General features: G+C 46.7%; 10 protein-coding genes and 8 non-coding genes across 18 annotated transcripts in view; 5 read left to right on the top strand and 13 right to left on the bottom strand.

Moving 5' to 3' along the window:
• LOC127303070 (uncharacterized protein At2g27730, mitochondrial) overlaps window positions 1–3950 on the bottom strand; it is a 4317-nt gene extending 367 nt beyond the window's left edge. Inside the window, exons 1-3 of the mRNA XM_051333847.2 lie at window positions 3810–3950; window positions 1309–1347; window positions 1–116 (exon numbers count right to left, since the gene is read on the bottom strand). The exon at window positions 1–116 is cut by the window's left edge and continues 367 nt beyond it. Coding sequence (XP_051189807.1) covers window positions 1–116; window positions 1309–1347; window positions 3810–3950 — 296 coding nt within the window. The remainder of the gene's footprint in view (window positions 117–1308; window positions 1348–3809) is intronic.
• LOC127303071 (uncharacterized protein At2g27730, mitochondrial) overlaps window positions 1–3988 on the bottom strand; it is a 9512-nt gene extending 5524 nt beyond the window's left edge. The window contains exon 1 of the mRNA XM_051333849.2: window positions 3931–3988. Within this exon, the coding sequence (XP_051189809.1) occupies window positions 3931–3950 (20 nt within the window). The 5' untranslated portion in view covers window positions 3951–3988. The remainder of the gene's footprint in view (window positions 1–3930) is intronic.
• Window positions 3989–11721: 7733 nt separating this feature from the next.
• LOC127303068 (small ribosomal subunit protein eS25y) lies at window positions 11722–13272 on the top strand. Its single transcript, XM_051333846.1, has 4 exons — window positions 11722–11876; window positions 11967–12041; window positions 12119–12253; window positions 12951–13272. The coding sequence occupies exons 1-4, from the start codon at window positions 11874–11876 to the stop codon at window positions 13062–13064; spliced, it is 327 nt and encodes a 108-aa protein (XP_051189806.1). The 5' UTR covers window positions 11722–11873; the 3' UTR covers window positions 13065–13272.
• Window positions 13273–13860: 588 nt separating this feature from the next.
• On the top strand, window positions 13861–14682 carry LOC127298439 (putative germin-like protein 9-2). Its single transcript, XM_051328285.2, has one exon. It carries the CDS (start codon window positions 13885–13887, stop codon window positions 14515–14517), a length of 633 nt encoding a protein of 210 aa, XP_051184245.1. The 5' UTR covers window positions 13861–13884; the 3' UTR covers window positions 14518–14682.
• A 2084-nt stretch (window positions 14683–16766) lies between these two features.
• On the bottom strand, window positions 16767–17657 carry LOC127298438 (germin-like protein 9-3). The gene has a single exon (XM_051328284.2). It carries the CDS (start codon window positions 17593–17595, stop codon window positions 16963–16965), a length of 633 nt encoding a protein of 210 aa, XP_051184244.1. The 5' UTR covers window positions 17596–17657; the 3' UTR covers window positions 16767–16962.
• An 8936-nt stretch (window positions 17658–26593) lies between these two features.
• LOC127298437 (putative germin-like protein 9-2) lies at window positions 26594–27488 on the bottom strand. The gene has a single exon (XM_051328283.2). It carries the CDS (start codon window positions 27407–27409, stop codon window positions 26765–26767), a length of 645 nt encoding a protein of 214 aa, XP_051184243.1. The 5' UTR covers window positions 27410–27488; the 3' UTR covers window positions 26594–26764.
• Window positions 27489–27901: 413 nt separating this feature from the next.
• LOC127298436 (germin-like protein 9-1) lies at window positions 27902–28747 on the top strand. Its single transcript, XM_051328282.1, has one exon. It carries the CDS (start codon window positions 27957–27959, stop codon window positions 28674–28676), a length of 720 nt encoding a protein of 239 aa, XP_051184242.1. The 5' UTR covers window positions 27902–27956; the 3' UTR covers window positions 28677–28747.
• Window positions 28748–36500: 7753 nt separating this feature from the next.
• LOC127303067 (ubiquitin-ribosomal protein eL40z fusion protein) lies at window positions 36501–39343 on the bottom strand. Its single transcript, XM_051333845.2, has 4 exons — window positions 39187–39343; window positions 38889–39078; window positions 36885–36951; window positions 36501–36683 (listed from the first exon to the last, which is right to left on the bottom strand). The coding sequence occupies exons 1-4, from the start codon at window positions 39287–39289 to the stop codon at window positions 36654–36656; spliced, it is 390 nt and encodes a 129-aa protein (XP_051189805.1). The 5' UTR covers window positions 39290–39343; the 3' UTR covers window positions 36501–36653.
• On the bottom strand, window positions 37107–37198 carry LOC127304937 (small nucleolar RNA Z266). Its single transcript, XR_007853599.1, has one exon. It is a non-coding gene; the product is annotated as a small nucleolar RNA Z266 (small nucleolar RNA).
• Window positions 37378–37497, bottom strand: LOC127304995 (small nucleolar RNA snoR86). Its single transcript, XR_007853659.1, has one exon. It is a non-coding gene; the product is annotated as a small nucleolar RNA snoR86 (small nucleolar RNA).
• LOC127304938 (small nucleolar RNA Z266) lies at window positions 37598–37685 on the bottom strand. The gene has a single exon (XR_007853600.1). It is a non-coding gene; the product is annotated as a small nucleolar RNA Z266 (small nucleolar RNA).
• On the bottom strand, window positions 37756–37875 carry LOC127304994 (small nucleolar RNA snoR86). Its single transcript, XR_007853658.1, has one exon. It is a non-coding gene; the product is annotated as a small nucleolar RNA snoR86 (small nucleolar RNA).
• On the bottom strand, window positions 37985–38072 carry LOC127304939 (small nucleolar RNA Z266). The gene has a single exon (XR_007853601.1). It is a non-coding gene; the product is annotated as a small nucleolar RNA Z266 (small nucleolar RNA).
• Window positions 38143–38262, bottom strand: LOC127304996 (small nucleolar RNA snoR86). The gene has a single exon (XR_007853660.1). It is a non-coding gene; the product is annotated as a small nucleolar RNA snoR86 (small nucleolar RNA).
• Window positions 38382–38472, bottom strand: LOC127304935 (small nucleolar RNA Z266). Its single transcript, XR_007853598.1, has one exon. It is a non-coding gene; the product is annotated as a small nucleolar RNA Z266 (small nucleolar RNA).
• A 2446-nt stretch (window positions 39344–41789) lies between the features above and the next one.
• On the top strand, window positions 41790–41861 carry TRNAP-CGG (transfer RNA proline (anticodon CGG)). The gene has a single exon. It is a non-coding gene; the product is annotated as a tRNA-Pro (tRNA).
• Window positions 41862–41985: 124 nt separating this feature from the next.
• Window positions 41986–43675, top strand: LOC127303066 (DNA polymerase II subunit B4). Its single transcript, XM_051333844.2, has 3 exons — window positions 41986–42355; window positions 42738–42856; window positions 43322–43675. Exons 1-3 carry the CDS (start codon window positions 42069–42071, stop codon window positions 43465–43467), a joined length of 552 nt encoding a protein of 183 aa, XP_051189804.1. The 5' UTR covers window positions 41986–42068; the 3' UTR covers window positions 43468–43675.
• A 1820-nt stretch (window positions 43676–45495) lies between these two features.
• LOC127303065 (uncharacterized) lies at window positions 45496–46929 on the bottom strand. Its single transcript, XM_051333843.2, has 3 exons — window positions 46711–46929; window positions 46126–46356; window positions 45496–46037 (listed from the first exon to the last, which is right to left on the bottom strand). The coding sequence occupies exons 1-3, from the start codon at window positions 46873–46875 to the stop codon at window positions 45792–45794; spliced, it is 642 nt and encodes a 213-aa protein (XP_051189803.1). The 5' UTR covers window positions 46876–46929; the 3' UTR covers window positions 45496–45791.
• Between the last annotated feature and the right edge of the window lie 21238 nt (window positions 46930–68167).

Raw genomic sequence — 68167 nt, 5'->3', positions numbered from 1 at the left:
TTGTTGGTTGACACGCCAGCGGATGTGGATGCCGTCGGGCCAGTGCCGCCTCCAGCCTTCACGTCGCTCGCTGTGGAGCTTGGGGTAGCCGGAGCTTGCTCTCCTGTGCTGGGGCCCTGGAAGAATTTACAGATCTAGTGAGTTTCCCACACACAGAACATATAGAGGGTTTCAACCTAGGAAGCTAAATATACAAATCTATTGGACAGAATGTAATTTTTTGCAAGAAGCGTGATAATTTGCTGTACAGACATAATGCGTACATATTGTGTATTTTCAACTAGGAAGTTCAATTTGAAATCTACACGTACTCATGAATTTACTGCGCAGGGACCATACAAGAATTTACAGCTCCTATAAGTATTCGTGACACGCAACACAGCATATACACTGTATTTCAACTTAGAAGTTAAAACATGCGTATCCATTGAACAGATATAACTTTGTGCAGAACCATGTTAATTTGCTGGACACGACATGTTGACAAGAGAACAGTTATGGAAGTAAAACACCAGCAACCACCGTCCAGTTCAGTGGTTCCAGAAACAGTATGTTTGCATACGTAGTTAGCTTGAACTTAGTAAGCTAAAACAGACCATATCCATTGGACGAAATGTAATTTTGTGCAAGGATCATACTAATTTGCTGTACAGGCACATAACATATAGTGTAGTTTCAACTTAGGAAGTTAAAGCATAAATATCTACTGCGTTGGGACCCCACAAGAATTTATAGCTCTTATAATCATTCATGACACACATAACACATACTCCCTCCATACCGGTTTACAGGGCAATTATGCATTTCGAGAAAGAAATTTGACTACAATTTTGATCAATAAAAATTAAAATATATGCCACAAAAATTATACCATTGATTCATATTCAAAAGAAGTTTCCAATGCTATAATTTTTATGGCATGTATCTTACTTTTTGTTCACCAAATTTGTAGTCAAACTTTTTTCTCGAAATACGTAATTGCCCTGCAAACCGGTATGGAGGGAGTACTACATATTTGCCCATGTCCGGAATCAACTGACTCATATTTGTGCAGATCCGCATGTATCTACACAGTAAAACGCGTCTATATACATGCAAATCTAGACAACTGTGAGTCTCAATCCAGACGGAGGGAGTACATTGTATTTCCACTTATGAAGTTAAAACATGATCCATTAGACAGATATAACTTTGCAGAAGCATGGTTATTTGCTGGACACGACATCATGACAAGAGAGGACTTATGGAAATAAAACATCAACAGACACTGCCCAGTTCAGTGGTTCACGAAACTGTATATTGGCATACCTTACGTGCGAGCTTCTGCAGCTTCTCTTGTTCCATTTTCTGCAGAAAAAGTTCATGACGCATGTTAGTAAGTTGTATTAACAGAGCTTCAACAATAACAGAGACCACATATGTCGATAGTATGGCTTATATCAGAGTCAGAAACAGGGGAAAAAAATGGTGCCTCTGGAACGATTTATAAAGCCAATATGGTGCAATTTTACATCTATTTATGCAGCTGTTATCACTGGATGTCCTGACGAATTTCAAGTTCTTATAGTTGAATCTCTACTTTGGATGAGCCTAGTGTTTCATTCGTTAACTGTCCAATCATGATTCTGATGAGTATAACATGTTATGGTCCAAGACTTCTAAGTAAAAGTTGCTAACAACATGGTTGCTGCTTAGTATAACATGCTATGGTCCAAAACTTCGAAGTAAAAAACTGCTAGCAAGGTAACGGAACCGATTCGATGATCCATATGTTAAGACATGCTTATGTGAAGCAATGGAGTGTTGCATCTAAGAACATGTTTCATACGAATATTTGCAGAAAGATACTTTTGGGGGGGATTTAAGGAGACTAGATAGAAAAATACAAAAACAAAAAACAAGAACTTGCATATTAGAGGTCGTTTGGTATCCATCATTTGACCCTGGAATCCTGGAATTCATTTTGAAATTCCATAGGTGGGCTGTTTGGTTGCCACAGAATTAGGCCATCATTTCATTTAGGAAATCCAGCAAAATGATGCCATGTGTAATCACAATTCCGAACTGAAACCTGTCATTCACGTTTCTTCATGGAAGCCATTACAAATTCAATATTGAATTCTACTGTCATTTACAATTCCTGTGGCAACCAAACAAGTGTCCATTTCTGGAATTACAATGTAAATGAAATGAATACATGTATTCATTTCAAAATGCTACAAATGAAATGAAAGCCTGGCTTCCAAACGACTTCTTAGTGGAATTTGGCTACCCAACAAAAACATAGCCACATAGCTACCATTCAGTCATTTAATTACACATTCTCATCATGAATATTCCCATCCGTTCGGAACTAACTGACTCACATTTGCCTAGGTTCACATGTATCTACACACTAAAACGCGTCTAGATACATGCGAACCTATGCAAATGTGGGTCAGTTAATTCTGGATGGAAGGGGTAATATAAATGGCAAAAATAACCGATGCATTCACAAGAGCCATAGCAAAAATTACCCGACTGGACCAAAAAATGAAGACAAAAAGGTTCAGGGAACAGGTCACATCATGGCAAACAAATCCAACACTCAAGATACATTAATAAAAGGGTCACATCATGAAAAAGAACAAACGCTTGCACCTGTATAACAGAAAAACAGTCCCGGGTTCAAAATCAACTAAAATGTTAGATCACATCGATAAAGTAGTGCATCTAGGCAGGTTTTCTACTCATCTTTTGCAGAAAGTAAGATATATCACTTCGGGAGACTAAAGAAAAATGCATAAAATCAACTTGAATAGCAGTAGAATTTTTCTACCCACCAAAAACATAGCTGCCATTTAGTCACCTAATTACCAGATTCACTTAATGAGCAACAGAAATGAACGGGGTAACTGATGAGTTCACAAGGGCCATAGCAAAATATTATACTCCGACTGGACCACAAAACAAAAGAATAAAGGATCAGGGAGGTCACATAGTGGCAAAATCCAATACCTGACACACTAATACAAGGTTCATATAATCAGAAACACCAAACACCAGCATACAGTTGCAAGTTCCTAATAGTATCATTTGCATTTCCATCTGTATAACCAAAAAATCAATCCCCGATTCCAGAACATCTAAAATCTCACATCACGGCAACCATCACAAACTAAAGCTCCATTCGTAAAACAAATATGGGGAACAAATTAACTTAGTTCAGTGGCAAGTTGAGGAAGATCACCAATTCCCCCCACAACACCACCAGAACAGCAATGAGCACAATGTAAGAGCAACCAACTATACATCAGAGACAGGCTGCAAAGAGCTGGTACAACCTGTCGTCTTCCTGTAACTACGTGGCAGCAGTTGAATCAATAAAAAATTCCTAGCATCTAGGTAGCATGAGCACGCAGCTCATATGGGCAGATTTGCCTCCGTATATATCGAAAACAAAAGCTCGTATGGGCAGATTTGCCTCCGTTTCGAGAACGAAAGCTTATAGAGGCGGAAAACATAAAACAGCATATTCACCTGGGAAGAAGGTCACCACATATCCTTCCTGGAACTGAGCTACAACAATACAACCGAGAAAATATGTCCAGCATCTGGGAAGAAGACCACGACGAGGAAGCCGATCCTACAGGCAGACCGCACCAAAAACCCTAGAGTTTTTGGGAGAATCGCGGGACCAACTAAACGAACCGGGAGACCTACACGACGGATTCACGACTCTCGCAGGAATCGCCATCTCGAAACCATATGCCATACCAGAAGGCAGGGGAGTAAGGCGGAGGCGCGGTAGCGGGAGCGGTGGTGTATACCTTGATGTAGACGTTCTCGGCGGCCTTCTCCTCCTCGCCCAGCACCTTGCCGCCGGACCGGAACCTGCTCTGCACGAACCTCGCCGCCGCCGACCTCGCCGGGGTCCTCGACACCGCAGACCTCGCCGCCACCATCGCCATCGCCGCCGGAAACCCTAGGAGACGGTGGCTCTCTCGCTCGCTTCGATCCCCTTCCAGACTCTTCCCCACTCTCTCTCTCTAGAAATGTGAAGCAAGCTGGAGCCTTGGGGGCGCGGAAAGGAATATTAGTAGACTGGGTCTGTACTGTTTACATTTACGCCCCTCGCTATTGTTAACTTTTTCTTTTTCTTTTTTTTCGAAACGGGTTATCTTTTTCTTTTTCGCTGGCATTTCGCTCCAAGAAAGAATCTTCTACAGAGGTCGGTAGGTCCCACCGCTCGCCTTGTGGCCCCCATAGAAATTCAAATTCGAAATTCAAAGGACCTTCTACAATTCAAGAGTAGACTACCAAGTCCAACGCGCCGTCTACGATAAGATGAAAAAGCGTAAATCAATCGAGTGTCATTTGCGGTGTTGCCTTGCTGGCTTGGTACCAATACGAGAGAGGAGATCAAGAATATATTGTCGTTGAGAAAGAAATAGACAGGAAGAATCACGAAGAACCGCAATGCCCAAAAAAAGATGAAGAAGACCAAGATCAGTCATAGAAAACTAAAATCGGAGAAGAGTGATAATGTGATCTAAGAAAGTTCGAGAAGAGAACACTATCATCGACATAAAGAAGCAAGTAGGAGATCGGAAATACAAAACTGATCCCGATCTCATCTACTCCTCCAGAATGCGCCAATCAAATCCCTACACATGCACTGGATCATATGTTACTTGTGCATTTGGGCATTCTAGACGAGATTGATTCAACCAATAGGTTTACCCATAGTTCATGTACATATACATATTCAAAACGGGGGAGACCTACGAGAACTTTTATAGTTTAGTGAATCTCAAAGGGGCTAGCGCGTTCGATTCACGCTCTTCGTGAAGGGACCGGCACGGGGTTGTCGGCGCTTATATTTGGCTCGAAACCACGCCGACGCTTTTTGGGGTACGCCGGTGTGAGTCCAAAAACCACGCCGACCCTCAAATAGCTAGCGGGGCAACCGATGGAGATGCTCTACGAACTTTTAGGGAAGCAATTGTAAACAACCGTGACACATCTTAAGGAATGAATGAATGGTCTTCTTTGATGGCAACCAACATATCCATGGGATACAACGTGTTATATGGCAACATGTTTTCATATTGCTGCAAATGAAGAATGTTTGTATAACTTATAGATGGACGAAGCTCTTGCAGCAAAGATCCTCCCTCTTTAGCACTCGCCGGATCACCCGCAGATCGACATCGTGGATCATGATTTGAAGCAGAGCATGATGCCACCTCCGGGGGTCGTGGTAAGGTGGTGGGGAAATACCTACCGGCGTCGACTGCTGCAACATCGGTCGGCGACTGCTCGGGGCGTGCCATCCCATCGCCTGCACTCCATCTGTTGTGATCCCTTCTCGATTGCTTTTGGGTATTACTTTTTTTGCTTTGCTGCGAGGAACAACTAGCTTGTTTTAATGGAGCAAACAAGGGAGAGAAGGAGAGGGAACTCCCTAACAATGATCCAACACCTGGGAAACCGGAGGCTGGGTGGATTGTAGCCTTTGGAGGATCCTCATCACAGTCCTTGTCTATATATGCACTTGGGCATGTACAATTGTAGAGAAGGCATGCCTTCTCTTACCCCCGCCACATCAGCTACTTCAAAAAAAATATTAATAATTAAATTTTGGTAGAAAATTTGTTGCTAAGGAAAAATATATGTGATACAATGGAGAAAATAGTCTTCCCTTATGTTGTAAGAGATGATCCCTTAGCAAAGAGAAGACAATCTTCTCTCTCTTCATTCTCTCTACCCATAACAGCTCCTTTTACATGCGCATCCTAATACACACAATAATATTTGTATAACTAAAAAAGCAATCATTAAAATACAGATCAAATATAATCACTTGTTACGTTCAGCAACGCCTTCCTACGAAGTACATCTCTTAACCGAAACTAGTCTATATTTCAGATTGGTCGTACAAATATCTCACGGGAAGGGACTAGTCCGCCTGTTGCCGGTCGCTTGTCTCGTCGACATGATCGCACCCACCATTGCATATTTTCAGGGGAGCCGGCGCCATCATCTGGGCGATGAGGGAACACACCCAGCGGCCTTCATAGGTGTAGAAGACGAAGCCGTGGTTGCTATCGTCAAAGGCGGGTCGTGACTTGTCGGAGAAGTTCGGTGTCACGGCGCCGTGATCGGTCTCGCCGCTAGATATTGGCAGTGGAGAATTGGCTGTCGCCGGGACGATGAAGGAAGACACCCAGCGACCATCGCGGTTGGTGAAGAAGAAGCCGCTGTCGGCCGGCTCCATGTGTGATTCGATTGGGACGCGGCGGCGGCGGCGGCTGGCTGACTGGCTTTGATCGATCTGGTGGCAATATATATATGTAGCAATCGAGATTGAGTCCCTAATCGAGTCCCAGTAGTACCATACCAAACCAAGCGTGCGTTCCAATGGGCCGGCCCTCGATTATGTTTGTATGCTGGTCGTTTTAACATAGCATCGACTAGTAGGCATTTAGATTTATTTCTCTTCCATTTTCTGAATCTGTGAACCATGGTGAACCATTTTTTGAATTTGAACTATTTATTTTTTGGAACAATTTACCTGGCGAATCATTTTTTGAATTTGAACTAGTTTATATTTTTAGAACAATTTTACCGGTTGAACCATTTTTGAATTTGTACCATCTTTTTACTTTGGAACCATTTTACCCGTTGAACCATATTTAAAATCTAAAACTTTATTTATTTGTGAACCATTTTAAAATATAAATGCCTTTTGAATTAACGAATATTTTTTTAAAACTGAATATTTTTTGATCATGTGTGTGCATTTGGACGATGGGAACTGCATTGTAATGTCGTAATGGTCGATATTTTGACACTTTTTTGCATGGCTAAGGTTTCTTCAAGCGAGCAGGAGTAGCCCTACGCAGGGGCGAATTTACCTTGTAGGCATCGATAGGCTCAAGCACACCCTCCAATTTGAGCATAAGTTCGGCAAATAAACGTGCCGATGCCATATATGATGTTGAGAGCTTCAAATTTTGGTAGCGAGATAGACAAATAGCTAAATGTTTTGTGTGTGTGTGTGGGGGGGGGGGGGGTGGGGGGGTCGTCAAAGTAGCATGGGCGGTAATGGAATGTGTGGTCGACGTCCAAGTATATTGCATTCTAGAGGTGGAAAGATGGTATGCATGCCACAGACATAGCTTCAGATTATCAGATATAGGAGGAGCACATCCTTGTGTGGATGCAATCGTACGATCATGCAAGCTACATACTTGACCTTTCAAGTCAATCAAAAATTGGTAAGTCTGTGTATTTAGATCTCGGAAACGAAACTCCATGTATTTACTACCGCTTGGAATCGGCCCAAGGAAATTTGTGTACACTAGGACTATATAATATCTGACTAGGGTGGATATTAGGGAAACAGCTGTCATATTTGGCAAAGGTTATGAGTTACCCCACAAATAATACGGGGAAGAGTAAATAGTATTTATCCTTACTGAACTCTAAAATATTTTTTTAAATGTCTTTCAATAGGTTACGATCATAAGGATTACATCGTCTTAAATAATATAGTAGAAAAATTCGAAAACAACAAATAATATAGTAGACTGCTACCACTATGATGTTCCCGACCTACTCCTCGCCTCCACGCTCGTCTTGCCGTCGTGAATGCGCCCATTGTCACATCTTCTCAGGGTAGAAGATGTGGTCGGGGCAATGAAGCATTACTCCCAGCTGGTCCAGCGGCCACCCTAGTTGCTGAAGGCGAAGAAGTCACGCATCCGAGAACGGTTAGTTATTCTGGGCCAAGACGTTGCTGCCGTGGCGACGGAGTTATACACCCAATGGCCTCCATCGACGTTGCTGAAGCCAGTGGGGAAGAGGTTGGTGTTGTTGTTGTTGTTGTCATCGTTAGCTGGGGCGCCATGATCGCGCCTTTCGTTAGGCGTTGCCGTCGGGGCGATGGAGCAAGACTTCCAGCGGGCACGGTAGTTGCTGTCGCTAATGCCACAGTAGGTGACAGACAACCTATTGCAGTCGGCCGGGAGGAGGTTGTTGTCGTCGACGGTGGCGCGCCACTTGCGGGAGACGACCCGGCAGACAGCGAGCGCCCTCGGCGGGAGGCGGCGTATGATGTCGAAGAACAGTTTGTGGGGCACGCAAGTGCCAACCATGTCGGCGTCGTAGATCGCGTCCATCGATCGGCGGTGACGAGATTCAGGCGCGCGTACGTTCGTGGTGGCGCGCGGCTGGATTAGATTCAGGGCAACAAAGAGGCAACGGCCGATGCGTATTTGTACTAGTGATCCAATCAATCAGTAGCCGAGTCCAAGTTGAATTCGAGACCTGTACGTACGTGCTTTGCGCAATTCAATTCGAGACAGAATTGGCAAGGATTGTGGGATTCCCCAGCTCGCAGCGGTAGCTATGCATCGCCGCATCGGGTTTGTCTACCAATCATATGTGAAAAGATCAAGGTTGCCCAAGTCTTCATTGATCCAAAGATTGATCCAAAGAAAGAAGCTGAGACGAGAGAAATAAAAAAAAACTCATTGTGGAGGCGAAGATCTGCTTAGGGCATGTACAATAATAGGGAAAACATGTCTTGTTTTATGAGTCCATATCATCTAGAGAGGATGATAAATATAATCGGTACAATGCATTAACGTTTATTGTCCGGTCCATCGCCATCAGCTGAAGCCATCGCAGCCACTTCGAGCCAGCTCCCCGCCACTATGGTTGAGCGTACGCGAGGAAAAGGGAAAGGAGAGATGATTATGTCTATAGGTTCCCGTCCCTAGTATTTCCTCTTGGTTTGATTATCGGTCATTGACCCAATTGATTTAGGGGTATTTTCATCTCCAGAGACAAATGACTAAAGGAAAATGTAATGCAATGGACGACAATGTGAGCGGAGGGAAGAAATGAAGTTTAGATATCAAATTGGGAAGTTCTTTTTTCCCTAGAGCCAAATAGGGAAGCTGATTTTAAGGGGGTGTCAATATGTTTTTTTCTCTTTTTTTCTAAAGGGCCGTAGAATTCCTAGTCGCAATCAATGGCGGAAGAGGGGGGACTAGCAGGGGCCATGCCCCCTAACATTCACAATTTTTTCTCAGACCCTGGATTAGTGATGCACATATCCATGTGTTCCTCTTCTACATTCAAATCTCAAACACCGAAATGTATGGACTACGCTCACATAAGATCCCATTGAGAAGCCTTTTGACTTTTCCTCTCAATCCTTCAGCCATTCACAAGCCTGCATGCATGTTCTTCAATGCTTAGAAGCATCCAAGCAACCAAGCCCATAATGGAATATATGTATTTTAGATAAGAAAGAGAAAATTAGCCAATTGATTGCCTAATCAACCAAATTAAGTAGGGCACTCTAATCTTTTCGTTCTTTGTAATCTGAAAACTTTCTCCTAATGAATGAACATAGCAACGATCCACCTATTATTCAAACAAGAAAAAGCCCCCAAATCCATGAACCATTGATTTCTACGCACGCTTCTATTCTTGTAGACAGTGTTGGGCCTCCAAGTGCAGAGGTTTGTAGAACAGCCACAAGTTTCCCTTAAGTGGATCACCCAAGGTTTATCGAACTCAGGGAGGTAGAGATCAAAGATATCCCTCTCAAGCAACCCTGCAATTACGATACAAGAAGTCTCTTGTGTCCCCAACACACCTAATACACTTATGAGGTGTATATGTGCACTAGTTCGGTGAAGAGATAGTAAAATACAAGTGTTATGGATGAATATGAGTGGTAATAACAATCAGAAATAAATATGACATCAAGTAAACGTGTAGTAAAATAATAAATAAACGGTGATTTGATGTTTGGAAACAAGGCCTAGGGATCATACTTTCACTAGTGGTCACTCTCAACAATGATATTATAAAGGAATATAAATATAATGAACACTAATTCATTGCGTAGGGTTGCACTTCACTATGCTACTCGGAACTACTCTCTAGTTGGATAATGAACACTAATTCATTGCGTAGGGTTGCAAAAGCAAACCTTAAAGATGTATTTCCAAGTACTAATGAACACCCCACGCTGTCACTTTGAGCATTCATATGAGGTACTAACACACCACAATTTCATAGAGACATCTAACTCAAATCATAATTCAGTGAACAAGTATTCTGTGAAATATAGCCTAGCTAAGAGACCCACACGGTGCACACACTGTCACCTTTCCACACGTGAGACAAGGAGTCTCCGGAGATCACATAAGTAAAATCCACTTGAATAGCATAACGATATCTAGATTACAAAACGCATGATCACATAAAGATCACACCATGAGAGAGAGATAAACCACATAGCTACCGGTAGACCCTCAGCCTCGGGGAGAACTACTCACTCCTCATCATGGGAGTCATCAACGATGACGGAGATGGCGGTGGAGTCGATGGCGATGGCTCTGGGGACAATTCCCCGTTTTGGCAGGGTGCCGGAACAGAGACTTATGTCCCCCGGATCTTGTCTTCGGCGGCGGTGAACCTACGGAACTTTTCTGGAACAGAGGCTGATTGATTTAGGGTTTTTGCGTCGGGAGCTTTATATAGGCGGAAGGGCGAGGTCGGTGGAGGCCTGGTGGCCCCAGACCTACCCTAGGCCTGGTGGATCTGCTCTCCGCCGCGGCTCCCGCGCTTCCTGTTGCTCCCGGCCATAGCCAACCTCCTCCCGTGGCGGCAGGAGCAGAAGGAGATACAGAGGGCGGGGATGATCGGACGGCCGTGGTGGCCTTCCCCTTCAGCTCCCACGTCCCCACCCACTAAGAATGCCAACGGTGAAGCTCGGCCTGCCTCTCGTTCCTCATCTCCTCTAAACATCTCCTCTGAACGTTCTCCGAACAGCTCCGGCAATGGCTGCGGCACATGGACACGGTAGTGACAATGCGCGCCCGATGAAGGAGAGCATGCCACCAAGACAGTGACCCAGCCGAGTTGCGCGACGCTCCAAGAGAGCGCCAGCACGCCGACCCCATCGTCATCCAGCTCCGGCGCGACCGCAAGGTCAAGGGCCACGCACGCGCTGGTTGTAGTAGATCCGAACGCTGGTGGCATGGGCAGCGTGTAGTTCAACGCTCCCCCAGCCTGTAGTTCTCAGTCGCTACGGCAATGGGCCGAGGACCAGATTTGCTAAATCCCCGCGTCGCGATTCTCTCGCTTAGGGATGCAAGCTTCACCAGCACTTGGCCAGCTTTCGTGGGAGCGGGGAGCCTTTTGCAAACATTGATCTTCAGGTGCCTTTCTGTAAAAACTACAACTCCCGAGCACAGCGCTTCCACTGCCAGACAGGTCCCACAGTGCCGCATCAACCAATCCGTACAAGGACCGTCTACGGTGATCGTAGAGTGACACACATGCACGCCTTCAAGGACCGCAATTTCCACTTTCATAAGTACAAAGATGAATGTGAATTATACGGACAAGTTTCGCCACGTCTCATATATTTTACTCCATTTTTTTAGGTTGAAAAGATGCCCTACATTATGTTTTGAGAGAAAGAAGATGCCCTACATATGTTTTTTTTAGAGAACATGAGAAGCTTTATTGAATCAAAGTGACAGGGATACAAAGGTTCAGATTGTCTGAATGTGATTAAGGATATTCATGTTTCATTGGGAGATGCCCTACACTACATATGTTTTTTTTTTTTGAGGGAAACCCTACACTACATATGTAGACAGAAGACATCCATCGTCAGAACGGAGGGACTCGGTGGATAAATTCCCACAGGCCCAGGCCCATGCCCAGGAGCCCACAGGAAAACCCTAGCCCCCAACACATATACGTGCTCCCTCCTCAGCGCAACCCATCCTCTCCCGTCGTCTCCACTTCGCCGCCGCCGCCGCCGCCTCCTCCTCGTCGCGTCGCCCGCCTCAGCCATGGTACGCCCGCCTCAATCCACCCGCAGCAGCTGCAGCTGCAGCCCGGATGCATACTGAGACCTGACCTCGCTCGCTCGCTTGTCCTCGCAGGCCCCGAAGAAGGAGAAGGCCCCGCCGCCGTCCTCCAAGCCCGCCAAGTCCGGGGGCGGCAAGCAGAAGAAGAAGGTCGAATCGCACACCTATCCCTCTCCTTGTTTGTTGCTTGATGATTCTCTCTCACGGAGTTTGTCGTGTGGTTGCAGAAGTGGAGCAAGGGTAAGCAAAAAGAGAAGGTGAACAACGCGGTGCTCTTCGACCAGGCCACCTACGACAAGCTCATCACCGAGGCGCCCAAGTACAAGCAGATCACGCCATCAGTCCTCTCCGAGCGACTCAGGGTAACGTCCATGATCCGCATCTTGTTATTACTTGTTACTCGACCCACTTAGCATTGAGATTGGTCTCGAATGGTTGATTATGTCTGTGGCTTGTAATCTAATAATAATTGCTGTTTTAGTGGCACCAAGAGCAGCAACCTGTAGAAGAAGAAACAAATGTTCTCTTGCATAGAACGTCGTATAAGCTTGTATTGGTGCTATTTTTTTTTTGTTCGGCGTGGTGTGTAAGGCTTGCATTCTCAAATGTTGCTCCAAGTTAGAGATTAGGATGCAATCGATTTGATGTGCCCATTTGCCCACCTTTTATGACAGTTTGCATAATGGGTTTTGGACATGTGCAGTCAGTAGTGTTTTGTGTCGGTTACTTGCTTGGCCTCACAATTGGTATGAAATTAATGTTCAAATGAACACGTCATGAATTTCTTGCTGCATCTTGACATCCAAAGTTTGTGTCTCAAATAAATGCATTATTGCTAGTTGGAACCACAGTTCCATGTGGGAGAAAACTGATTGTTTTAAGTACAGCATGTCTAGGTATCAAATTTACTTAGTGCTGGCATGTTCTGGATGTTAATAATTACAACTCACTTCCTGGATGCTTAAGCACACTCTATATTAGTGTGTCATCAGTGTTATTTCGTTGATATTTATTCCATATCCTCAACATCTCACTCATTCTCTATTTATGTACCTGCAGATCAATGGCTCTCTGGCTCGCAGGGCTATCAAGGATCTGGTCGAGAGGGGGCTCGTCAGGGTGGTGTCAATTCACTCCAGCCAGCAGATCTTCACCAGGGCGACTAACACTTGATCACATATGTATCCAGTGGATGTTCTAGTCCAGTAGACTTAAGATGTTATTACATTCAGGCTGTTTTCCTTGTGTGATGCACTTTGTGGCCAGTGATTGGGAATGTTATGAGATTTTTGTTATAACTCTAAAATGTTGTCAGCACAGTAATCCCCTAGTTGTGAGTGCAACATTGTTTGAGATCATGGTGCATATAATCTTTTTGTCATGCGATGCTGGAAAACATGATTATATGATGATATTTTTCCTGCGTTGGAGAGTTTGCATTAAGTCTGTGCCTGAATCCTGAATCAACAGAAGCAAATTGGATTTCATTTCGATTCTGCAATTTCAGTAAATTAAGATATATTTGGCACATTTCGTTATGACGCTACCTGCATTTTTGCGTCTACACTGCAGTTGTTTCGGAAATTGAAACACCTAATTTTGTACTCTCAGCTCGATAGACTGAACTGCAGCAGGATGAAGGTATTTGTCCAGAAATAACATACTGAATCATGACGTATTCTCTGAGCTCAGACAATAACCGCTCTTGTTGCCAACTTCACCAAAGGAACCAAGTTTTGATGCATCCGATGTCTAGCAAAACTGTGCTGTCGTGTGCTAGTCATCTTTGCCAGCAAATTGTTAATCTCTATGCATCACCTTGTGCCGCCTCCCAGAAGTGACATAATCAGAAGAAACATTATTCCCTCCTTGTTTCCTCCATTTCTTAGCTCAGGAAAAAGGATATCTTGCTAGCTGCTTATATATTGCACTGCATCCTCACTCACCATCTCCACAAGCAGAAGCACCAGCAGCAACATAAGCTTCAGAAGCCATGGCGTCCATGAACTTGTACTCTTTGGTGCTGCTGGTGGTTGCCCTGGTGTCAACGCCACTGGCTGTCGTGGCCGGCGACCCGGACATTCTTACAGACTTCGTCATGCCGATGATGTGGGGCATGCCGATGAACATCACTGGCGACTACTTCACCTACACCGGCTTCGGTGGCTGGGAGTTGCCAGTGACGAGCTTCACGGTGCAGAAGGCCTCCATGGTCGAGTTCCCTGCGCTCAACGGGCAGAGCGTGTCGTATGCCAAGCTCAGGTTTCCGCCGGGCACCGTGAACCCGACGCACACCCACCCGCGCGCCTCTGAGCTGCTACTCGTCATTGAGGGTACGCTCTCTGTCGGCTTTGTCGACACCGCCGGCAAGCTCTACACCAAGGACCTGGTTGCCGGAGACATGTTCGTCTTCCCCAAGGGGTTGGTGCACTACCAGTCTAACCATGGGTCCAACCTTGCGATCGCGCTGTCAGCATTCGGGAGTGCCAACGCGGGCACCGTGTCCGTTCCTGTCACGGTGTTCGGCACCGGCATTGATGATGCCGTGCTCGCCAAGTCCTTCAAGACTGACCTGCCCACAGTGCTGAAGCTGAAGGCGGCGCTCACTCCGCCACCTAAGCATTAAGTCCGTCGTGTCTCGCCGTTCTGTTGTGCTTTTGAAATTTCCTCTTGTTGAATAACGTATACCTGCCTCACAATGCAGGCAACAACTGCTTAATGGTGGTAGAAATTCGGTGGTGAAATGAACTTCAATGTATGTTTGCAATGTGCTCTTGATTTGAATTGGATCTTGTCGGTTCGCAAAAAAAAAAAAAGAATTGGATCTTGTCTATGTGTGGTAATCTTTGAAGAATGGTGTACCATTTCAAAGGCTCCGAGAATATAAACAGTTTCATTTGGTCACATGACACGTAGGTTTATCAGTTGAGACATGTGCGTGGAAGTTCTTGCCCAATACCTACGCGCATGAATGTTTTCATATTTTCTCCTCAAAACATAGAACTGTGAGTTTCACAAGCCATAAAAAAAGGGGTTCCAGTGTATCTAGATAAAAAAATCCCATTTCGCAAAGAGAATTTGGTGCTGAAATAATTTTGAATGCATGTTTGCATTGTCGGCTTGATTTGAGTTGAACTTTATTAGTAGCAAAAGTCATTCACTAACGGAAGACAAAAAGTATCTAGATGGTTATTAGATTAGCTTGCCACACTTTCCGAGGCATTAGCTGTGATATGTTAGACTATATATGTGTATATTAGGATAGAGATAGACTAGGATTTGGTACCATCTTGTACTCCAAGTCTACCTCCCCTTTGTACCTCTATATATACCTCCAAAGGGCCATGGAATACAACACACAAGAATTAGGGTTCTATATTTTCCACATGGTATCAGAGCGGTTAGCCTCACGGCGCCGATCCTAGGTCCTCCCACCACTTCCGCATCGCACCGCCCCCGGGGAGATCTCTCCTCGGGGGCGCGGCACCCGATCAAAATCTAAGATTAGATCGGTTTTTAGTTTAGATCCTAGATCAAATTCGAGTTCATAGATTAGATCCAATTTTCGAAAATTTCCAATTCCTACTTTTCTCTAGATCCAATTCGTTTCGTAGATCAAATTAGACACCAAATAAATCCATAGATCCCAATTCTCATCCGGTGGAGAAGGAGGGCGGTGTGCTTGTGTGCTTGGACGAGAAGTGCATCGGCCGGCCGATCGAGCCGGCAAGCAGTCGCACGCGCCCTACATGCAGCTCGGGCACAACTTCACCAACGCCATGCAATCCTACGCAGGCGCAGCCGCGCAGCTACATCGCCAGCAGGCCGCGCCGATCTACAGCACCAACACGCCATCTTCATCGAGCACGAGCACGATTTCACCAACGCCGACGATCTACACTGCAACAAGCTGGACTACATCGACCCGAACAACTACGTCAAGCTGTACGACTACACCAAGATCTACGTCGAGTTCTACATCGCTAACTACATCGCCAAGGTCTACATCAACATGGTCTTCATCGACATCTTCGTCAACACTGCCGTCGCCTACAACCAAAACACTACAACCTGCCGCCGCCGCTTTTAGCCGCCGCCGCACAAAAACCCGCCGCCGCCGCAGACCCGCTGCCGCCGCCGCGCTACGACAAAAACCCGCCGCTGCCGCAGACCCGCTGCCGCCGCCGCGCTACGACAAAACCCGCCGCCGCCGCAGAACCGCTGCCGCCGCCGCGCTACAACAAAACCCGCCGCCGCCGCAGAACCGCTGCCGCCGCCGCGCTACAACAAAACCCGCCGCCGCCGCAGAACCGCTGCCGCTGCCGAGCAAAACCTAAAACCCTACGACCAAAAACGCGCAATTTTTTGCGCCTTCGGCGAATACGGCTACACCACATACGACGACTACGACATCGACCACATCTCGACCACGGCTACATCATGACCGGCTACCTCGACATCGACATCAAGAAAACGTCTACAGCAACTCAAGAACTCCAGTCAACAGCGTCCGCGTCGTCACTTGCGTCCTCGACACTCCCGCTGTGACTGCGGGAGGGAAGAGAAGGAACCAGAAGGGGACACCGATGATGACAAGGAGGAGAAGAGGATGGAAGCGCAAGACTTCAAATCCAGTCGCAAGCGTCCGCTTCACTCCCGCTACGACTGAAGGGGGATGTTAGACTATATGTGTGTATATTAGGATAGAGATAGACTAGGATTTGGTACCATCTTGTACTCCAAGTCTACCTCCCCTTTGTACCTCTATATATACCTCCAAAGGGCCATGGAATACAACATACAAGAATTAGGGTTCTATATTTTCCACATGATAAACCGAAACTGACAAAATTCTCATAGCCTTTAAAATGGTACACAATTTTTCAAAGCATAACACACATACTACTCCGTAGTGAAGAGGATTAGGCATTGATAATATAATTCAAAAAGTTTGGCCTCCATCCTTTAGACAGGTAGGCAGGTTATTTCAACAAGAAAAAAAGCATCGAAATGGCAAAGCGCCAACGTACATGGCAGCATCACGGATCATAGGATACGAGACAATGAACTATCAATTCTTCTTCGGTGGTGTGAGGGCTGCCTTGAGCTTCTGCGCGGTGGCCACGTCGGTCTTGAACGACTTGGCAAGCACGACGTCGTCGATTCCGGTGCCAAACACGGTGAGCGGCACAGACACGGTGCCGGCGGAGGCGCTCCCAAACCCTGACAGCGCGACGGCGAGGTTGGCCCCCTGGTTGGACTGGTAGTGTACGAGGCCCTCGGGGAAGACGAACATGTCGCCGGCAACTAGGTCCTTGGTGTAGAGCTTGCCAGCGGTGTCGATGAAGCCGACGGAGAGCGCACCCTCAATGACAAGAAGCAGCTCGGAGGCACGAGGGTGGGTGTGCGTTGGGTTCACAGTGCCTGCAGGGAACGTGAGCCTGGCATAGGACACGCTCTGTCCGTTGAGCGCGGGGAACTCCGCCAGGGAGGCCTTCTCCACCGCGAAGGTGGCTGTTGGGATCAGCTTGGGACGGAAGCCGGTGAAGGTAAAATAGTCACCGGTGATGTTGGCTGGCCCGCCGATTGTGGTTGGTGGGACGAAATCGGTGAGGATGTCCGGGTCGCCGGCCACCGCGGCCAGTGGCCCCATGACTAGTGCGACCAACACTAACACCAACGAATGGATTTTCATGGACGCCATTGAACTGAGTCTATCTACCAGCTAGCTGACTAAGCTGATTGAGAATTTGAGATAGATGATGGGGGCTGCGACCTGCGAGTGTTATGGTTTGATGAGGTGATGCAAAATTCCTTGTGATATTTATAGAGAAGAGAACGAGTGATGAACTGGTCAAAACTTTTGAGAAATCGAGGCCGATGGTTTAGACATTGTAGAAATGTTGGCCTTGCTAACAGCAGGCTGCAGCATACACGCATCCAGGGAAGTGTTATCTGGGCAGCTACTCTTGTTGCGGCACACAAATATACCGTTTTATGGCTACTTCAGCACATAGGTTGTATCATAATTTTGGAATTTTCCTTTAATTTGTTTTGGATTTTTAACAATCTATATCCATCAAGCATTCAAGTATCACAAGAGAAAACTTTCGAAAAAAGACTAAAAGGGTGGGAAAAAACCTACACATGCTCCACTTGCTATCACAAATGGTAAACTAGAAGGTAAAAATTGGAGTCCACTCTTAGTATACTGAGAGCATGTCTAACAGGCCCCGTATAACCCGCCCACCCCGTAAAATTCCGGCGACATACGGGGCAGGCGCGGTTTGGGCCGTCTAGCAGGCCCCGTATTCGGGCCGCCCCGTTTCGGCGGAATACGGGGCCCAGGAAATCGGGCCCTTCGCCCCGTACATATAGTGGGCGCAGGTGCGAGTGAGGGGTTAACCCCTCACTCGCAACCCTAGCTCCGCCGCGCGCCGCCGCCTCCTCCTCCTGCTCCGGTGAGCAATTAGCCGCTCCCCCGCGCCGCATTCCACCCCCCAAGCTAGGATGGACTCCCGCCGCCGCAGTAGGGCCTCGCCGGCGAGCGGATCGAAGCGATCCCGCTCGCCGGACACCGTCGAGGAAGCGTGGCGGCGGCAATGCAAGAGATCCGCCGCCGGCAGCCGTCGCGCGGCCTGCAAGTACAACGGCGCCGCGTCCGTCCCGGAAAAGCTAATCGACTTCGCGCGGGGCGGGTGCTGGTTCATCGAGGATCCGCCGATGAAGCCGATGAGCGGGCTCAAGTTCGACGAGTGGCGCGCCGACTGGGACCGCCGCCGCTGGGCGAAGGAGGCTTGGAGCAGCGGGAGCACCAGCGCTAGAAGAGCTCCGCTCGCCGGCGATGACGAGGAGGCCCCCGACTTGTTGAAGGAGCTACGGCAGTTCCTGAAGGACGACGCCAAGAGGAAGAGGGCGGTCGAGGAAGAGGTGGCGGCGGCCATCGCCGCCGCGAAGGAGGCGGAGTTGCGGGAGGCGGAGGCGGAGGCGGACTCGTACCTAGTCGACCTCCCCGAGTAGGATCGCGCATTCTGGATGTAGAATCAATGAAATCCGTAGTATGATCAATGAAATCCGTAGTATGATCATTGAAATCGAACTTCCCGGGGTTTTTATTTTTGAAAATACGGGGCGAAATACGGGTTCTGCTAGACGGAATGGCTCTTTCGTTGCCAACTTTTCGATACGGGGCGAAAAAGCAGCCAGATACGGGGCAGAAATATAAGGGGCCTGCTAGACATGCTCTGAGTACAGGATACAATGAATTGGAACATGTGTCCGGTTAGCAATTCTATTGACATCCAACCGTGTATTATTCGACTGTCCTCCAATAACAGTTCCTCAACTGCCCGTGCACATACGTCCAAACAGGGTGCAACGAATTTCCTATATATCACTGTTGTCGACGACGCTATGGCTTAGCATCTAATAGCATCTTTAGTCGCGTGCCCTAAAGATTTTTGGGTCGCGTCGTACATTTTTTCGTTCCCAGGCACGCGCTCTAAAGGCTCCTTCCATCCGGCGCGGTTCAATATGGTGTCCGGCGCCCCGAGCCCATCCCGATCCACAGGGGACGCTCCGAGCGCGCCGGACACAGCGAGAAGCAAGGCGGAGAGTGGCAGGCTCGACGCGTTAGTGACACACGAACGACTCAACCGTCGCCTACCTATCGACGGTGCAGTTACCGGGAAGGCGAACCGTCGCAATGCCAACCGCGTCAATCGATGCGCGAACCGCCAGAATGGAGAGCGAACTCCGCGGAAGAGCAACCGCAACCCTCTTCGATATCTGCGCCGCCATTCATCCCCGCTCAATAAGACCCGTGCGTATGCGCATTCCAAACTACAACCTGCCAGCGCCATTCATCTTTCCTCTCTTCTCTGACCATGAGCAACATTTCTTTTCCATCAGACCGATAGCGAGGGGAAGCCGCCAGGATGGCACCATTGGTGGGAAAGAGTTGCAACGCCTAGCAGCTCTGGTTCCCCGCCGACGGACGGCCAAGAGGAGGATTGGGAGGCCGACGATGGCCATGAGAAGGAGGGGAAGGCCATCGCTGATGAGCGATGGCCATGAGAGGAGGGGAAGGCCATCACCGATGATGGCCATGAGAAGGAGGAGGAGGAGGAAGAGGCCGAGGAGGCGGCGGCAAAGAAGGAGGCAAGGGCCCGTGCCAAGGCGAAGGCGCAGCCGGCGAGCTCACGACGGCGAATACAACAAGAACTACCCGTCGGAGGGGGACACAAGATCCTCCGACGCGTCGAACGCCACGACCTCTTCGGAAGAGGTGACGAGCAGGAAGCGCCTCCGTGAGGACGACGAGGCGGGACCATCAAAGTAAAAGTAGTTTTTATATGTAATTTGTTACAATATGTTGCACTACTTTGAAAATCTTGACTGTACCTACAAATTTCTTCTCTCTATTAAAATAAAATGCAAAAAAACAAATAATAAGTTATTTTAATATTTGGGGGGCGTGTTTGGGGGACGCGGCTGGGGAGCGACATACCCCAAACGCGGCACAAAGAAAAAGCCTCCTCTAAACGTTTGATCCGGCATCGTTTGTGGAACTATTTGAGTGACGCGGCTGGAGATGCTCTTATACTAAACGGCGGAAAGCCAGGAACACCGAGCACACATTTGATCTCATGGAAACACTAGTAACTTAAGCTATAGTACCATCCATTCCTTTAAAAAGCTCGCCGTAAACAATTTTTGCATACTAGAACTTCCTATTTGCTCATATCTAATCATACATTAAATATCTCAATCGAGATATTTGTTTTTTTTACAAATACAGTGGGGAAGATCCCCACTGTGTCATTTTCATATATAGTGCCCAAAACATGGCATGGTTATGTACAAATGGAGGGCAAGAGGTAAAGAAAGAGAAAGACAAAAACAAAAAACAAAAAATAAAACTAGTCTATTCACAAAGTATCTATCCAGTCTTGCATACCCTCCTTCAATCCAGGTTTAGTTCCATGTCTTATCTCTTGAATAGATGAAATAAAGAGTTTGTAGCAGATATCCAAGCTCCTTTGATGCTTGTAAAAAATAATGTTATTTATGTGATTCCATAAGCTCCAACAGCCTGCAATCATAGCAATTTTGAAGAAAGGGTTGAAAGACCTCTTTTCTGCATCCAAGATCATATCCATTAGCAGCAAGTCTATGTTCCATTCTTCTCCAATCTTCCACCAAAGATTCTGACTGAAGTCACATGTGAAGAATAAATATAGCATGGTTTCATTAGTGATTTCATCACATAATACACAGTTTGTTGATTCAATGTGAAAATTCTCCCTGGTGAGAAGTTCTCTAGTATTTAGCCTGTCCTGCAGTAATAGCCAGAAGAAAAATTTGTGTTTTGGCAGGCATGGGGACTTCCAGATCCATATGAAAGGTTTGGGTGCAGGTGGTGCTGTGGTGATCGCCTCATAAACCTTTTTTGTCGAGTAACTATTACCTCCCCAACTGAAACTCCATATATCATGTTCTGTACTATGAGGTATATTGCTGATAAGATTGTGGAGATTATTGAGTTGGTCCACTGCAGTCAGAGAGAGGGGTAAGTGGAAGTGATCATATAGATCTTCTAGACTCTGGTCTTTTAGTTGCTGCAGAGTTATCTGCGTATTTTTTGCAAAGGAGTGTAGCTCTGGGAACCGATCATGAATATTTGCTCCAGCCCACTTATCCTCCCATACAAGAATAGAGTTTCCTTTATTTGTTGTGCATGTGGTGAGATCTTTAAATTCCTTTAGGTAAAGAAGACAACTTTTCCACCAGAAAGACCCTTTATTTCTTGCAGAGATATTTGCTAAACCATTATTATAGTAAGCTCTCCATAGAAGGTTCACCCATGGTATATCATGGCAGTTGTAGAATTTGAAAGTATTCTTCATGAGTAGTGCCTTATTATGTTCTCTCAGATTTAGTACCCCCAAACCTCCAGCTTTTTTGGATAAACATACCCCATTTTACCAAACATTTTCCACTATTCTTCCCCTGAATATCTTTTCCATGCCATAGAAATGTCCTGGTTGATTTTTCAATATGATCCAAATGTGTGTAATGTACTTTCAGAGCACACATAATGAAGTTTGGCATGGCAGAAATAATAGATTTGATTACCACCAGTCTTGAACAGTGAGAGAGAAGATTTGATAATCCAACCAGTCTCTTATCCACTTTGGTTACCATTGAAGATCCTCAATAGAAGGTTTAGTAGTTCCCATGGGTAATCCAAGGTAGGTGAAAGGCATACTTTGTTTTTTGCACCCAAAGAGCACAGTGAGTTCCGTGCATTTTTCATCAGAGATATTAATAGGTACCATAGATGATTTATGGTAGTTGATTTTGAGTCCAGTGGCCTTTGTAAAATTATCAAGTAATAATTTGAGCCTTATAATCTGTATTGGATCAGCTGGCATGATAAGTAAAGTGTCATCTGCATACTGCAATATGGGATATTTCTGTCCAAAAGATTCATTAATTGGCAAGGATATGAGATTTTTTTCCCAAGTATGATTGATAATAATTTGTAATAGTTCTGCTGCGGTGACAAATAGGAGGGGTGATAGAGGATCACCTTGCCTCACTCCTCTCTTGCATTTGATGCATTTACCAGGCACCCCATTGAGGATGATAGAAGTAGTAGCTATATTAAGGATATTATATACCCAAGATATAAATTTGTCACCAAATACCATATGCTTTAGCATGGTAATAATAGCCTTGTGCTCCACTAGGTCAAAAGCTTTTTCAAAATCTATTTTGATGATAATGATCTCCTTTTTTGACTTATGACAGATATTTAATTATTCAAAAGCCCATGCTATACAATCTTGTATAGTTCTTGATTTGATAAATCCATATTGATTGCTATGTATCAGTGGAATGATGATATCTTGGACCCTGTTGGCAATTAACTTGGTAAGAATTTTCAGAGCCATACTAACCAGAGAAATTGGTCTGAAGTCTGATGGATAAATAGGGCAACTTATTTTTGGGATAAGTGTAATATAGGTTGTGTTAATGCTGCTAATGTCCAGATTTCCCTCATAAAATTTACTGCATACATCATAGAACTGATATTTCAGAATATGCCAATATTTTTTCATGAATAAGCCATTAAACCCATCTGGCCAGGTGATTTATCTAGTGGCATATGTTTGATCACCAAGTTAATTTCCTCAAGTGTAAAGGGCAGTTCAACTGAGCTCAGATCTTGTGGTGTAATCATAGCATTTAGATCAAAATTTATTTCTGTATTCACAGATTGCCCAAGTCTCTTCTTGAAAGATTCCCATAATAAAGCAGCCTTGTTTTCATGGTCAGTGAATTCAATATTCTTTTCATTCTTTATCATAGCTATTAGATTATGCATGTAGTTCCTGGTAGCCACTGCATGGAATTTTTTTGTATTTTAATTTCCAAGTTTTGCCCATCTTATGTTAGCTCTTTTTCTCCAATATATCCTTTTTGCTTCTAGGAATTTAGATAGATGCTTCTTCACCACTTTTCTGAAATTCTTTTCAATCACAGAGAGATTTCTTTGCTCCTCAAGTCCATCCAATAATGTTAGTACATAATTGCAGTTGCTAATAATAACTGATAATTGGGATAGGTTTTTACTCCATTTTTTAGAGCATTTCTGAGATTTTTAAATCTAGCAGTGATGTCTCGTGAGGCATTGTGGTAGGCGCCATTGTTGTGCCAAGCTCTTTCCACTTGTTCTGAGAAACCATAAAACTCTATCCAATACTCCTCAAATATGAATATCTGTGCTCTAGGAATTTCAGTGCCAACTTGTACGAGAATGGGGACATGATCAGATCCAAGCCTTGCCATAGGTGAAGCTATAGTATTTGGGAATGTAGTAGTCCAATTGTGGGAGGTAAAAATCCAGTCAAGCTTTTCTAGTAATGGAGTGTCTTGCATGTTGGACCAAGTGTAGTTTCTCTCTTTTAAAGGAATTTCTTCAAGATCATGCTCTTGTATAATAGAATTGAATCGCAGCATGTTGTTGGTATTACCACCTGGTCTGTTTCTGTCAGTATTACTGCGTATCATGTTAAAATCACCCATAATAATCCATAGATCCAAGGGGCTTGAGTCAAGAGTCATAAACCAGTCAATAAATTCATTTCTGCCCTCGGTGTCACATGGAGCATATACATTAGTAACATAAAAAATATCCTGGGTAATATTGCAACTAAATTTAACTGATATTTGAAACCTGGATTGGCTAATAACAGATCATGTGAATCTTGATCCATTCCAGATAGTGATAATACCACCAGAGGTTTCAATACATGGCTGATAAATGAATTGATTTAAACGTCTGGGGCAGAATTTTCTAAGGTATGCATGGTCAAAAGATTCTTTTTCTGTCTCTTGGAGACAAATGATAGAGCAGTTGCTTTGATTGATCTTTCCAGCTAAGTCATCACATCTATCCTGTGAATTAACTCCTCTTATGTTCCAGTCCATGATATTTATTGTTCTATTCATTAATAACTTGGGTGTATATGTCATGAAAGGAAATGCCAGCTACTGACACTATAAGTGGGCGATCTTGAGAACTATCAACAATGCTAGACAGCCATGGGATACAAATAATGTATGAACAACACAGATACACAGACATATGGATATAGAGCAAAGCAAATATACCATTATAGTTCTTGGGAACAAAATGGATGTAAACTCTTCTAAGAAGTTCTGTCTGAATAAAGAGTGATGGAAAGCAAATAGATATAGCTAAGATAATGATGTAGCATTGGCCTCCACACCTAGGAATACACAAGATACTATATGATTTATTCATCTGAACACGGAATGCATCATGAGAATCGCCTAAGCACGCAGATTGTGCTAATCCCACATTATGGATGTTGAGGGGAAAATTGGCACGTCCAAATGATATCACCAAAGAAAATCCATGGTTATGAGGGGGAGGGCAGACTGAGGTGGAGAACTTGTAACGGACCTGAGATCTGAAAAAGTCGCCAGATGTGAGATCTAGTCAGAGAGCCAGACAGGGTGAGTCTTCAAGGTGATCCATGGAGGGAGATCGTCGACTAGGATGTGGTTAGGGATGGTGGGTTGGGGGGATCGCCATGGGAGTCGCCTAGGGGTGGTGAGGGAGTCGCCATTGGAAAACTATTCAGTCGGTTCAGCCCTTTTGATTTCTATCGAGATATTTGTTATATCTTGCACTGCAAAGTCATCTACCAAATTTATGTGTATTAAATGTACCGGCACAAAATAAATATGGAAGTGAGTATTTCTCAAGCGATTTGACTAGTTGTTCCTAAATTGACATTCTTGTAAGGCAATTCTTAATCTAACGATCAGTTAAATAATTGCACATTTTAAAATTTATGTGCAACTTCACATTAAGAGATCATTTCAGGACTAAAGTCTCACAAATGTTTTATGAAACCGTAGTCTGATTATGTTTCTGTATGTATTTCAAAATGGAGGTTGAAACGTTCGCCCCCTACATCAAAATAATGCGTACAACCATTTTATTTGGATTATTCAACAGAGCCTTGAAAAAGATAAATATCAAACCGAAGTAAACTCAGTAAAGTGACCACATCTTTTCCCAACTAATCCACGATACCTTGCGCCTAGCTACCATCTGTTGTACCCCACCAACTTCACATTAAGAGACTCGCCAACTGAATTTTACATTCAAATTAGAATTTTACAGCTTAAAAGAGGATAGGTGATGCCCGTTTACATCAGTTCTCCAGATCTAGTTGAAATGAGATGTGTGTATGCAGGTTGTTTGTTAACCGTAGGGTCTTTGTCTAGTTCCCTTGCATTAACTAACTAATCATTTTAAGGTTAACCGTAGGAGAGCTAGATTTCTCTTCCTACAATAAATCACCAACTCTCTTTCACTTTGTGACATGCAAGAGCACCGTGACCGCTTGGCAAGGTTGTTTATAAAGAAGAAATTGTGATGATGTATCAGTAACATTGAAGAAACAATGTTTCAGACCTGACCCCCTCGCGTCGCTCCTCACGCGGCGCTAGGGGGAAAATATAGTCCTCAAACCCGCACCCCCGTCCGTCTCCATCCGCTGCCGCTGCCGTCGGTCTCTGCCGCGGCGGTGGCGGGGCCCACGCCGAAGGTGGTGGTGGTGGTGGGGGGGGGGGGGGGGTTCTCTCCTGCGTGGCGCTGGTGGCGGGATATGCCGGGTGAGGTGGAAGCGGGCTGACCGGCGCAAGGAGGCGGGGCCGGCAGCCCCGGGCGAGCCAACGGTGCTTCGGTGGTGGAGGCTTAGGTGGTGGCAGCGGTGACGTGCTTCGACGTGTTCCCGTGGATGGTATCCGTCATCTTTGGCCATGGGGGTGGCGTTGCCGTCGGTTGGCCTAGGGAGCCTCCTTCGTGGCGGATCTAGAGCTCCAAGCTTCAATCCATGCGTCCGGCCGGGCCGGCGGTGTGGGCAGAAAGGGTGGGAGAGGCGGAGGGTGAGAGAAGAGTCGAAGGAGGTGATGACAAGCTATCGCCCATGCGTCGCCCGCGAGGTACGGGCGCTTGACGGCAGGAGCATGAGCACAAAGGTTTTTTTTAGTCCACGGACTTTGTCCAAAGGTGTATATCCTCAGTGTTCTTTAAATATATTTTTTAAAATACTCCATGCTGCAAAGCTCATCACACAAAGACACAAAACTACATGTTAAAGCAAATAAAGATGATGATTCATTGGTATATAACTCAACAAAGTTTGGTTTCCATCCTTTAGGCAGGTAGGCAGGTTATTTCAAAAAGAACAACAATATCGAAACACGACATGGCAAATCGCCAACATGGCAACGGCACCGACCATAGGATACGAGCCAATGAATTATCAATTCTTCTTTGGCGGTGTGAGGGCTGCCTTGAGTTTCTGCACGGTGGCCACATCGGTCTTGAATGACTTGGCGAGCACGACGTCGTCGATTCCAGTGCCAAACACGGTGACCGGCACGGACACAGTGCCGGCGGAGGCGCTCCCAAATCCTGACAGCGCGACGGCGAGGTTGGGTCCCTGGTTGGACTGGTAGTGCACGAGGCCCTTGGGGAAGACAAACATGTCACCGGCAATGAGGTCCTTGGTGTAGAGCTTGCCGGTGGTGTCAATGAAGCCGACAGAGAGCGCACCGTCGATGACAAGGAGCAGCTCGGAGGCACGCGGGTGGGTGTGGGTCGGGTTCACGGTGCCCGCGGGGAATGTGAGCCTGGCGTACGACACACTCTGTCCGTTGAGCGCTGGGAACTCCGCCATGGAGGCCTTGGAGATCGCAAAGGCTGTCGGCGCCGACGGCGCTGGCACGGTTGCCCGGAAACCGGTGAAAGTGAAGTAGTCGCCGGTGATGTTTACTGGCCCGCCGAGCGCTGGAGGGGGGACAAAGTCGGTCAGGATGTCCGGGTCGCCGGCCACGGCTGCCATTGGCGCCAAGGCCACTGTAACCACCACCAGCAACACCAAGGAGTAGATGTTCAGGGACGCCATTGGATTCTATCTAGCTAGCTAATCAAACTATTGGAGGGAGATGATGAGGCTATGTTTGTGATGACTTGATGAGATGAAGATGTTGCTGAACTTATTGTGATATTTATACAGAAGGAATCGTGACGTGGTGACCAAAAGGATTGAGAAATCGAGGTCGATGTTTGTAGACATTTGTCAACATGCAGGCCTGGCTAACAGCAGGCTGCATGCAGGCCTGCAGAATACACACGCATCGATCCGGGGAAGAGTTAACTGGGCAACCTCTCTTGTTCCCGGCCGCATCTGCAGCTGGCTGGTTCCCTGACCGTTTCAACACATAGGGTTCAACGTAAATCTGTATTTTTTTTTCTCGTCTGTTCATCAGGTGTGACAGAACCGCTACTGATGCTTACACTTGAGCTGACCTCTTAACAATTCGGCAGGATGTGCCGAGTCGGATCTTACAAAGCCAGACGACTTCTACAAATGCTATACCTAACACTCCAGCCGACGTCCTCGATTCATCACACAAACATTACAGTTACTCAGCTAGCTCTTAAGATCGAAAATGGCGTGGCCGTCTTTGGCTTTGGTCGTTCTGCTCGCCGTGTCCATCTTCGTCACTGACGCCAGCGACCCGGACATCCTGACGGACTTCATCGTGCCCCCGGGCACCAACATGTCCCTCCTAGACGGCGCCTTCTTCACCTACACCGACCTCAACTCCAGCAACGCCGCCGACCCGGCCAAGTTCACGGCCACCAAGGCGACCGCCGTGGAGTTCCCGGCGCTGCTCGGACAGTCCGTCTCCTACGCTGCCCTCGTCTTCGGCGCCGGCACCCTCAACCCGCCGCACATCCATCCGAGGGCGTCGGAGCTGCTGTACGTGGTGCAGGGCCCACTAATGGTGGGGCTCGTCGATGAGGTGGCCGGCAAGGTGTACACGCAGACGCTGCAGACCGGCGACATGTTCGTGTTCCCCAAGGGAATGGTGCACTTCCAGTACAACGCCGGCACCGAGTTGGCGCGCGCATTCTCCACCTTCGGGGGCGCCAGCCCAGGAACCGTCTCGCTACCAGGCGCCATCTTCGAGTCTGGCATCGACGATAACGTCCTCCAGAAGTCCTTCCATGTCGACCAGGCCACTGTTGAGACGCTCAAGCATGACCTGGCGCCTGCTGCCCCTGGGCCGGTGGCGCCACCGCCCTCCACGGCGGCACCAGGGCTCTCCACTCGCTCGGCGGCGCTCGCGGCGCTTGTTGGCTTAGGCGCCGCCTTCTGGTTGTGATCAGAGACTTATGTTTACTGCCGCGAGAAGTATTTGATAGCATTGAATAATTCATATGCAAATATTTTCAATGAGAAACATTGCAACATTTTGTGTCGGCGCTAGAGCACTACTCCCACCATCCAGATTGAGTCGGATTGTGAGCCCTTTCTTATTTCCAGAACACCATATTCATTTCAGAGGCAGCCATATAAATCCGACTGAAGTGATTAGATTAGATTTTAAAAAAAAATATTTTCCATCAAATATCACAAATATTATCATGGAAATTTTATTTCAAAAATATTACCGTTGTTCTGGGTGCTTGATGATAAGATCTTACCATCATGGGCTGCGACAATTTTAGTTAACGGCTGTTGACTTACGAATTGCTTTTCTAAAAAATTTGGAAGAGGAGAGATTCTACTAAAAGAACAAGGATGCTGTCTAGAGAGGATTTTTACTTGTCAAGCACAAAGCCTATAAATTTGGGTTTGCCTATATGCACCAACAATCTATGCTAAGCAAGATAAGTAAAAAGGTGATAGCAAAATATAGAACATCAAGCACGAAGGCTGTCACAAAATAAAATGCATAAGTAAAGGAGCTAGGATTGATGAGTAACCGAGACACGTGGAGATGACGATGTATTCCGAAGTTCACACACTTGCAGATGCTACTCTTCGTTGGAGCGGTGTGGAGGCACAAGACACTCCAAATGCAACGACGGCGCACCGTATTCTTCCCGAGCCTTCCCGCCAAAAGGGAAATCTTCAATCCACTAAGGAACCCTTGAGGGTGGTCACCGAACCCGTCCAAGCATAGGACGAGCTCAAAGTTTATGGGAGTCTTCCAAGTAAACTCCACAAATGTCACAAGCTTGAGGCAAACTCTACAACTATTATAGGCTCCTGAGTAATTTCCACTAAGACCACACTGCCATAAAAGGACACACCGCCACGAAGGGTAGCCACAAAGGACAACACGCTGTCTAGGGTTCTAAGAACCCAAGAGGTATAAGCTTTGGGTACAAGCACCCAAGAACTCTCACAAGATCGAATCTCCGTAGAGAACTCAAACCGATGCACCTAATGCAATGACAAGAACACAAATGCTCTAATCCTTCACTCCTGAATTCCAACAAAGCTAAAGCTTATGGAGGAATAAGGGATGAAGAACAAGGGAATAAATCCACAAAAGACTTCAAGATCTAGATCTAAAGAGTTCCCCTCACTAAGAGGAGATGTTGATTGCTGTAGTAGTAGATCTAGACATCCTTTCTTTTTTGCCTCAAACAGATTCAAGAATCATGGGAGGAATCAAGAGATAGGACAAGCTCTTCAAAGTCAACAATGGAGGAGAGAGAAATTGGAAGAACTCCTTCACATGGGAAAGAAGGGGGCCTTCTATATGTCCCCACGAAATCTAACCATTGCACGTTACTTACTCCGGATATTCTGGCCGAGGACCACGGAGATTCTGGCCCAAGGGGATGGACATTCTAGCCTGCTGGTCCGGAGATTCCGGTTCACCCGGATGTTCCAACCAAATCTCCAGCCAGCTGTCGGCCTAGAACCAGCGTTGTGCGCAACCAGGTCCAACTGAATCAAGGCCGGATATTCCGTGCCCCTAGACCAAAGATTCCGGCCTGGATCCTAAGATTTTAGCCAGGTTTCGGACTAGAAATAGTGTGATGCGTACTTTGGTCAGTCACGAGGCTGAAAACCTCAATGCTGGAGATTTCGGCCTAAGGGACCGGAGACTCCGGCCCGAGGTGATGGATTCGTTGCATGGAAAACAAAAAATTTCTACCGTGAATAAGAACAAAACCAAGATCCAATCTAGGAAAAGCCAAGATCTAATCTATGAAGATCGAAGCAACGAGGAAGAAGAGAGAGACTAACCCTCGAAGATCCAAAGCGTAAATGAGATCAAATCTTGTGGTTGATGTAGACAATCGTTCCGGTGCTACAATCCGGCAGCACTTCCGTACTCGGTCGCACGTACTGTGTCGATGAAGTCCTTCCTCTCCCCGTTCCAGCGGGTAGCGGAGGTGTGGTAGATCTCCTCGGAATCCAAGCAGCACGACGGTGTGGCGGTGGTGGTGGTGGAGGAGAAAACCTGCATGGCTTCGCCTAAGCCAGAGCATGAGTATGGTGAAGGAGAGAGGGGGCGGCCAAGGTTAGGGTTGAAGGGGTGGCTGCACCCCTGCCCCCTCCCCTCTTTATATAGGGGGAGGGTCGGTTGGGGTGGCCCCCCACGCCCCAACACCCATCTAGGGCCGGCGGCCAAAGAGGGGGGGGAGTTTTCTTCCCCCCAAGTCATCCCCCTAGGGTTTTTGGGGAAACCCTAAGGGGTGGCCGGCTGGGCCTTGAGGGCCTTGTGCGCCTGACCCATTAAGGCTGGGCTGCACCCGCTCGGCTCATGTTGGCCCTCCTGGGGGCGTGGGCCCACTGGTGGACCCCCCAGAACCTTCTCGGTGTCTTCCACCAGAAAAATCCCGAACTTTTCCGAAACTCAGAAATAAACTTTCCTTATATGAATCTTATTCTCCTTACCATTCCGGAGCTCCTCGTGATGTCCTGGATTCCATCCGAGACTCCAAAAAACATTCGGTCTCCATCTCATATTCTGAAGCTACTATACAACATCGAACCTTAAGCGCGTCACCCTACGGTTCGTGAACTATGCGGACATGATCGAGACTCCTCTCTGATCAATAACCAATAGCTGGAGATCCATAATGGCTCCCACACATTCAGCAATAACTTAGTGATCGATTGAACCATTAACATACGATACCGATTCCCTTTGTCGCGCGATACTTTACTTGTCCGAGGTTTGATCATCGGTATCTCCATACCTAGTTCAACCTCGTTACCGACAAACACTCTTTACTTGTACCGTGGTATATCATCTCTTGTGACCTTTTCACATGCTTGCAAGCTAATTAGACGAAATTCCACCAAGAGGGCCCAGAGCATATCTATCCGTCATCAGGATGGACAAATCCCACTCTTGATCCATATGCCTCAACTCATACTTTCCGAATACTTAATCTCATCTTTATAACCACCCATTTACGCAGTGGTGTTTGATGTAATCAGAGTATCCATCCGGTATAAGTGATTTACATGATCTCATGGTCGAAGGACTAGGTAACTATGTATCGAAAGCCTACAGCAAGATGAACTTAATGACTTGATTTTATGCTACGCTTAGTATGGGTATGTGTCCATTATATCATTCACCCAATAACATAACCTTGTTATTAATAACATCCAATGTTCATGATCGGGAAACCATGATCATCTATTAATCAACAAGCTAGTTTAACAAGAGGCTTACTAGGGACTCTTTTCTGTTTACATAACACATAAGTATTAATGTTCCCGGTTAATACAATTATAGCATGGGATGCAAACATTTATCATAAACACAAAGATATAATAATAACCTCTTTTCTCTTTACTGTGCAGGTACCCGTGCTAATCCAGAGCCTCCATATCATGCTCGTCCCTCGAGGCCTGCAAAAACTCCAGCAGCATCTGCTCATGGCAGTGCTACGCCATCAACGCCCCCTAGCATCAGCCCTGCACCCCAGCACGAGGATCTTGACGACCTGACGAATTCCCCTGCTTCATCCCCGCTTCCTGATCCCAGCCAGGATGAATCGTAAGCCCAAAGTTCTTCCTTCGTATCGGTCTGCTGAATTCATTCTCTCCTTCGTTTTCGTCGCAATATATAAACCCTTTTGATGATCAAATTCAGGTATTATTACGAGTATGAAAGCGACAGCGACGGAGAGTGCCCGCCTACCCCGGAGCCGGCCTCGCCATCCTTCGATCCAGAAGACTACAGCTGCCGGGATGGAGGGTTCACACCCTACCTGCGAAATTGCCCCGGGTATGCAAACGTCGCGTTGGAGCACTACAACAGCCAAGACAACCACGAGGTGAAATTTCTAACCATCTCCGTTTCCAATCTGTGTATATATGCACTGGAGTTTTATTTTTTGTCTAATGTGAATATGTGATGGTTTATTAAATGTTCAAGTGCACTCTCTTTTTTTCTTTGAAAGGGCTCAAGTGTATTCAAGGTCACTCTATTACTCTATGTGCCTATCTTGCCGACCCGGATGTTTGGAACCTGGGTGCGCGCGCACCCATTTACGAAAAGTTCAAAAAAATGTTATTTAAAAGTTTCAAAAAAATGTGAAGTAAAATTTTGCATGTACATATTATGTTGATACTTACTCGTGTGAGTTTTCACGAAAAAATACCATTGTGTGTGGCCTGCATAAAAATGACAAAATGTCCAAATGAGAATAGTGAATATGAATTGTACTATTCACAGGAATAGGAATTTCTATTTTGTCATTTTTGTGTAGGTCACATACAATGGTATTTTTCCGTGAAAACACACACGAGTAAGTATCAACATAATATATACATGCAAAAATTTACTTCACATTTTTTTGAAACTTTTAAATAGCATTTTTTTGAACTTTTCGTAAATGGGTGCGCGCACACCCAGGTTCCATTCACCATTTCCGCCTATCTTGCTCTCTTATTAAAGATATACAGTACCATGTCATCTTTTGCCAGTTCCCACTTAGTTGGAGTAATATGTCACATAAAATTAAAATGGGTGGACACATCTCCTCTGTGCTCTATTCGGTAGATGCATGATTAGCGCTACTATTGTTATTTTTATACTGTAGTTAGAGCATCTCCACTCGTCCCCCCGAACAGGCCCCCGGCGAGCGTTTTTTCCATCCGGACGGCGTAATTCGGTCCAGTCGCGCCCCCGGTTCCTCGTTTTCGTCCGGATTTGGGCCTAAATCCATCCGGCGATCCCACGACATCCCCGGCCCCCCGGGGAGCGCTCGGGGACTCCGGACGAAACGAAAGCGCGCGTGGCCCCAACTTGTCGGCGACAATGGCCTCCGATCTACGGCAAAACCCTCGTCTTCCCGATCTACGGCAAAACCCTCGTCTTCCCGATCTACGGCAAAACCCTCGTCTTCCCGATCTACGGCAATACCCTCGTCGAACGAAAGCTTTGAACTCTCAAGTGGTGCAACATAGATAGATTATATATATATTTCGAATATAATTCGAATAAACATAAAAATTACATATAAAAACTTTAAAACTAAACTACTTCTTCTTCTTCTTAGAAGGCCCCGCCTCATCGTCGTCGCGGCGACGCTTCCGGCTCGCCACCTCCTCGTCGGAGGAAGTTGAGTCCTCGTCGTCGTCCTCATCAGCTTCTTCGTCCTCCTCCTCCTGCTCCTCCTCCTGCTCCTGCTCCTCCTCCTCTTCCTCGGCCTCTTCCTCGGCCTGCTCCTCGGCCTGCTCCACGGCCTCTTCGTCCTCCTCCTCGTCGTCCCACTCGTCCTCGCTGGCCGGCGGGGGGGAATCGTCGCTGCTGGACGATGCAGCTGGTTCCCACCAATGGCGCCATCCAGGCGGCTTCCCCTCGCTGTCGGTGTCCGATGGCCAAGCGATATCGCTCATGGTTGACGGAGGATGGTGACGAGAGAACAGATGAATGGCGTCGCCCGTCGAAAACCGTATATGTAGGTCTCTCGACGACAGAGAGCGCCGGTTGCTCTTCCGCGGAGTTCGTGCTCCATTACGGCGGTTCTCGCATCGAGGCCACTTCGACCGTTCCCGACGAGTCGTTCCGGCTCTCCAGTCCACTTCGCGACGGTTCAATGCGTCGAGGGAACTCCGACGATTGCCCTTCCCGGTGACTGCGCCGTCGCTTTGCACGCGGTGGGTGCGCGTCCATGGGCTCGCGGCTGGAAAAATGGGCCTCCCCAGGCCAAAAACTACATCCATCCGGCGCTAAATTCACCCGGATTTGGGCGTGGGGAGCCCAAACGAGTGGGGATGCTCTTATAATCGGTGGTGGTACTCCGTATCTTATTTTTCTGCATTTGTTATTTTCCACCTTACTCAGTCTTATATATTTCCTAACTCTTATTTCCTTACTTTTCAAAAATGATAGATCAAGTATCAGCTCATCAAACCCATCATCAGCTGCGTGATTAGATACGATGGCTCCTACCAGCACGTGAATTTCACGGCAAAAAGCACTCTGGAGAACTCAAAGGAGGACTTTTTCTTTGCAGAACTACGATTATGTCACCATACACATGCCTGGGTGCCTGTATGCATAGTTTCCTTGGGAGAAAACGAGAGAGTTGGTTAGTCAGTTCTAAACCAAACTTTATAGCTTGATTCTTACTTTCTGTTAATTCAATCCCAGCTTATTATAATAACTAACCCATAAAGCGGATTTGTGGCTCTCGGGTGCAACGCAACCCCCATAGACCAAAAAAGTTTTAGTAATAATTTGAAAAGGTAAAAAAAATTGAATCTTCCTGTAAACCAAAGATGATCAAGTTTGTACTCGTAAAAAAATGTTTGGACACGAAATGATTCCCATGGACTCTAGGGCAAAAAAGATAAAATTAGGACGAATATAAAGTGAATAGTACCTGGTCATGAGGCATTTCGAGTTTTTCTTTTACCTAGAATACAATAAAAGTACTTTACTAGAAAAATATTTTGTTTTAACTATAATACCTGATCATCTTTGATTCCCAAAAAAATTTAAATTTTTTAAAGCTTTTTTTAATATTTTTTTATTTTTCCAATTATAGGGGTGTGTGGCACCCGAGAGTTCCTTTGTACTATTTCCCAAATAACCTATTGCTTCTATAGGTGGGTTCTCAGAAATCAGGAGTCGCGGTGTTGATCCTCGACTTTGTTTTGGTTGTGGAGATGTACTGAAGCACCCGGTGGATGGATCATTGTATGAGGCTGGTCATTATTTAGTTGACGGTTCAGGCGAAGTGCCGAGGTGCTAAGACTAGTCAGTTGTATAGTATAGCAACCCCGGAAATGGTGAATGGAACCTGGGTGCGCGCGCACCCATTTACGAAAAGTTCAAAAAAATGTTATTTAAAAGTTTCCAAAAAATGTGAAGTAAAATTTTGCATCTAGATATTATGTTGATACTTACTCATCTGTGTTTTCACGAAAAAATACCATTGTGTGTGACCTACACAAAAATGACAAAATGCAAATTCCTATTCCTGTGAATAGTACAATTCGTGTTCACTATTCTCATTTGGACATTTTGTCATTTTTATTCCTGTTTACTATTCTCATTTGGACATTTTGTCATTTTTATGCAGATCGCACATAATTGTATTTTTCCGTGAAAACACACACGAGTAAGTATCAACATAATATCTACATACAAAATTTTACTTCACATTTTTTGAAAAAAATTAAATAGCATTTTTTTGAACTTTTCGTAAATGGGTGCGCGCGCACCCAGGTTCCATTCCTCCGGGTCGAACTAGGAGGGTGCTATAAAGATCTGATGTATTCCCTCCATTACAATGAATAAGATGTTCTTGTTTTATGTGGTTTCTTTGATTAAAAATTACTCAAAATATAAAGGTTGTTATAGTATAAAATTGATATCATTAGAAAGCATTTTTCAATACAAATCCAACGACAACAATTACAAACGATATAAACAAGATTTTGTTGCCAAATTTGTTGGGAACATTTTATACTCAGGGCAGAGACACCTGCCAAAATATTATTTGTCACGGACAAATTTCAGTTCAACCGGCAATTCAAGTGCCACTAAATTGTTTGCAAGTTAACTACACTCATTGTGCCCATGCTGCCAATATTTCACTTGCAAACAATGTCAAGAATGGCTGCTGCTCTTTATTTTTTGATACCACACTGGCAAAAGAGCAACAATCACCTGGAACTGTCCACCGCATGATTACTAAACACAAGCAGAAAATGAACATGAACAATCATATATATTGTCCCCATCATGACATTACAAGGCCAAGTACTATCATAGAGTTAGATTCAACGTCCTGATAACACAGAGGAAACAAAACAAGAGAAAACTTTTGTCTAGTTGACCACGTGAATAACAATGACTGGAGTTCTAGTTCTTGATCTTCTTCTTTGGCCTCAGCTGAAACAAAGTAGAAGAGAATTAGATATTTAGACAGAGACAAACAAACAAACATGAATTGAGAGTGGGTTTAGAGTTAACTGTATCACACTATTCTTAACCAGACGAGGGGTTAGGTTTTTACTTGCCACTATACAGGGCTACAGCAGAATTTAAACCACAGTGACAAGGACAAGAAGTATCAACCAGAACTATGCTTACCTGGTTGCTGTGACCACACTTCTTCTTGCGGCAATTGACAGCCCTTGGATGCAGCCTTGCATAGCACCTGAAGAGAAATAGGAAAAGAATAATTAGGTTATAGTATGTACTAAGAAAACAGAGTGTGGCCGACAATCACAAACTAAGTCACAAGCAGATCAAACAAACTAAGCAAGAACTGACAAAAGAATTCAATCAGGACCAAACAAGTACTCATTAGATGATAGGCTGGGTCAGAAAGAATTTATGCCTCAAAAGGTTTTAACTCATATGGTTACCTCATACATCTAATTGAATCATCATTCCAGCCAACAAAGAAAGTTCGAAAAGCACACAAACAGACATCATGACAATAGAAGGAAAAAGACCAAGATCAGCTAACAGTAGGTAAATGTACATATGGGATATCACGTTCAAACTGACACTGAACATAGCAAATGCACAACAAGCAACCTGCACTAGTGTTCAAATAAAGATTTGTTGATTGATTCGAGATGTAGCAGATTGTTCGAGGCCATCACAGCAGAGTAGGTCTGAGTGGCACGGAGAACTGCATTTTGTTATCGCCAACCTTCAATGCAAAGATTCGCCACTTTATCAGGCCCCTTTGCTCTGCAAATTGGCTCTGTTTCCAAAATTTTACGACAGAAGTTTGGAGAATGTATGCCTCAAAAAAAACACCAGGAAGTGCATTTTCAAAGGGCAGCTAGTAGGATTTGTAGGTCAGACAAAGCTTATGCCTCAAAGTTTTAACTAAGAAGTTGACCCCGTACATCTAATTGAATCATGATTCCAACCATCAAACTACGTTCCAAAAAAACATACAGCAAGAAAATAACTAAATGCAAAAACAAACTTGTAGATTGTTACAGATGTAGCAGATTGTTCGAGGCCGTCAAAGCATAATAAATCTTAGTGGCACGGAGAACTGCATTTCGTTATCGCCAACCTTCAATGCAAAGATTCGCCACTTTATCAGGCCCCTTTGCTCTGCAAATTGGCTCTCTGTTTCCAAAACTTTACGAGGCTCTACGCACCAGACAGAATATATGCCCCAAAATACATAACACTAGGAATTGTGTTCTAATACCAACTAGTTAGATTTGCAAGTCAGACAGAATCTACACCCCAAAGTTTTAACTAAGAAGTTGACCCCGTACATCTAATTGAATCATGATTCCAACCATCAAACTATGTTCCAAAAAAATATACAGCAAGAAAATAACTAAATGCAAAAACAAACTTGTAGATTGTTACAGATGTAGCAGATTGTTCGAGGCCGTCAAAGCATAATAAATCTTAGTGGCACGGAGAATTGCATTTCGTTATCGCCAACCTTCAATGCAAAGATTCGCCACTTTATCAGGCCCCTTTGCTCTGCAAATTGGCTATCTATTTCCATAAAGTTCCCAACCAAAAGTTTAATGACTTCAACCAGACAGTATTTATGCCTCAAAAACAAGCATCGGAAATTTCAAATTTATGTGTAGACAAGTATATTGGTGGATCAGACAGAATATATGCCTCAAAAAGTTTAGCTCATAAGATGAACTTCGCGCATCTAATTGAATCATCCTTCCCACTAATCAACTGACCATAAACACAACAAAGACACACAGAAACACAAATCTACTACTCCTTCCTAGCAGGACAAGTATCAACAAAACAAACCCAAAAAATACTTAGGTGAAATTCAGGCTTCCAATTGACTCGTCACCCCATCCGACAAGTACTAATAAGCATAATAAGTACGAGTAAATTTCCCCACCATTGAAAATCAGCTGCCGAAATGGACACAGCAGGAGACAAAGTATAGGCGGGCACTAAAATTTCCCCACCATTGAAAATCAACTGCTGGATTGGACGACGCAGATGACAAAGTATAGATGGGTTACCAGCTAGCTACTGCAACATCGATCAACTGAAAATGTTTATTATTCATCTAGACATCTCGAATTCACATAGGGATGAAGGTAACAGATGGGAGGAGGCACGGAAAATTACTTGCGGCAGATCATCTTCTCCTGGTTGTACTTGCGGGCAAGGGCCTGGAGGGAGGGCTCGATGATGCCACCGCGGAGGCGGAGCACGAGGTGGAGGGTAGACTCCTTCTGGATGTTGTAGTCGGCGAGGGTGCGGCCGTCCTCCAGCTGCTTCCCGGCGAAGATGAGCCGCTGCTGGTCCGGCGGGATACCTGGAAACACGCGCGCATAGTACGGATTAAAGGTCGGCACAAAATCCATGGCGGACAGAGCGAGGATGATGTGAGAAACGAAACGGAAGAGCGAGCGAGCGAGCTCACCTTCCTTGTCCTGGATCTTTGCCTTGACATTGTCGATGGTGTCGCTGCTCTCGACCTCGAGGGTGATGGTCTTGCCCGTCAGGGTCTTGACGAAGATCTGCATCCTGGCTGATGGCGGCTGCGAGTAGAGGAGGACGGCCGCCCCAGCTTAAATACTGCTACCTCAGCCTCACTATCACTACGCTGCTGCTAGGGTTTGCTTATTCTGGGCCGGGCTTTTCCGACTGAGCAGTGAGTTAGTTAGTGGACACATGGTTTTTGGGCTGACTCGTCCGTTTGCGCACCACTTCACCTCTGAGCAACATCAATCGAAAAAAAGTACTCGTAGGAGAAAAACTTCGCCAAAGTGACATATAGCACCTGCGTTTATTTTTCTATGTTACATATAAAAGAAGGCTATATCCATAGAGAACAACATTTTCAACCTATTGGATACATCGACCCGCAGGCTCTTTGGAGCATGAAAAAAGGGCATTCACCTCATTGAGTGCTCGGCTCGCTGAAGAAGGCATTTGCTTATGCTACTCATGCTCGTCACTTCGGTATTATGGATCGAAATGAATACGTGAGTTTCAAACATCTCATCTATGCCTACAACCGTCCTTTTCATATTAAGATTGCGGACACCTTTTGGGTAAGGTGGGTGCCTCCTATATTGATGGAGTAGTAATTCTAGGGAGTGAATAGCATAAAACCACCACTTTGATGGTGAAATTTACCGAACACCACCACTTTACGTTTGCGGGACAAAAAACCACCACATTTTGCTCAGTTTTTTGCGAAATGGGCTAAACCCGAATTGAACGCGAATTGACAGGAATTATTATGACCGGTGGGGTCTGCTGTAAATATCGGGTCCCACATGTCAGCTCAATTAAAAAAATCTTAAAATCCTAAACAAAACAAATGTGAGAGATGGAAGGCCCCTGTCGCCCAACTCCGGCGAGGCTCCGGCGACGCGCGAGCGGAGCAGGGCTGGCGGCCGCGGAGCGGTGGCCGACGCGCGAGCGAGCAGAGCCGAGGCGCAAGCGGAAGTAGGCCGGCGGCGCGCGCTGGCCGAGCCCCTGGCCGTCCCCGTCCTCCTCCCCAGCCCCGTCGGCGAGCATGGGCGCGCGCGCGGCGCTGGGGTTGTGGCGAGGGCGCTGCGACGGCGCGCTTGGGGATGCGGCGGCGGTGCTTGGGGATGTGGCGCGGGCGCTGCAGGGGCGGCGGCGTGCGTGCTGCGGCCGGAGCTTGCTCCGGAGGCTGGGGGCGGCGGCGCCTGGTCACGGGAGAGCCTCCCCATTTTATGATTTTTGGGTTTTTTATTTATTTCTTAAACTGTCCACGTCATCACTTACAGCGGGCCCTAGTTGTCAAATTTCCTGTCAATTCGCGTTCAATTCGGATTTAGCGTATTACGCAAAAAACTGAGCAAAATATGGTGGTTTTTTGTCCCGCAACGTAAAGTGGTGGTTTTATGCTATTCACTCAATTCTAGGAGAGTAATTGCTTTTGGTTTGGTCTCGACCGCCACTTGTATGTATTCTTAATCACAACTTCTCTAGTCAGAAATGATAAAACTTTTTTACATCATTTAAAAAAAGAAAACATGAGGAATTAAACGATGCGAACAATTCATAATTTTGATCATCAAAACTTATAGCATCTTGTATGTTGGATTTATTTTAAGATAAGAGACATACTCAAACCTCTCAAGCATCCACCCATGTTTTCTCCGTGTGGCTACCTCTACTCATGATATTTATATATTATTTTTTGAGAAAAGCATTCATTTTCCAACAATTTCATTCCCGGAATGCATCACACTAGTAGGTGTGGTTTCTATAAATCAAGTTATCTAGGATCGATGCTCTCCACTTCGTGTGTTTAGTGCATGGTTATACGTAAGGAAGCATATCACATATCAATGGATACAATAATACTACATATACGTAATTGAAAGACTACTAGGGTACATGATAACTGGAAGCAGCTTGGTCATGGTTATATTACATCCTCATGTCGACAAACATTATTAGTGGAATAAAAACATGATCATCACACACTGACATATCTGTGCTCCTAGGACTATGTAGTTAGAATCCATATTTAATACAATAACTACCATGGATTGATATTTAAAGTCTCTATACGGGAATTGGTTTAAGTATAGAAATTGTATATTAGTATTATAGATGGACTATTTGGAAAATACACTATATAAGAAGGTCATGCTACCTAGCCTCAAACATACAAATTATGAGCACCACCACAAAAATAAACTTAGACGGATAGATCCTTGGGACATCAAAGAAAAGCGCTGCAAAATAGAAGGTTTTCTAGCAAATGATTGGACAGCCTAAGGGGACAAATTTTCTTTCACATTTTAAAATTGTAACTCGTCGCAGCTTCATCCATGCCTGCCTAAGGACACAAGTTTGTAAAGAATCAATTTCTTTCAGAACAGATTTCATAGTATATCAATTCGCTGGTCGCATTCAAAAAATAACATGTAGTTTATCACCAATCACACTGAAAGATGGTTTGCTGGACAGTAAATATACAAAAAAAAAATCATGTAATTTAATAAATAAAATTCTGTCACACATCTAACACAAACTGGGTGTTTGGTCTAGTGGTATGATTCTCGCTTCGGGTGCGAGAGGTCCCGAGTTCGATTCTCGGAACACCCCATTTTTCTGCCCTTTGTTTTTTTTTTTGCACTCTTGGGCCTGTCATCCTCGCCAAGCCCAGCAAAGCCCAATGGGAGCTCCAGCTCCACCATAGATAGAAGAGGCATGGCGGGAAGGGGTGGAGAGAAGCGCGCCATTTTTGCTACCTAGGGTTTGCCCTTCCCCCCTTCTCCGCCCCTCGCCTCACCACCTGCACCCCAGAGATCCATGGCGGGGGAGACCAAGGAGCAACAGGACGCCGCCCAGGGGTATGTCGCCGCCAAGCCTAAGCCTAAGCCTGCCGTTGCTGCGGATGCGCCGGCGGCGCCCATGACGGAGGCGGAGGTGGAGGAGCTCCCCAAGACCATCGTGCGGCGGCTGGTCAAGGACAAGCTCGCGCAGATCGCCGGCGCCGGCGCCGACGGCGAAGGAGGGGCGGAGGTCATCGTCAACAAGGACGCCATGGCCGCCTTCTCCGAGAGCGCCCGCATCTTCATCCACTACCTCTCCGCCACGTCTGTGCCTCCCCCAACTTCCGTTCCATTCCCCAGCATCCCCGTATTTCGCCCCAACTTTCGTTTTGATTTACGGGAATTCCATTTATTATTTGGTAATTTCGGGTGAGGAAATTGATGCTTCTGTGAAATGTTTTGGGGGAGAACTGAGCAAATTTCTGGGAGTTAGTTAATACTTGTTCAGGATCGGCATCACTGAGATAGTTTTGAGCTGATTGATGTGCTCTGTGGAGCCGCGTGACTGTAAACTCATAGTAGAATGCAGGATCAATACAGTATATTATTATCCAGCCGTAGCTGCAAATTCAGCATAAATCAGACTTCCCCTTGTGGCGCTCTTGGGTTAATAATACTACTAACATGGTAGTCATTTCATTTGCAGTGCCAACGATATGTGCAAGGACGCAAAGAGGCAGACAATCAATGCTGAGGATGTCTTCAAGGCGCTCGATGAGATCGACTTCCCAGAGTTCGTAGAGCCCCTCAGGACTTCCTTGGAAGGTCAGTGTTGCTGTCTCCTTTGTTCTGTTACAACCTGTTCTTCTTGTTCCTCAGCTGTGTACATCAAGTATATATTGTCCTTGGCTTTAGATTATTCAGAAAAAGACATTATCTTTTATATCGTTTCGAATGTGAGAGCATACATATTTGTTGGTAGCAACGATAGGATTTCTTTGGCTGTTCATATAATTATGAATGAGTGGTTCATGCTACCGTATTTAGATGCAACGGTGTTAAAAAGAACATTCAGGTTTATCTGATTGCCCTCAATCCTTTCTGCAGTCTCTGGTTTTATTTGGACTTATCTGTAGGAATAATTCAGTTTTCTCGGGTTTATTCATGTTTATCTGTCCATCTGTAGGAACAAATCAGTTTAGAAACAAATTTGTTCCAGCATCCTCTGGTTTTATTTGGACTTATCTACATTCCATCTGATGCAAGTCCTTTGCCCTGTTTCTGTTTCAGAGTTCAGAACCAAAAACGCTGCCCGGAAGCCAGCAACGGCCAAAAAGCAAACTGAGAAGAAAAGGAAATTGGATAATGAGCCAGCTCCTCAAGATGAGCAAAACGGTGCAGCTGATGAAGCCAACCCCAACGCCGATGAGGATTAGTATTCGACCTTGGTGATAGGCTGGATCTGAATTACTACATTAGTGTGTCTGCTTTCTTACCAGTATGCCCCTTGTGCTATGTATGGCCACGTCCCTACGTGCAAAACTGTTGTCTACTAGAGATCGTGATGTATAACTCATGTTTCTGTTCCAAACATTGTTGGTTATGCTAGCTCAAATGGTGAACCTTGTTCTTGTGCTATTTAAATTACCACCTCATGGGAAGCACCTTTTTGGGGTTCATGGTAGCACATGAATAATTTGATTGGAGTAGTGTTCTATGCAAAGTACACATCTTCTGATACTGAATGTATATTCTAACCTGTCAATGTGTGCTGTCACTCTGGAGAATGTCTATATAAATTGCCATTGAACTGTTGAAATCGAAGATATGGGCTTATGGTGATACAACACATAAACTAAAAACATAACTTAAACCACGTTCTATCTATAATCAGTCTGAAACATTGATGGACTGAATATGCTTCTCAGATTGATATACAACAGTTGCTTGGAACAAGGACTGAAAAGGCCAAAACAGGATCAAAATTCAGACCGAGCAGAGAGCATGAACTGAAAACAGCCTCAATAGTTCAGACCAAGCATGATATCATGATGTATAACTCGTATTTCGGTTTCAAACATCACCAGTTATGCCAGCTCAAATGATGTACTATTTAAATTACCAGCTCTGATAAACCACTGTTGTAGGGTAAATGGTACGCATGCAGAATTAGATTGAGAGCTACTGGTTCTCTATGCACAATCTTGGTGGAATAACTCACTGCACACATGTTGTTCTGATACTGAAAGTACACGCTAGCCTGTCAATGTGTAGCTTTACAAAGTACGAAAATCCTACATAGTATGATGCAGCAAATGAATTAAACCCATAACTTAAACCGAGATGTATCTATGATCGAAATGAAACTCGACTCTGCAGACTGAATATGCAATAAAAGTTCAGACCGAACAGAGAAGATGAGCTGAAAAAAGGCTCAAAGTTGAAAATTCAGACAGAGCGAGCGTCAGTTACTATTGAAACCTGCCAGGATAACCATGTATCCTCGGTCAAGTACAGATCTCAAACTCAACCACTAGCTACAAGAAAATTCATTTGATTGGATAACTATGGTTGATAATAGGCCAATAGTACATTAATAATTAGATTGGAAGCTGCTTGTTTTGCATGCATCATCTTAGTGGAATTTCTCATTGCACATGTTGTTCTTATACAGAAAGTACTTCCTAAGCTCCAATGTGTGCGGTCAGTGAAACAAAGAAAAATAACTTTTGCCATGAAAATGTTTGAAATCAAAGCAATGGATCCACCGAAAACATGAATGAATATCTGCCTATATAGAGAAAACTATATATCCTCTATCTTGTTCTGGTACTGGTAGTACTTGCTAGCTACTCTCCGTTCTTTTTTAGTATACATCTTAGACTAAAATTTTGTTCCATACTAGCATTTTAGCTTTGCAATCAAGAACAGCACATCCAAATTTAGAAAAATCTTCGACATCCTTTTCGGGACGGAGGGAGTACTACTTTTAACCAATCCAAACAACATTAAAATTAATGTCATCCAATAGAGAGAGTATGACTGCTTTGTTTTCTGTGTTGTTCTTGATTACCAAATTTAGACAAATCTCTGACATCCTTTTCGGGACAGAGGGAGTAGTATTAAATGACTTCCTAATTGGTTCTTAAAATTTGTAGAATGTAGACTAAAATAGAATGGAGGGAGTACATGCTAGTCTGCCAATATGCACCGTCATAAAGACCAAAAAATATACATAGTTTGCCATGGAACTATTTGAAATCAAAGATATGGACTATGATGCAGCACATATATCAACATCATAACTTAATTGAGGTATATATTTATGACCAGCCTAAAACTTGGCTTGATAGACTGAAAATGCAATATACCCTACAAGTTTGAGTGAGCTTTATAGATTACAATTTTCTCGGAACATGAACTGAAAACAGGACCTAAGTTCAGACAGAGCAGAGAACATGAAGTGAAAACAGACTGAAAGCTGAAAATTCAGACCAAGCAGGCGTTTGTGCCTCTGAAACCTGCCTATATAACATGAATCCTCAGTCAAGTTCAGATCCCAAATTCAACCACTAGCTACATAAGTTTTCAAATTCAACCACTAGCTACAAGTAAATTCTCAAATTCAAGCACTATCTACCAGTAAATGTGGAATTATGAAGGTATCATCCAGAGAAATAGTACTTGGTCATGGACCCAAAACGATCTGACCAGCCTAAAAAAACACTATAACACGTAAGGTAGTGAACTGCATTGTACTTCAGTCTGAACCCCATTTCCTAATAACTCTTTCTTTCGCAGACAACTCGGCACTTCCTTTGACAGGCATTGCAGCCAATTCGCTGCTGGCTATAGGAGTTGATTTTGGCCTAGAACCGGGCGCCGCCATGCCCCGAGAAACGCAATAAGCCGCAAAGGTGATTGCACGCCGTATCTGCCGCAGCACAAGCAGCAGCGGATTGACAGCAGCTGCCACCAGCACGTTGAAGTTCGCAATCAGGAAGAACTGCGATGCAAAATCAAGCAACAGTTAACACCACTACCATTCATGTTAAAGGAACTAGGCAAAGTAACACATTATAATTGTTCATTACCGCCGCGATAATGCCGAGGATCGTGAGAACAGTTTGCTTCGCCGCATCCCAGAAACCTCCGCTGCTAAACCACCTGAACCAACCGCCGCCACCGCCGCCTCCTCCTCCAGACCTTCCTCCGCCCCCACGGGCTGCAGGACAAGGACCACCACGCCGAGCTCTTTGCTGCCTTGTTTCGGTTTCCGTTCCACATAGCTCAAAACCTTCCATGCTGAGTCCCAAGGCACTCTCCTGCAAGGGATCATTCAATTGGTTATGCTGATACCCTTGTTGCTCTGTCAGGCGTCAAGGTTTAAACTTGTTACCGGCAATATAGTATCATCCTAATTTGTTGAGTTACAAGATCACTTGTGTCTGACATATTAGTTAGTAATTCCAAGATTTAAAAACCAGACAAGAACAAGATTTGGGCATCATTCAGCAGGCCCAGGCTTAACAAAGTAGTAACATTCATCGAACACATTGATCAGTTCTCCAAAAACATGAACGCAGCCGAATTCGAAGGAGAGCAATCGACATGTAAGGGACCCGGCAGCTCTGGCTCACGAAGTGATAAATCATCAGAAGGATTCTACGGACGCGCACCTGCTTCCAGCCTCCGCCGCCGGAGAAGAGGCAGTATGCGCGGCCGAGGGAGCCTAGACTCCTCCCGCGTCCAGAGAGAGCGCGGGACTGGCCGGCGGCGGAGGGCCTGAAGGCGCGGAGCCGAGGAGGCGGCAGCGGCGGCGCCGGCGGAGCTGCGAGCGACATGGCTAATCTAATCCGCCTTTGGGCCCACCAATGGCTGGCCGTTTGCAGCTGGCAAGTTACTGGACTCCACCTACCGTGGGCTGACCGTGGGCTGGCCCAAGGCCCTCATGGTGAGGTCAACTCCACTACCGACTCGATCGCCGGTCGTTTTTTATGCTCGAAAAGAGAAACGCACCGGCGATCGTCATAAGCGAACCTCCTGCGCAAACCATTGGTCTCGCTCGATCCATCTCACCACGAAGCAATATGAATATCGGGATGGAAGACATGGAAGCCGGCGGCGTCTGGTTAGAAGAGGATTTTGAGGGTCTCTGGGGTCCGTCGGTGGAGGAACCGCCGTCCACCCTCCCGGTCGATTTGCTCTGGGCGTGGCAAGTGTCGGAGGAGTTGAAGCGGGACCGCTGGATGCATGGTGGTCACCGGAGGATACCGAGGATCTCAAGGAGCTCTTATCCCCGATGTTCACCTTCCCGATCGATCTGCTCCGGGCATGGGAAGTGCCGGCGGAGTTGAAGGAGGACTTCTGCGCGGATATGTTGCTGATGCAGGCGTGGTGGTCACCGAAGGATGTCTAGGAGCTCTTCTCCGCCCCCAATCTGAACCACGAGCAACCTTCCTTTGCCCATTCTGTGGCCCAAGATCCTTATTTTATTTGGTTCCGCCGCAACCTTATTATTGTCGTTCCTCACTTGAGCATATCAACGACCCATGTGTGAATGATTTGGGTACTAGTTGTGCATGATTGCACTCATTGATAAAAATATTTTACATGTTACTATTTTTACGTAAAAACTTGATCAAACTTTACTTGATTCAACTTTTAAAAAGCATATTCAACGTATGCACTAAAACAACGCACTAACTTTCATACTAACATTTTTCGCATGAAGGATATGTGATACTAATTACCCCATAAGAGAAAAAACACTCCAAACTAATTTGGTGAGGAAAAAGAAAAGGAGGCAACACCATATTTTATTTAGAATACTATGCAAAAGAAACCAAAAAATGGTATACATAGTATCAAGGCCTCTCGAATGAGTAACTTGATCGTATTATTCGGAGAGAACTCAAACCCTTACATGTTTTGCATCATCTTTCTTAGATTTTCTTTTTTCTTATCCACGTGATGTTTTAGAGCTTGTGTTTATTCTCATGATAAACTCTAGCTCATAAAAAAACGGATATCGTTTGAAAAACTTATTGCATTTTCTACCTTGGTGTTTTTCTTCGTTCTTCGCGTTGAGAGGTTGCACTTATAAAAATCATAAACCCCCCCCCCCCTATTTTTATATTTCTAACAAAATAGGTTTCAGCTAAATTAGAGTTTCAAACTCTAAATATTGTGCTTCTGGCTTATGTTGTTTTTGTAGTCTCTCTGCTCTGGCCGGAATCTCCGGGGTGTAAGGCCGGAATCTCCGGACCTGACACTCCTAGAGATTTTCTTTCCCAGTTGCACATGGATCAGATGCTAGGCCGGAGGTAGGATGGAGATTTTTAAGGAGTCCCCGGACTGACCAGAATCTCCGGACCCTCGTGTTGAAGATATGCCCAAGAGGCAATAATAAAGAGGTTATTATTATATCTTTGTGTTTATGATAAATGTTTGCATCCCATGCTATAATTGTATCTTTGGTTTCAGAAATCCTAGTAAGGAAATATTCTCGGAATTGGACGAAATCAACGCCCAGGGTCCTATTTTCACACGAAGCTTCCAGAAGACCGGAGGAGATACGAAGTGGGGCCACGAGGTGGCGCCACACTAAGGCGGCGCGGCCAGGCTAGGGCCTGCGCCGCCCTGTTGTGTGGGTCCCTCGTGACTCCACCGACCTTGCCCTTCCGCCTACTTAAAGCCTCCGTCGCGAAAACCCTACCAAATTGGACGAAACCAGAGAAAACCTTCTAGAGCCGCCGCCATCGCGAAGCCAAGATTTGGGGGACAGAAGTCTCTGTTCCGGCACGCCGCCGGGACGGGGAAGTGCCCCCGGAAGGCTTCTCCATCAACACCACCGCCATCTTCATCAACGCTGCTGTCTCCCATGAGGAGGGAGTAGTTCTCCATCGAGGCTCGGGGCTGTACCGGTAGCTATGTGGTTCATATCTCTCCTATGTACTTCAATACAATAATCTCATGAGCTGCCTTACATGATTGAGATTCATATGATGATGCTTGTAATCTAGATGTCATTATGCTAGTCAAGTGGGTTTTACTTATGTGATCTCCGGAGACTCCTTGTCCCACGTGTGTAAAGGTGACAGTGTGTGCACCGTGTGGGTCTCTTAGGCTATATTTCACAGAATACTTATTCATTGTTATGAATGGCATAGTGAAGTGCTTATTTATATCCCTTTATGATTGCAATGTGTTTTGTATCACAATTTATCTGTGTGCTACTCTAGTGATGTTATTAAAGTAGTTTATTCCTCCTGCACGGTGTAATGGTGACAGTGTGTGCATCGTGTAGTACTTGGCGTAGGCTATGATTGTGATCTCTTGTAGATTATGAAGTTAACTATTGCTATGATGGTATTGATGTGATCTATGCCTCCTTTCGTAGTGTGAAGGTGACAGTGTGCATGCTATGTTAGTACTTTGTTTGGTTATGTTGATCTGTCATGCACTCTAAGGTTATTTAAATATGAACATTGAATATTGTGGAGCTTGTTAACTCCGGCATTGAGGGTTCGTGTAATCCTACACAGTTAGTGGTGTTCATCATCCAACAAGAGGGTGTAGAGTCTAGCATCTATCTATTTATTCTGTTATGTGATCAATGTTGAGAGTGTCCACTAGTGAAAGTATGATCCCTAGGCCTTGTTCCTAAATACTGCTATCGCTGCTTGTTTACTGTTTTACTGCTTGTTTACTTCCTGCAATATTACTACCATCAACTGCACGCCAGCAAGCACTTTTCTAGCGCCGTTAGTACTGCTCATACTTATTCATACCACCTGTATTTCACTATCTCTTCGCCGAACTAGTGCACCTATTAGGTGTGTTGGGGACACAAGAGACTTCTTGCTTTGTGGTTGCAGGGTTGCATGAGAGGGATATCTTTGACCTCTTCCTCCCTGAGTTCGATAAACCTTGGGTGATCCACTTAAGGGAAACTTGCTGCTGTTCTACAAACCTCTGCTCTTGGAGGCCCAACACTGTCTACAAGAATAGAAGCACCCGTAGACATCAAGCACTTTTCTGGCGCCGTTGCCGGGGAGGAAAGGTAAACGGCACACACACACCGGATCCCGGCAACGAAGCTATTTTCTGGCGCCGTTGCCGGGGAGGAAAGGTAAAAGGCACTCATACTCTGGTCCCAGGTAAAGTACTTTTCTGTTGCCGTTGTGTGTATGCTCGAAGCTATTTCCTTTAGATCCTGCAATTGCATCTTTTTGTTTCTTGTTTACACTAGTTAGGCATAATGGACAACAATGAGCTTCTTATTCTATTTCCTGATTTAAGACATGGATGGTTTGATGCGAAAATTAAAAAACCTATGGAACATATTAGTATGAACGCTTTGAACACCATTGTTTCTAATGATATGGAAAATTCTAAGCTTGGGGAAGCTGGCTTTGATGAGCATGATATTTTTAGTCCCCCAAGCATTGAGGAGAAAATTTACTTTGACGATACTTTGCCTCCTATTTATGATGATTATAATGATAATGGTCTTTTAGTGCCGCCTACTATGGAGAGTAATTTTTATGATGATAATACTATGCCTCCTACACTTGATGAGAATAATAATGATAGCTACTTTGTTGAATTTGCTCCCACTACAACTAATAAAATTGATTATGCTTATGTGGAGAGTAATGATACTTTTATGCATGAGAATAAGAATGCTTTATGTGATACTTATATTGTTGAGTTTGTTCATGATGCCTCTGAAAATTATTATGAGAGAGGAAAATATGGTTGTAGAAATTTTCATGTTACTAAAACACCTCTCTATGTGCTGAATTTTTTGAAGCTACACTTGTTCTATCTTCCTATGCTTGTTACTTTGCTCTTCATGAACTTGTTTATTTACAAGATTCCTTTTCATAGGAAGCATGTTAGACTTAAATTTGTTTTGAATTTGCCTCTTGATGCTCTCTTTTGCTTCAACTACTATTTTTTGCGAGTGCATCATTAAAACTGCTGAGCCCATCTTAATGGCTATAAAGAAAGCACTTCTTGGGAGATAACCCATGTGTTTATTTTACTACAGCAATTTTTGTTTTGTTGAGTCTTGGAAGTTATTTACTACTGTAGCAACCTCTCCTTATCATGTTTTTGTGCCAAGTAAAGTCTCTATGGTAAAGTTGATGCTAGATTTGGATTGCTGCGCAGAAACAGCATTGCTGTCTGTCACGAATTCGCGCAGAAGTCTCTGTAAAAAAATCAAAAAAATCTGCAAATTTACGTGTGTGATCCTCAGATATGTACGCAACTTTCATTAGTTTTGAGTTTTTCCGTTTGAGCAAGTTAAGTGCCCCTTCCAGGTTCGTGTTTACGGACTGTTCTATTTTTGACAGATTCTGCCTTTTATTTCGCATTGCCGCTTTTGTTAAGTTGAATGAGTTTCTTTGTTCCATTAACTTTCAGAAGTTTTGTGTAATGTCCAGAAGTGTTAAGAATGATTGTGTCACCTCTGAACATGTGAATTTTTGATTGTGCACTAACCCTCTAATGAGTTTGCTTAAAATTTGGTGTGAAGGAAGTTTTCAAGGGTCAAGAGAGGAGGATGATATACTACGATCAAGAAGAGTGAAAAGTCTAAGCTTGGGGATGCCCCGGTGGTTCATCCCTGCATATTTCAAGAAGACTCAAGCATCTAAGCTTGGGGATGCCCAAGGCATCCCCTTCTTCATCGACAACTTATCAGGTTTCTTTTCTTGAAACTATATTTTTATTCAGTCACATCTTATGTGCTTTGCTTGGAGCGTCTGTTTGTTTTTGTTTTTGTTTTTGTTTGAATAAAATGGATCCTAGCATTCATTGTGTGGGAGAGAGACACGCTCCGCTGTTGCATATGGACAAATATGTCCTTAGGCTTTACTCATAGTATTCATGGCGAAGGTTGAATCTTCTTCGTTAAATTGTTATATGGTTGGAATCAGGAAATGCTACTTGTAGTAATTCTAAAATGTCTTGAATAATTTGATACTTGGCAATTGTTGTGCTCATGTTTAAGCTCTTGCATCATATACTTTGCACCTATTAATGAAGAAATACATAGAGCTTGCTAAAATTTGGTTTGCATATTTGGTCTCTCTAAGGTCTAGATAATTTCTAGTAAAGAGTTTGAACAACAAGAAAGACGGTGTAGAGTCTTATAATGTTTACAATATGTCTTTTATGTAAGTTTTGCTGCACCGGTTCATCCTTGTGTTTGTTTCAAATAACTTTGCTAGCCTAAGCCTTGTATCGAGAGGGAATACTTCTCATGCATCCAAAATCCTTGAGCCAACCACTATGCCATTTGTGTCCACCATACCTACCTACTACATGGTATTTCTCCGCCATTCCAAAGTAAATTGCTTGAGTGCTACCTTTAAATTTCCATCATTCGCCTTTGCAATATATAGCTCATGGGACAAAATAGCCTTAAAAACTATTGTGGTATTGAATATGTACTTATGCACTTTATCTCTTATTAAGTTGCTTGTTGTGCGATAACCATGCTCCTGGGGACGCCATCAACTCTTTGTTGAATATCATGTGAGTTGCTATGCATGTTCGTCTTGTCTGAAGTAAGGGAGATTTACCACTCATTAAATGGTTAGAGCATGCATAATGTTAGAGAAGAACATTGGGCCGCTAACTAAAGCCATGAATCATGGTTGAAGTTTCAGTTTTGGACATATATCCTCAATCTCATATGAGAACATTAATTGTTGCTACATGCTTATGCATTAAAGAGGAGTCCATTATCTGTTGTCTATGTTGTCCCGGTATGGATGTCTAAGTTGAGAATAATCAAAAGCGAGAAATCCAAATGCGAGCTTTCTCCTTAGACCTTTGTACAGGCGGCATAGAGGTACCCCTTTGTGACACTTGGTTAAAACATGTGTATTGCGATGATAATCCTGATAATCCGAGCTAATTAGGACAAGGTGCGGGCACTACTAGTATACTATGCATGAAGCTTGCAACTTGTAAGATATAATTTACATGATACATATGCTTTATTACTACCGTTGACAAAATTGTTTCTTGTTTTCAAAACCAAAGCTCTAGCACAAATATAGAAATCGATGCTTTCCTCTTTGAAGGACCTTTCTTTTACTTTTATGTTGAGTCAGTTCACCTATCTCTCTCCACCTCAAGAAGCAAACACTTGTGTGAACTGTGCATTGATTCCTACATACTTGCATATTGCACTTGTTATAGTACTTTGCATTGACAACTATCCATGAGATATGCATGTTATAAGTTGAAAGCAACCGCTGAAACTTAATCTTCCTTTGTGTTGCTTCAATACCTTTACTTTGATTTATTGCTTTATGAGTTAACTCTTATGCAAGACTTATTGATGCTTGTCTTGAAAGTACTATTCATGAAAAGTCTTTGCTTTATGATTCATTTGTTTACTCATGTCATTACCATTGTTTTGATCGCTGCATTCATTACATATGCTTACAATAGTATGATCAAGGTTATGATGGCATGTCACTCCAGAAATTATCTTTGTTATCGTTTACCTGCTCGGGACGAGCAGGAACTAAGCTTGGGGATGCTGATACGTCTCCGACGTATCGATAATTTCTTATGTTCCATGCCACATTATTGATGATATCTACATGTTTTATGCATACTTTATGTCATATTTATGCGTTTTCCGGAACTAACCTATTGACGAGATGCCGAAGTGCCAGTTGCTGTTTTCTGCTGTTTTTGGTTTCAGAAATCCTAGTAAGGAAATATTCTCGGAATTGGACGAAATCAACGCCCAGGGTCCTATTTTCACACGAAGCTTCCAGAAGACCGGAGGAGATACGAAGTGGGGCCACGAGGTGGCGCCACACTAAGGCGGCGCGGCCATGCTAGGGCCCGCGCCGCCCTATTGTGTGGGTCCCTCGTGACTCCACCGACCTTGCCCTTCCGCCTACTTAAAGCCTCCGTCGCGAAAACCCTACCAAGTTGGACGAAACCAGAGAAAACCTTCCAGAGCCGCCGCCATCGCGAAGCCAAGATCTGGGGGACAGGAGTCTCTGTTCCGGCACGCCGCCGGGACGGGGAAGTGCCCCCGGAAGGCTTCTCCATCAACACCACCGCCATCTTCATCAACGCTGCTGTCTCCCATGAGGAGGGAGTAGTTCTCCATCGAGGCTCGAGGCTGTACCGGTAGCTATGTGGTTCATCTCTCTCCTATGTACTTCAATACAATAATCTCATGAGCTGCCTTACATGATTGAGATTCATATGATGATGCTTGTAATCTAGATGTCATTATGCTAGTCAAGTGGGTTTTACTTATGTGATCTCCGGAGACTCCTTGTCCCACGTGTGTAAAGGTGACAGTGTGTGCACCGTGTGGGTCTCTTAGGCTATATTTCACAGAATACTTATTCATTGTTATGAATGGCATAGTGAAGTGCTTATTTATATCCCTTTATGATTGCAATGTGTTTTGTATCACAATTTATCTGTGTGCTACTCTAGTGATGTTATTAAAGTAGTTTATTCCTCCTGCACGGTGTAATGGTGACAGTGTGTGCATCGTGTAGTACTTGGCGTAGGCTATGATTGTGATCTCTTGTAGATTATGAAGTTAACTATTGCTATGATGGTATTGATGTGATCTATGCCTCCTTTCGTAGTGTGAAGGTGACAGTGTGCATGCTATGTTAGTACTTTGTTTGGTTATGTTGATCTGTCATGCACTCTAAGGTTATTTAAATATGAACATTGAATATTGTGGAGCTTGTTAACTCCGGCATTGAGGGTTCATGTAATCCTACACAGTTAGTGGTGTTCATCATCCAACAAGAGGGTGTAGAGTCTAGCATCTATCTATTTATTCTGTTATGTGATCAATGTTGAGAGTGTCCACTAGTGAAAGTATGATCCCTAGGCCTTGTTCCTAAATACTGCTATCGCTGCTTGTTTACTGTTTTACTGCTTGTTTACTTCCTGCAATATTACTACCATCAACTGCACGCTAGCAAGCACTTTTCTGGCGCCGTTACTACTGCTCATACTTATTCATACCACCTGTATTTCACTATCTCTTCGCCGAACTAGTGCACCTATTAGGTGTGTTGGGGACACAAGAGACTTCTTGCTTTGTGGTTGCAGGGTTGCATGAGAGGGATATCTTTGACCTCTTCCTCCCTGAGTTCGATAAACCTTGGGTGATCCACTTAAGGGAAACTTGCTGCTGTTCTACAAACCTCTGCTCTTGGAGGCCCAACACTGTCTACAAGAATAGAAGCACCCGTAGACATCAGTGACCACTAATTCACTCTTGTTATAGTTGATCTTCAGACCCGACATATTCTCGTAACACATGAGGATGAACTTGAGGTTGGCGACTACCCTCGTCGTCGGTTCAATCAAGATCATCGTTTCATCCGCGTACTGCAAGTGAGAGACCCCCTGGGATCAGGTGAGGCACCACCCCCGTTAAATGCCCCGCCTCCTTGGCCCTATCAATGATCGCCGCCAGGGAGTCAACAAGAAAATCAAACATAATTGGCGAGAGCGGGTCCCCCTGTCTGATCCCTCGAGCATTCCTGAAATAAGGACCCACCTCCCCGTTCACGTTAACCGACGTCTGTCCCCCAGACAGCAGCTGCATTAAACGATGGGTCAAACTGGCCGAGAATCCCTTTCTCAGGAGGACCTCCCTCAGAAAATCCCAATCCACTCTAGCATACGCCTTCTCGAAATCTAGCTTGAGTAGTAAGCCCCCTAGCTCCTTCACCTTCAATTCATGGGCGATCTCATGGAGTGCAAGAATCCCTTCATGCAAGCTACTTCCCTTGATAAACGTTGTCTGACTGCGGTCAATGGTTCTGTGGGCAACCGGGGCAAGACGTATCGCGTAGGCCTTCTCAATGAACTTAAAGATAATGTTGATCAGTGCAATAGGTCTAAACTGCTTAATCTGATCCGCGCCTTTGACCTTAGGGATAAGCGAAAGGATGACGTAGTTGAGACGAGCAATATCCACCCTCCCTAAGGCAAAGTCGTTCAGAATACTCAACACCGTACCCTTCAAGGTTCCCCAAAACCTTTTGAAGAAAGTCATCGGAAACCCATCTGGCCCAGGCTCCGAATCGGGTTTCATGCTATCAAGCACCTCATCAAGCTCCTCCGTGGTGAAAGTAAGGCAGAGGGCATCATTCTCATCCTCGGAGATTCTCTTCACCACCGGCAAAAGCTCCGGGTGGAGAGCGAACATTCGGGTCTCCCCCTGAGAACCCATGAGGTTGCCATACAAGTTATAAACATGTTCCAAGACAAGATTCAGCCCCGACACCTCCCCGGTTACAGTAATCAGGTGCGGAATCATGCATATCCATCACTGCCCATTGGCAATCGCATGGAAGTAAGAAGTACATGCATCCCCTTGCAGGGTCCATTGCAGCCGACTCCTCTGCCGCCAGTACTCTTCTTCAATGCTGTCCAATTCAACGATCAGGTCTTCCAGGTGGTATCGTAGTGCCCAGCCCCGGCGAGTCTGCTAGGGCATCAAGTTATTTGACCTGATGGAGAAGCGCCTCCTTGGCCTCTCGCTTCCGCTTTCTCAGATTCGCTTCCCATCCTCTAAGGAATTGTCGGAGGACACGCGAAATACACTTCCACAGATCAATGCTACTCCGGTGAGGCCCCTTCTCCCGGATGCACTCCGAAATCTTATTGGACACAAGATCCAGGAAGCCCGGCGCCCCTAGCCACTAGGTTTGAAAGAATACCCTGGGCTTCACCGTGATCCCTTTCTCCCCGTTGTCCAAGATCAAAGGTTATGATTCAACCCAATCAGTGTGACCGCCGTAGTGGAACAAAGCGGGAAGAGCTGCTCCCACGAGGGCGTCACGAACACCCTGTCCAGCACTGAATGAATCAGAGCCCGCTGCCTGTTCGTCCAGGTAAACCGAGCCCCTGCTTGGTTAAGCTCCCTAAGAGATAGCGAGGCAATAGCGTCGTTGAACCGGCGCACCCTAGGCCAATTGACATTATCGTTGCTCTTATCCTCACTCCTTCTGATTAGGTTAAAATCACCCCCGATGACCATCGGAGTGGTGCACGCCCCTACCTCGCGCACCAGCTCATCAAGGAACTTCCCAGTCCTTGAGTGGTCGGCTGGACCGTAAACCAACATAAAACGCCATTTGAGTGTAATGTACCACTGCCAAATCTCCGCAGAGATGAAGAACTCCCCTTTCTTCCACGACCCTACCTCGACGCACTCATCCCTGAAACCTAGGAGCATCCCCAGAGTGCCCATTAGTCGGCAGCCAATCCCAAGCAAATTGTCCACCGCACTCCAAGCTCCTAAGCTCTAGAGCAGAGAACTCTTGCCTCACCGTCTCCTGTTGGCCAATAATGTTGACCCTCTCCATAGACATATAATCACGAAGTTGAGTCCGACACCCTTGCCGTCCAAAACCCCAGATGTTGTAGATCAGTCCCTTCATTCTGCTCTGCCTTTTTTGAACTGGCTCCTTCTTGGAGCAAGCTTGGCTTTCATGGTACCTGTGTGGGAGAATCCCGCCCTCCCCCTGCCCCGCCCCTGCAGGGAGCCTTCCTGGACACAAACCTCCACCAGTGTCTCATCGCCCGGGATCTTTCCTCATTCCGGAAACAAAGTGCCCGTACCCTCTGCATCCCTTGCCTGCGAGGTAGAGCCTGCCACCACCGCCTCCCGAGCGGTGGCCACGTCCGCCACCTGCGCCTATCAGCGGGTGTCTTCCGCCTCTGCTAGCGCAGCCTGCGCCATCTCCTTCGCCCGGATGAGCGAAAGCGCTTCCTCCTTCATCCCTACCCTGGGGTTAAACATGATACAAATATCCCTAGCCACGTCCACCAGGTGGGAATCGGAGAAGGAATCAAGGAGAGTGAAGTCGTTACCTTGTGCCTTGCTCTTGTCGGTGCGGCCCTCAAGGATCTTCTCCTGCGCTCTCCTCTACGCCTTCTCCATGATCGGTATGGCAGCAATAGCTCCTTTGCCTCGGGCACTCTTGCGGGTTGCCGTCGTCGTCAGCACCTTCTTCTTCTGCGGGTAGGGGACCGTCGGCGTGCACTTGGCTTGCGGGATGGGAGCCGCCAAGCCGATCGCCGACCTCAGGTCCGGGTGCGACCCCTCCAGATTGTCCTCGCACCCCTCCGAAAACACCTCCTCCACCGCACCCAGAACCTGCTCCTCCGACACCACCTCCTTCTCCCCCAGCCGCTGCAGCTTGGCCGGTGGCTCCACGGCCTGGCTATCGGCCACCCATGATGGCATAGGGCCAGCCACCTGTGACCCTGTCTCCGTAGTGAACGAGTCCTCCACCGTCACTTCCTTCTCCCGAGTTCCCATATCAGTGGAGGACATTAGGCCCGAGGCGTTCGCAATCGACCCCAATTACAAAGCAGCTACCTCGAAACCCAGGTTGGAACCATAATGGTCAAAAGTGGCAGGCATGCAAGGTCCCTCCCAGATCCGCCCCATGATCGGTGCGCTTCACGATCCCATCGCTTGCTTCCTAGACGACTTCTCACCCGCGACCATCGTCGTCCCCGCGTTTCCTTTCTCTTGCACTTCCTATTGGTCAGGCTTCTTCCTCCTCCCATGCTTGTTCCATTCGTTGTCCGTTGAACCATCGTCCGAGTAGTCCTCCTCATTGTCGCTATCCGGCCTTGGTGGAGGTGGAGGGGGTGCTCCCGACCTCGAACTCGACCCACCCCATGGGCCGCGCTCCGCATGCACACCGATCGTGAACCCCTCCCCGTTCACAAACACTTGCACCGAGCCCTTGATACGCTCCGGGTATCGGCATTGGAATCGAACCCTCACTGACTCCGTCTCCCATTTTAGCAAAGAGAGCTCATCCACGTCGATGGCCCGGCCGACCATGGAGAAAGCCGCCATGAGCCGCTCCTTCTCGAGAAAATCCTCTGGAACCCCCGTGAGTTGCACCCACGCCGAAGGAAGCATGAGGTATGGCTTAGGCGCGCAAAACACCTCACGAATCTCAGTCTCGATCTTGCACAAAGGCAGGAAAAACTTGCCGCTGCCCGTGCTGAGCCGTAACGTCTGCCTGGTCGGGAAAACCACTGAGAACTCTGTCTCCAACACCCTCTTGGCTTGCCAATCCCATAGCTCATCCACGAGATGTTTCAGTTCATCGGACAGTTGCACCTCTGACAGTGGAACCATGTTGAACTTGATGACAATAGCGAAAACCACTCCCTTTCGCTGACCAGACTTGAACGGTTCCACGTAAATGTTGAAGAAACCACCCCCGGTGGTCGCTTGACCCATGGTCTGCAGCTTGAGCGACCTTCCCCTGGTCGGGCAGCTAGCAGAGGAGTGGCCCTCTCTGCTGCAAAGGACACAAAGCGGCTCGAAGGTACACGTGGATTGGAAGTGGCCGCCCCTGCCACAATTGAAGCCCTCCCCACCGGCCGGAGCCCCTGCTCGCTGCATGGTGGACTTGGTCTCACCCCTCGGTTGCGACGCGCCTGCCGTCACCGGCTTCTTGCCCCTGGCCTGCTGCCTCTGCCGCTGCCCACCCGGTCTCCCTGACCGGCGCCGACAGCCCTCGAGCCCTGCCCCGCTCCCACTTCCGTCCCCTTGAAGCAGTCCCTCTGTTCCTCCTACCATCTTTGCTGCTCGCGCCACCACGACAGCGGCGAGCTCCACTCGTCCCGGCCCCGCGACGCCCCACGCGGCATAGGCTCATCAGCATAGCGGTAACCACCTCCAGCACCCTCCCGCCTGTTGCCTCCGCCCACACGTCCTCCACCATCCCGGCCACGCTCCTCCTGCCTCCTCCCGAAACCGTCCCCGCGTCGGCGCCCTCCGTGGCGAAGCGACGCTTCCGCCCGTCGGCCCGCCATCACCACCGCAACGAAGGAGCGGTCGAGCGGCAGCGGCGATCGCAAGGGGCGAAGGAGACGGTGTGGCGGCGCAACGGGATCCGATAGGCGTTGACGCACCTTGCTTCTCCTGGCTAGAAACCCTAACGCTAGATTGGTACAGCCCACAGGGAGCCACATCCACTTGTAGCGGAGACAACGAGGAGGGCCGCACGGCTCGACCACCACCCCAGGCAACTCGGGCCGCCTGCCAGGCCCAGCCTGCACCTCCTGCGAATTGGGCTCGCCAGCAGACACTCCCTGGATGACCCCAAGCGACCCAGGAGACACCGGCCCAAGCACTCCAGGTCCAGGCCCAACAACCCCAGGTGTCGCGTCTCCCACCTGGGAGGTAACCCTATCCCGCGGCGCGGTCGTCATCTCCGCCGTTGCGGCAGCCACCACCACCGGCCACCCAGGGCTCCCCACCCCAGGCAGGGCCCTGCGCCTGCGGCCGCCGCCTCCGCCGCAGGTACTATTCACTTTATATTCGTCCTAATTTTATCTTTTTTGTCCTAGGGTCCATGGGAATCATTTCGTGTCCAAACATTTTTTTACGAGTACAAACTTGATCATCTTTGGTTTACAGGAAGATTCAATTTTTTTTACCTTTTCAAATTATTACTAAAACTTTTTTGGTCTATGGGGGTTGCGTTGCACCTGAGAGCCACAAATCCGCTTTATGGGTTAGTTATTATAATAAGCTGGGATTGAATTAACAGAAAGTAAGAATCAAGCTATAAAGTTTGGTTTAGAACTGACTAACCAACTCTCTCGTTTTCTCCCAAGGAAACTATGCATACAGGCACCCAGGCATGTGTATGGTGACATAATCGTAGTTCTGCAAAGAAAAAGTCCTCCTTTGAGTTCTCCAGAGTGCTTTTTGCCGTGAAATTCACGTGCTGGTAGGAGCCATCGTATCTAATCACGCAGCTGATGATGGGTTTGATGAGCTGATACTTGATCTATCATTTTTGAAAAGTAAGGAAATTATAGTTAGGAAATATATAAGACTGAGTAAGGTGGAAAATAAAAAATGCAGGAAAATAAGATACGGAGTACCACCACCGATTATAAATACAGTATAAAAATAACAATAGTAGCTAATCGTGCATCTACCGAATAGAGCACAGAGGAGATGTGTCCACCCATTTTAATTTTATGTGACATATTACTCCAACTAAGTGGGAACTGGCAAAAGATGACATGGTACTGTATATCTTTAATAGGAGAGCAAGATAGGCACATAGAGTAATAGAGTGACCTTGAATACACTTGAGCCCTTTCAAAGAAAAAAAGAGAGTGCACTTGAACATTTAATAAACCATCACATATTCACATTAGACAAAAAATAAAACTCCAGTGCATATATACACAGATTGGAAACGGAGATGGTTAGAAATTTCACCTCGTGGTTGTCTTGGCTGTTGTAGTGCTCCAACGCGACGTTTGCATACCCGGGGCAATTTCGCAGGTAGGGTGTGAACTGTGAACCCTCCATCCCCGCAGCTGTAGTCTTCTGGATCGAAGGATGGCGAGGCCGGCTCCGGGGTAGGCGGGCACTCTCCGTCGCTGTCGCTTTCATACTCGTAATAATACCTGAATTTGATCATCAAAAGGGTTTATATATTGCGACGAAAACGAAGGAGAGAATGAATTCAGCAGACCGATACGAAGGAAGAACTTTGGGCTTACGATTCATCCTCACTGGGATCAGGAAGCGGGGATGAAGCAGGGGAATTCGTCAGGTCGTCAAGATCCTCGTGCTGGGGTGCAGGGCTGATGCTAGGGGGCGTTGATGGCGTAGCACTGCCATGAGCAGATGCTGCTGGAGTTTTTGCAGGCCTCGAGGGACGAGCAGGATATGGAGGCTCTGGATTAGCACGGGTACCTGCACAGTACAGCACCCGAGACATCCTTTGATTAATTTCCTTCACGAGGAAGAGACGCTAGTATCAGGCAAAGCACGCAGCAATTTGGCTCGTATCAATCAATTCTAGGGTTTGTACGTATAGTACTCCAATAGAGTCAAGACGTCCCTCCTACTACTTTGAGAATCCAAACTGACCTCGGAATTCTTCTCCTTTTTTGGTCCCAAATAGGTTTCAGCATCACCATTAAGGACATGGCATACGTATTTACCCCTATTGTTCTGTGCGTCTCCACCAATGGTTGGGACGCCAGGCCATCCCTAGATTTTGAGGACATTTTTTCCCACAAGGATCACTGTCATTTCTAAATGGTAAGTCGGTTGAACAACTTTTTGAAACATAAGGCCCAAAGGCCCAGCTTTCTATATAAACTCTCAAGGACGCGCAACAAGCGTTCACTTACATCATGCACTCAAGACATATACCACACATGACAGATCCGACAAATACCAAGGTCCACACACCTGAAGCACCCGAAGTCGTCATCGCCCCTCAAGTCCTCGTCATCACATATATCCTAACCTCGTCCAGCGCCGCGTCGAGCAAGATCCTGTCCGTCCGTCTGACCAGAACCCTCCAGCTCTGTATATAGATATACATTTTGAAGATGGCGTCAGCTGGGCTATTTATGATGTGTCCCTCGATAGCTTCCAAGATTGTGTCACAAAGGTGAACCAGGCTAGTCTACGCATCCGCCCCGACAACCCCTGTACAATGGACACAAACTCAATGACCCCCGTCGGATTCCAAGTACATTTCAGGAGTTCCCTAACTCCCGCCCACATGAATTTGGCAAGATGTCACCTGAAGAAAATGTGACCTCCATCCTCCCACTCCCCACACAGGGCACACTGACCATCAGACGGACCCTTCCGCTTGGCCAGTTAATCACCAGCGGGAAGTATACCCCTTAGAAGCTGCCAGAGGAACACCTTGATCTTAGGAGGAACCTTGGCTTTCCAAATATGTTTAAAATGTGCAACCGCCACCCCCTACGTCAGTTTGCGGTACATTGAGTTAGTGGAGTATTGTCCCGCGCTCTCTAATGCCCACGAGACCTCATCCACGCCCGGCGTGAACGGGTGTAGGTCAAACAACTTGCAAAGGTTGTCCCATTCCACGGTCTCATCCATCCCGAACGGCCGTCAAAACCTAATCCGCCATCCCTAGGCTGATCAAACACCCGTCATTGCTGCGTACTGGTTTTCGCAGCAGGCAAACAGGTGGGAAAAAATATCCCTCAGGGGACCCCGACCAGTCCACCAATCAAGCCAGAAGTAGGTTCTGCGCCCATCGCGGACCTTATGTCGAACTCCCAGCTTGAAAAACCACTTAATTTTCTGGATGGCCCTCTAGAACTGCGAGGCCAAAGTAAGTACCTCCGGAGAGAAAAGATCATTATCCCCTAGGTACTTGGCTCTCAGGAGATCTTCCCATAGACCTTCCTCATTCTGGTAGAGCTTCCATATCCACCTCAGCAAAAGTGCAATGTTCATGAACTTAGTGTTGAGGATCCCCAGACCCCCATGGTCCCGCAGCCTGCACACCGTGGCCCACTCCACCATGTGATACCTGCGCTTGTCTCCCACTCCTTCCCAAAAGAAGCGGGCCCTGGAGCGATTCATCGCCCAATGCGTCGACTCGTGAAGCAGGTAGAGCCCCATAGCAAACATCGGTAAACTGGACATGCATGAGTTGGTGAGCTCAAGTCTGCCAGCTGTGGCAAGGAAAAGGCCCTACCATGGGTCAACCCTATGACCCACCTTCTCCGTGAGAAAATGCCAATCCACCACGGAGAGCACTTTGTTGCTGACCGGAATCCCCAAATAATGCATAGGAAAGGATCCTAATTTGCAGTTGAGGCCATTAGCTACCCTTAACTTGTCCGAGTCAGACACACTGGTGACCACTAATTCACTCTTGTTATAGTTGATCTTCAGACCCGACATATTCTCGTAACACATGAGGATGAACTTGAGGTTGGCGACTACCCTCGTCGTCGGTTCAATCAAGATCATCGTATCATCCGCGTACTGCAAGTGAGAGACCCCCTGGGATCAGGTGAGGCACCACCCCCGTTAAATGCCCCGCCTCCTTGGCCCTATCAACGATCGCCACCAGGGAGTCAACAAGAAAATCAAACAGAATTGGCGAGAGCGGGTCCCCTTGTCTGATCCCTCGAGCATTCCTGAAATAAGGACCCACCTCCCCGTTCACGTTAACCGACGTCTGTCCCCTAGACAGCAGCTGCATTAAACGATGGGTCAAACCGGCCGAGAATCCCTTTCTCAGGAGGACCTCCCTCAGAAAATCCCAATCCGCTCTAGCATACGCCTTCTCGAAATCTAGCTTGAGTAGTAAGCCCCCCTAGCTCCTTCACCTTCAATTCATGGGCGATCTCATGGAGTGCAAGAATCCCTTCATGCAAGCTCCTTCCCTTGATAAACGTTGCCTGACTGCGGTCAATGGTTCTGTGGCCTTCTCAATGAACTTAAAGATAATGTTGATCAGCGCAATAGGTCTAAACTGCTTAATCTGATCCGCGCCTTTGACCTTAGGGATAAGCGAAAGGATGACGTAGTTGAGACGAGCAATATCCACCCTCCCTAAGGCAAAGTCGTTCAGAATACTCAACACCGTACCCTTCAAGGTTCCCCAAAACCTTTTGAAGAAAGTCATCGGAAACCCATCTGGCCCAGGCTCCGAATCGGGTTTCATGCTATCAAGCACCTCATCAAGCTCCTCCGCGGTGAAAGTAAGGTAGAGGGCATCATTCTCCTCCTCGGAGATTCTCTTCACCACCGGCAAAAGCTCCGGGTGGAGAGCGAACATTCGGGTCTCCCCCTGAGAACCCATGAGGTTGCCATACAAGTTATAAACATGTTCCAAGACAAGATTCAGCGCCGACACCTCCCCGGTGTCAGTAATCAGGTGCGGAATCATGCATATCCGTCACTGCCCATTGGCAATCGCATGGAAGTAAGAAGTACATGCATCCCCTTGCAGGGTCCATCGCAGCCGACTCCTCTGTCGCCAGTACTCTTCTTCAATGCTGTCCAATTCAACGATCAGGTCTTCCAGGTGGTATCGTAGTGCCCAGCCCCGGCGAGTCTGCTAGGGCATCAAGTTGTTTGACCTGATGGAGAAGCGCCTCCCTGGCCTCTCGCTTCCGCTTTCTCAGATTCGCTTCCCATCCTCTAACTAATTGTCGGAGGACACGCGAAATACACTTCCACAGATCAATGCTACTCCGGTGAGGCCCCTTCTCCCGGATGCACTCCGAAATCTTATTGGATACAAGATCCAGGAAGCCCGACACCCCTAGCCACCAGGTTTGAAAGAATAACCTGGGCTTCACCGTGATCCCTTTCTCCCCGTTGTCCAAGATCAAAGGGTATGATTCAACCCAATCAGTGTGACCGCCGTAGTGGAACAAAGCGGGAAGAGCTGCTCCCACGAGGGCGTCACGAACACCCTGTCCAGCACTGAATGAATCAGAGCCCGCTGCCTGTTCGTCCAGGTAAACCGAGCCCCTGCTTGGTTAAGCTCCCTAAGAGATAGCGAGGCAATAGCGTCGTTGAACCGGCGCACCCTAGGCCAATTGACATTATCGTTGCTCTTATCCTCACTCCTTCTGATTAGGTTAAAATCACCCCCGATGACCATCGGAGTGGTGCACGCCCCTACCTCGCGCACCAGCTCGTCAAGGAACTTCTCAGTCCTTGAGTGGTCGGCTGGACCGTAAACCAACATAAAACACCATTTGAGTGTAATGTACCACTGCCAAATCTCCGCAGAGATGAAGAACTCCCCTTTTTTCCACGACCCTACCTCGACGCACTCGTCCCTGAAACCTAGGAGCATCCCCAGAGTGCCCATTAGTCGGCAGCCAATCCCAAGCAAATTGTCCACCGCACTCCAAGCTCCTAAGCTCTAGAGCAGAGAACTCTTGCCTCACCGTCCCCTGTTGGCCAATAATGTTGACCCTCTCCATAGACATATAATCACGAAGTTGAGTCCGACACCCTTGCCGTCCAAAACCCCAGATGTTGTAGATCAGTCCCTTCATTCTGCTCTGCCTTTTTTGAACTGGCTCCTTCTTGGAGCAAGCTTGGCTTTCCTGGTACCTGTGTGGGAGGATCCCGCCCTCCCCCTGCCCCGCCCCTGCAGGGAGCCTTCCTGGACACAAACCTCCACTAGTGTCTCATCGCCCGGGATCTTTCCTCGTTCCGGAAACAAAGTGCCTGTACCCTCTACATCCCTTGCCTGCGAGGTAGAGGCTGCCACCACCGCCTCCCGAGCGGTGGCCACGTCCGCCACCTGCGCCTATCAGCGGGTGTCTTCCGCCTCTGCTAGCGCAGCCTGTGCCAGCTCCTTCGCCCGGATGAGCGAAAGCGCTTCCTCCTTCATCCCTGCACTGGGGTTAAACATGATACAACTATCCCTAGCCACGTCCACCAGGTGGGAATCGGAGAAGGAATCAAGGAGAGTGAAGCGTTACCTTGTGCCTTGCTCTTGTCGGTGCGGCCCTCAAGGATCTTCTCCTGCGCTCTCCTCTACGCCTTCTCCATGATCGGTATGGCAGCAATAGCTCCTTTGCCTCGGGCACTCTTGCGGGTTGCCGTCGTCGTCAGCACCTTCTTCTTCTGCGGGTAGGGGACCGTCGGCGTGCACTTGGCTTGCGGGATGGGAGCCGCCAAGCCGATCGCCGACCTCAGGTCCGGGTGCGACCCCTCCAGATTGTCCTCGCACCCCTCCGTAAACACCTCCTCCACCGCACCCAGAACCCGCTCCTCCGACACCACCTCCTTCTCCCCCAGCCGCTGCAGCTTGGCCGGTGGCTCCACGGCCTGGCTATCGGCCACCCATGATGGCATAGGGTCAGCCACCTGTGACCCTGTCTCCGTAGTGAACGTGTCCTCCACCGTCACTTCCTTCTCCCGAGTTCCCATATCAGTGGAGGACATTAGGCCCGAGGCGTTCGCAATCGACCCCAATTACAAAGCAGCTACCTCGAAACCCAGGTTGGAACCATAATGGTCAAAAGTGGCAGGCATGCAAGGTCCCTCCCAGATCCGCCCCGTGATCGGTGCGCTTCACGATCCCATCGCTTGCTTCCTAGACGACTTCTCACCCACGACCATCGTCGTCCCCGCGTTTCCTTTCTCTTGCACTTCCTATTGGTCAGGCTTCTTCCTCCTCCCATGCTTGTTCCATTCGTTGTCCGTTGAACCATCGTCCGAGTAGTCCTCCTCATTGTCCCTGTCTGGCCTTGGCGGAGGTGGAGGGGGTGGTCCCGACCTCGAACCCGACCCACCCCATGGGCCGCGCTCCGCATGCACACCGATCGTGAACCCCTCCCCGTTCACAAACACTTGCACCGAGCCCTTGATACGCTCCGGGTATCGGCATTGGAATCGAACCCTCACTGACTCCGTCTCCCATTTTAGCAAAGAGAGCTCATCCACGTCGATGGCCCGGCCGACCATGGAGAAAGCCGCCATGAGCCGCTCCTTCTCGAGAAAATCCTCTGGGACCCCCGTGAGTTGCACCCACGCCGAAGGAAGCATGAGGTATGGCTTAGGCGCGCAAAACACCTCACGGATCTCAGTCTCGATCTTGCACAAAGGCAGGAAAAACTTGCCGCTGCCCGTGCTGAGCCTTAACGTCTGCCTGGTCGGGAAAACCACTGAGAACTCTGTCTCCGACACCCTCTTGGCTTGCCAATCCCATAGCTCATCCACGAGATGTTTCAGTTCATCGTACAGTTGCACCTCTGACAGTGGAACCATGTTGAACTTGATGACAATAGCGAAAACCACTCCCTTTCGCTGACCAGACTTGAACGGTTCCACGTAAATGTTGAAGAAACCACCCCCGTTGGTCGCTTGACCCATGGTCTGCAGCTTGAGCGACCTTCCCCTGGTCGGGCAGCTAGCAGAGGAGTGGCCCTCTCTGATGCAAAGGACACAAAGCGGCTCGAAGGTACACTTGGATTGGAAGTGGCCGCCCCTGCCACAATTGAAGCACTCCCCACCGGCCGGAGCCCCTGCTCGCTGCATGGTGGACTTGGCCTCACCCCTCGGTTGCGACGCGCCTGCCGTCACCGGCTTCTTGCCCCTGGCCTGCTGCATCTGCCGCTGCCCACCCCGGTCTCCCTGACCAGCGCCGGCAGCCCTCGAGCCCTGCCCCGCTCCCACTTCCGTCCCCTTGAAGCAGTCCCTCTGTTCCTCCTCCCATCTTTGCTGCTCGCGCCACCATGACAGCGGCGAGCTCCACTCGTCCCGGCCCCGCGACACCCCAC

The sequence above is a fragment of the Lolium perenne genome, chromosome 5, assembly GCF_019359855.2.
Source record: "Lolium perenne isolate Kyuss_39 chromosome 5, Kyuss_2.0, whole genome shotgun sequence".
NCBI classification, from domain to species: domain Eukaryota; kingdom Viridiplantae; phylum Streptophyta; class Magnoliopsida; order Poales; family Poaceae; genus Lolium; species Lolium perenne.
The sequence above is the reverse complement of the archived record's forward strand: the minus strand, read 5'-3'. Positions and strand labels throughout refer to the sequence as shown.

What these genes read in the sequence shown, in the direction of transcription:
- LOC127303068 (XM_051333846.1), top strand. An exon ending in GCGGCAAGCAGAAGAAGAAG is followed by an intron (nt 12,042 to 12,118) that starts GTCGAATCGCAC and finishes GTGTGGTTGCAG; the next exon opens with AAGTGGAGCAAGGGTAAGCA. An exon ending in TCCTCTCCGAGCGACTCAGG is followed by an intron (nt 12,254 to 12,950) that starts GTAACGTCCATG and finishes ATGTACCTGCAG; the next exon opens with ATCAATGGCTCTCTGGCTCG.
- LOC127298439 (XM_051328285.2), top strand. Translation starts at nt 13,885, where the DNA reads ATGGCGTCCATGAACTTGTACTCTTTGGTGCTGCTGGTGGTTGCCCTG.
- LOC127298438 (XM_051328284.2), bottom strand. Translation starts at nt 17,595, where the DNA reads ATGGCGTCCATGAAAATCCATTCGTTGGTGTTAGTGTTGGTCGCACTA.
- LOC127298437 (XM_051328283.2), bottom strand. Translation starts at nt 27,409, where the DNA reads ATGGCGTCCCTGAACATCTACTCCTTGGTGTTGCTGGTGGTGGTTACA.
- LOC127298436 (XM_051328282.1), top strand. Translation starts at nt 27,957, where the DNA reads ATGGCGTGGCCGTCTTTGGCTTTGGTCGTTCTGCTCGCCGTGTCCATC.
- LOC127303067 (XM_051333845.2), bottom strand. Translation starts at nt 39,289, where the DNA reads ATGCAGATCTTCGTCAAGACCCTGACGGGCAAGACCATCACCCTCGAG. An exon ending in GAGAAGATGATCTGCCGCAA is followed by an intron (nt 36,952 to 38,888) that starts GTAATTTTCCGT and finishes ATTTCTCTTCAG; the next exon opens with GTGCTATGCAAGGCTGCATC. An exon ending in AGTGTGGTCACAGCAACCAG is followed by an intron (nt 36,684 to 36,884) that starts GTAAGCATAGTT and finishes ACTTTGTTTCAG; the next exon opens with CTGAGGCCAAAGAAGAAGAT.
- LOC127303066 (XM_051333844.2), top strand. Translation starts at nt 42,069, where the DNA reads ATGGCGGGGGAGACCAAGGAGCAACAGGACGCCGCCCAGGGGTATGTC. An exon ending in ATCCACTACCTCTCCGCCAC is followed by an intron (nt 42,356 to 42,737) that starts GTCTGTGCCTCC and finishes TTTCATTTGCAG; the next exon opens with TGCCAACGATATGTGCAAGG. An exon ending in CCTCAGGACTTCCTTGGAAG is followed by an intron (nt 42,857 to 43,321) that starts GTCAGTGTTGCT and finishes TTTCTGTTTCAG; the next exon opens with AGTTCAGAACCAAAAACGCT.
- LOC127303065 (XM_051333843.2), bottom strand. Translation starts at nt 46,875, where the DNA reads ATGTCGCTCGCAGCTCCGCCGGCGCCGCCGCTGCCGCCTCCTCGGCTC. An exon ending in GCGGCGGAGGCTGGAAGCAG is followed by an intron (nt 46,357 to 46,710) that starts GTGCGCGTCCGT and finishes GATCCCTTGCAG; the next exon opens with GAGAGTGCCTTGGGACTCAG. An exon ending in TCCTCGGCATTATCGCGGCG is followed by an intron (nt 46,038 to 46,125) that starts GTAATGAACAAT and finishes TTTGCATCGCAG; the next exon opens with TTCTTCCTGATTGCGAACTT.